Source organism: Sylvia atricapilla, chromosome 8, assembly GCF_009819655.1.
Source record: "Sylvia atricapilla isolate bSylAtr1 chromosome 8, bSylAtr1.pri, whole genome shotgun sequence".
Lineage (NCBI taxonomy): Eukaryota > Metazoa > Chordata > Aves > Passeriformes > Sylviidae > Sylvia > Sylvia atricapilla.
Genome location: NC_089147.1, coordinates 34613007 through 34681627, shown reverse-complemented (window position 1 = coordinate 34681627; position 68621 = coordinate 34613007). Strand labels below are relative to the sequence as shown.

The 68621-nt window shown below is 42.1% G+C and overlaps 1 protein-coding gene across 1 annotated transcript; it reads left to right on the top strand.

Moving 5' to 3' along the window:
* Positions 1–9636: 9636 nt before the first annotated feature.
* On the top strand, positions 9637–66778 carry TET1 (tet methylcytosine dioxygenase 1). Its single transcript, XM_066324391.1, is given in 13 exon segments — positions 9637–11673; positions 18346–18396; positions 32887–35419; positions 36628–36718; positions 37328–37421; positions 49895–50103; positions 50997–51147; positions 53615–53704; positions 54129–54266; positions 61899–62238; positions 64537–65439; positions 65442–65569; positions 65572–66778. Coding segments are annotated over 13 exon segments (6762 nt in total). The 5' UTR covers positions 9637–9747; the 3' UTR covers positions 65680–66778.
* Positions 66779–68621: the final 1843 nt, after the last annotated feature.

Sequence of the window (68621 nt, the reverse complement as noted above, 5' to 3'; positions counted from 1 at the left end):
GCTCAGACAGTCATTACTGTGGGATCCTTTTGCAAACATTTATACTCAGCTTGTCTTGGTAGGCTGAGTATCTCATTGTTGCCAGAGAAGACTGTGATTTGGTGCTACTTGCTTCCCAGGATGGATGACCTCAGACTAGGAGCACATAAAAAGTGAAAATGTACAGTTGTTAGTTCTTGTTTGTTTCCTAGCCTTTAGCATGTTTTTAATGGAGCTGTGATTGTACATGTTGATGCTTGGGGTGCTCCTGTGTTAGCCTGCTTATTCTGAATAAACCTTAGCCCTCATTGTTTGTTGCTTTTTCCCCAAGTTACTAATATTTTGCTCTCCTTTTTATTGAAGCTCACAATCTTTGACTTACTGCCATCTCCTCAAGAAACATATTCTGATTATGTGGCGTTTTATCATCAAGTTCCAGTTCCTTCAACTTCTGCTGCACGCAGCAGTTTGAGAGCAATGGTCCTTTTACCTCTCAAATCACCTGTTATTTCATCTTACAAAAATAGCTTGTGCTAACTTATATTTTAGCAGGACAAATCTTTGGAATGATGTAAGTCTTGATATCCAGCCCTGAGGAGGAGATGGAATGGTTACACCTAGCAAAGAAAACTTGTGCATTGCTAAAATTCCCTGCCACTGAGGGCAAGCGTTCCAAATTCAAATGTCTGTGGTGTAGGTTTCACCTTGTTTCAACTGGGGCATCTGTGAGCTTGGCTAAGATTCCCAGACTGTTTTCCTCTCTTGCTGTGAGGATACATAGGGCGGGTGAGAAGAGGTTGGAGGTGCAAATTGGTGATAGGCTACCTATGCACTATCACTGAAGAGCAGCAGTGACAAGGAGTTGTGCAGATCCATGCCACTGCTTCTCCTTTATCCCCTCTCTTAAACCAGCAAAATGTTGGCTTGTAAAGCGTCTCTAGGAATGGATGGATGGATGTGGACAGTACTTCTCACTTACATGCAGCAGAAAAGCCTCTCTGCAGGCTCACATTTGACTGGGCTGGTTCACGTTTGAAGTGCTTTATATTGCAATAGCTACAGACTTAATAATAATGAAGCCTTTCTAAAAAAGTACTGCTTGGGTATAGTGTTCCACAGATCCCATTTCCAACATCTGTTTTTCCCAGTCTGAAGAGATGTTAGATTTGGTGGCCTGCTTTTCACAAAAGGCTATAGTGGTAATGAGGGGTGGAAAAATTCAGTCAGTGGACTGACTCTTCCTCTTGCCGTAACATTTTATTCACCCGTTTCCCTCTGAGAAGGAGCAGCAAATATCATCAGTAGCTCTTAATGAATGAGGTGGGGGATAGGGAAGGCTCATTCTGTTTTACCTCCTTGCAGGAGGGAGAGGGCGGCTCAGCAGATCTTCCTTCTCAGCCAGCATCTTCCCCGTGTTTCTGGGAGTGTTTGCTCCATGCGTGGGATGGCTGCACCTGATGCACGCTGGTGTTCGAGGGTCCCCCTAGATGGCATATATAAGGGGATGGGGGTTTGTTCCCCGGTGAGCCTCTCGCCTGTCACGGCTGACCGTTTTTCCCTCTTCCAGGCTAAAAAGAAAAGGGATGATTTTATAGAGTGCCGCCACCGTGGCTGACCAGGAGATATGCGTTGTCAAACCACAGTCTCCGCAAGTAATGCGATAATTTGCCTTTTCTCTTATTACCGTCATTTAAATTTGTTGTTATTGTTAAATAAAGCCCGGTGTTACCAGCCAGGCACGCCGACAGCGGCTCTTGTGGGCAAGCCGGGGGGCACCGCCGCCACTCTCCCTGTGCCCGGGGCCATGCGGAGTCACCCCGGAGCGCGGGGGCGTGGGGGGCGGCGAATCCCGCTCCGGCCGCGGGGATCCAGGGCGCGTTTTGCCGCCTGCCGGGAGGGCTCGGTGCGGCGAGCTCGGTGCCCCGCCGAGCCGCCCCCTCCGCGCTCCCTCCCGGAGGGTCCGGCCGGGGGCGACGCTGCCGGAGCGCGGAGCACGTTTCGCGGCCCGGGGCTTCTCTCCGCGCCTGGGCTCGTCGTGCCATGGGAGCCGCCCGCCCGCCGGGCCCAGGGCCGTGACCCGCTCCGAGCCATGCCAGCATCGCCCCTTCCTGAGAGCTGCGGGCTGGCCGCGCCGCAGCCCTGGTACGTGTGTGGGACGGGTCCCGCGGCTGCTGCGGCCGGGAGGGGGGCAACGGCGGGGACCTCTGCTCTCGGAACCACACCTTTTTCTTTCCTTTTTTTTTTTTTTTTTTAATCCCTCTGTTTTTCCACTCCTTTCCTTCTTGCTTATCCCCTTGGTTAGTTGCAAAGTTGAGCTTCGGTAGAGTGGGGAGGGGGAGGCAGAGGCACCGTCGTGGCCAGGCTCGGAGCCCCGCGGCTCGGGCCGTTCCGAGGCGGGGAGGAAGGCAGGCTGGGGGTTATTCAATTGCAAAACGGAGTTTGTTGGCCGAAAAAAGCGAAGAAGTCCGTCTGCCTGGCTGTGCTGGAGCGTGTTTGAGCGGCAGCAGCCAGAGCCTGCCTGGAAAAACCCGCCAGGCAAGAGAAAACTGACTGCAGTCTGGGTGGAGGACAGGGAACAATTAAAAAGGGACCCTGCGCGGCCGTAGGGGGGCCCCGGGCAGCCGGAAAACCCCCGCAGCCCACTCCTGCCGCCCCATAAAACCGGAGAGCGAGGGCTGTGCAGCATCAACCCTGTGGAGGTGCCGCTGGTGTGCGGGGCTGGGGGAGCATCCCCGCAGGCGGCTCCCCGCTTAGCCGCGGGAGAAGCCGGGGCGGCCGAATGGCGCTGCGGTCCCCAGCGCCGCCGCTGCGGTTGGCCCCATTGTTCCGCAGACCTGGGGAGGGCTCCCGGCCTTGGGGCCACAGCCAGCGGCGAGGCCGGCCCGAGGAGCCGCTGCCTCCTCCCCAGGAGAGACCTGCCTGCCCCTTCTCCCTTGGGGTCTACTTGCCTGTACTAAAGGAACCAGAGCCCTGTAGGGCTTTGGCCCCGGAGTGCTGTGGGCGCTGAGTGCTTCTCCAGCGCTCTTGGCGCTGGGAGGAAAGAAGTGGTGGTCTTATGGCGCCTGGAAGGCTGGTGCTGACGTGAATTTGTCCCTGCCGTGCTCGTGAAAGAACCAGGGGAGAAGGATGTGGTTCGCGCGAATGGGTGAGGAGAAAGGACGAGGCGGCCTTCTGGGAGGCAGGAGCAGCTAACCTTACAAAGGTATGGCTGCTGGCGCCCGAGGAGCCAGCGGGAGAGCAGAACTGCGTTTGGAAGCGGACGGGCCCAGCTTAAGTCAAAGGAGACGCGCCAATTTGTGTGCCCAGCCTGTCCTCCACTCGGCCAGCCTATCCTGCTGCACCCCAAAGAGATTTAAAAAGCAACGGAGTCTGCATCATTTGTATCTCGGCCTGTGTAGCAGCTACCCAGCGTGGTGAGATTTCTTCTACGCCTTTAAGGAAGAGAGGAGATGTGTAGCGGGCATGTGGAGCGGGACTTGAGCACACAAAGTCAGTGGAGCGAGGCGGTGGGAGTCGATTCCCTGTAGACAAGCTGGCTAAAGAACTCTTATTCTAGAAATTATAGTACAAAAATGGCAAAATGGGCAAAGATCGCAGCATTAGGTATTTAAACATGACCTAATGGATTTCTAAAGCAGAGGTGTCTCTTTAAATTTTCAAGACAATGGAAAAAACTATGAAAGCAATAATAATAATAGTAATCTTGCAAATAATACTATAATCTCCCCAGCTGTGCTCAGTGATTTTTGGAGGTACTCTTGTGGAAAGGCAAAAGCTGTTATGTGGTGTAATTACCCTGTTTTCATTATGTCACTCAACACAAATTCAGAAAACAGATTGAATTGGGAAAATTAGCATTTAGTCTTGGTCTGTGCAGGTAGCCTGGTCGACCCTAATTGTAAAGGAGGAGAAAGCTGGTTTATGCTTTTCTGAGGAGCTGCTCTGCCAGCACAAGGGGTGGTGGTGGTTGGTCTTGGGATGAGGGTCAGTCCCTCAAGGTAAGAGGAGTCTGTTGTGCTTGGAGGAGATGAGGGCAGACCCGGTTGTGCACAGCAGGTAACTGGGGAAGAACTCAAGGTGAGATGTACCAACGAACCTCGATATTCACAGTTTCTGTTAAGACCTAATCCTTCACTGTGTAGTAATTAAAAATCTTCACTAATAGTGTTTCATTATGACTGGCATGGTACCCGTGGTTGTGTGAAACTGGCCTAAGCACTTCCATCCTGGTTTCTGTTTTCAGATATTTAAAATTTCAAAACACCTTTCAGGCTGAAATTTTCCAGGCTTAAGCTTTGCCTGAAGGTTCTTTCCCTCCACATCCCCCTTCTTTTAGCTGAGTTTGAGATAAGGTGATTCAGTTAATGGTGATGGGGAGTTTTGTGGGCTTTCTGTTGTTGTTTCTAAGCAAAGGCAAACCCCTTGAAGAATGGGGTCATATTATCAAAAAGAAATGCAGTGCTTAAAACAGCATAAATGCAGAATTGGAGAGGGTGAGCTAGGGTGTTCTGTTTCCTTTGCTTACCTTTTTTTGTATTCAAATGTATCTGGAGTGTTCTGGTGGATTTTTCGGAGGGGGACGTTCTTTGTGAGCTTTTAGAAATGGCTTGGTATATTTTTAACATTTAGCATTCCTCCTGTGAAGGCCTGTGCTTGGCTGCACTGCACATAGGTTAAAGTAAGCCCGTGCTCCTGCCTGGCTGAAGGGAGGATGCTTCCACATGTGGTGTGAGTCTCCACAATGGATTTTTGGTTCAGGTTGTTTGTCTGCGGCTTAATCTGGGTTGCGGTTTAGGCATGTGCAAGTTTTCTTGCCACAGTTCTATTTTTTCAGCTTTTTTCCCCTAATCGTTCTAATACAGCTTTCTTTAAACTGGGAGGAGTTGGTGGGTGGGTGTTTGGTTTTTTGGTTTGGTTGTTTTTGGTTTTTTTGGTGGTATCTTTGATCTGTGGGACTCACATTGGTAGGTGCCAAGGTGCATGAAGTCATGAGCACTGCTCAATGCTAACCATGGGCATCTCCCGCTGAATTCACGGAGCGTGCCTACTTCACAGCAGCCTCCAGCTCCTTATGCAGTGGGGTGGCAGCCCTGCCTTATCCTCCAAACACTGACATGGCCTAGTGGGGCCAGCAAAGACAAAAATTTAGGGTGGAGGCCTTGGTGCTTGGTCTGCTCAGCATCATCTTCTCTTGCTGATGACTAAAGGATTGTGCTTTATGTGCCTTTGTCTGTGAGAAACTGAGGTGGCAATCCTGCAGTGCCTTTCTCACATTTGTACGCTGCTGGGAGGTGTTGTCTTAAGCCAGAGTTTAATATATGTGGATGAAATAGATCCAGTTGCCACACTACGAGTGGCATAGTCCTGTAACATAATGCAGACAACATCTATGGAGGAAAATGGATTGGAGAGGCCTCTGTGTAGGAAATAATTCATGATGCTGTGGTGGCAGATGAGAAGTTCCATTTTATTTCTTACCCAAAGCCAAATGTGTAATCAAGGATTAAAGAAGGGGGAAAGGGAAAATTTAAGCTGATTCTCCCCTCCTAACCCATTTCCCTTCTTTCATACACAAAAGTGTTATACAGAGCAATGAGTAGATGCAGGGAACTAGGCCAAATTGGAAAGCAGGTTGGCTTTGGTTCAGCTGGGAAGGATATGCAGATGATATGACATGCTTTTCTACCCAAGGGTCAGATTTTTAAGGTCTGTCTTCTCTGGTGTCTTGTGCATTTTCCTCTAGAGCATTTGCTGCCAGAAGATGAGGTGTTTTTCAGTTATAAATTGTGTATCTGAGCTTGTGTGACGGCTTAGTCACATTGTGGCCTTTATTGCTTGGGACCTGCATATTATTGAGTGGCTTTTATGAACGCTTCCAGATCTGTTTCTCCTAAGGGCAAATCTCAGGGACTTTTAAAAGATACCTAAACACTGAAACAAAATGTCTTTAAGTACATCTGACTGTGGTGAAACTAGTGACTTGCTGGCTGTGTCATTTTTTCACCTATACCTCTGTTTATTCAGGGATCACTTGCCATTTTTTCACACCACTATAAAAAAACTGCTACCATTTTCCATGAGGACACATCTTCTAATATGTTTGTTTTTCCCTTACCTTCTTCCAACAAGAATCAAGTTATGTAACAGTTGATTGAAAATTTGTTTTATCTTTTTTGCCCATTCGTGTAAAGTGAAACATGTGGGTGGGTTTGGGGTGTTTTTTTGGTTGGTTGGTTGGAGGGGGTTTTGTTTTGTTTTTTTCTGGAGGCATTCTGACAATATGAGGTTAAATTTCTTAATTACTTTGTAGATAGAATTCGCATTATAATTGTTTGGAATTTTGACCAAGACGGGACTAAAAGATTTAGCCTTTGATTAGCTTTTTTAGCAGTATTTGTTGAGGATTATAGCAGTCAGTGGTATTGTTCCAGATTTATTACCACAAATGAGCGAAACTTAAGCAACTGGCCTTAAAACCAGCTTTCAGCTTTGCATATGGATTAGGAGAGATAAGTTGGCTCAAGGAACAGACGGCTTCAGGATGCACTGATGTCTAGGGCAGTTCCCTGCAAAACCTCCTGTCACCTATTGCCTCTTTTATATCCTAGAGATGCCTGTGCTCCCCTGCGAGGGAGGGCACGGCAGGTCTCACCTGGTTTGGGTTTCAGAAGAAAACATTGAAGTAAGGTTTTTTTTTCTTTCCAGAATGATAGAAAATTGAAAAGTTATATTGCCCCATGAGGTTTATGTTTTATAATCCTGTTGAGGCCACATAGAGGTTTTGGAAATATAATTAATTGCTTGTTGTGAAATATGACCAATGTGATAAAGCCGTTTGTTGTCCTTAAGAAGCAACATGAGATGATTTGCAACTGCTGCAGATATCAACAGTCCTTGCCAGTGCTTTAAATGGAAAAGGGAAGGTAAAATATTTCCTAGTGTTACTGGAAACAAAACTTGAGTACCAACCTTGCAGCTACCTAATACTCTGGTCCTAACTGTGGAAGAGGAAACAAAGAAATAGCAAGGTAACTTATAGGACAGGTTATTTAAAATGTCAGACTGTTTTTACCTAGTGTTTAAGGTGGTTGTGGCAGACTAGTGTTCAAGACTAGGATTTTTTTAGGGGAAGCAGAGATCTCTTGCTGACAACCCAAGAGTGAAAGATTACCTTGCAGGTCAGGTACTCAAAGTCCCGGACAAATATAACTAAAGTGAAGCATTAACCCCCCTACTCTCCAAAAATTTCCTCTGGGAAATTTCAGATCTCTTCTGAAAAACCTAAAGTCAGTCCAGTGACACAATTGAAGCGAAATAGATAAAAGTGTTGCTTTCCTCGTGACCCTGTATTGTCATCTCTGAGTCAGACAAGGCCTTTGCCATCTTTTATAATGCAACATTTAAAGCCAGGCCATTTCCTACAAATATCAGCTTTCTGTTTTTAGCAAGTGTAAGGGAAGTCTTGAACCACTCTGTTCATAGCCTCTCTAATTTTGGCCCCGAAGAGAAGCAATGTTTTGGCATTGATAGTTTTCTACATTCATGCCAGACAGATGTGTTTTTCTGTATTAAGATATTTAAAAAAAAAAAAAAAAGACAAAACCAACCAAAGAACCCCAGGATGATCTTGCCTCTTCAGTACAGAAGCAACTATTTTGCAATTTTCAAATGGTGGCATCACAGAATAGTATGGGTTGGAAGGGACCTTAAAGATCGACTCATTCCAGGCCCCTGCCATGGGCAGGGACACCTTCCACTAGACCAGGTTGCTCCAAATGCCATCCAGCCTGGCTTTAGAGACTTCCAGGGATAGGGGAGCCGCAGCTTCTCTGGGTACCCTGTGCCAGGGCCTTGCCACCCTCACAGGGAACAATTTCTTCCTAGTATCTGATGTGAACTTGCCCTCTTTCACCTTGAAGCTATCCCCCCATGTCCTATCACTGTCTAAATTCAAGTCAAGACATACTGTCATATATTTGTAGTAATGATTTTAAAAGTTACCAAATTCCTGTAAATTAAGCTTCTAATTGATAGTTTTAAGGGTTGTGCTTCCCGAACTTCCACAGTAACAACTACTTGTGAAGGCAAACAATATGAGCAAAGCATCATTCACATTCAGTATTGTCAAAACTCTAGTCACTGTTTCCACTGCAGACCTCCTGCATTCTCTGGTCATTCTGCTTCTGTTTTAGGGCTGATAAAGAGAAAAGTCTTTATCACTTCAGTTCTGTTCCACACCACCTCCCCCCACCCCTTCACACATTGCCATGTTGCCTGGCCTTTGCTGATGGCTTGCTTTCTTCCTTGCTCTCCTGGCTATAGGCTCTGAAAGTAGATCGTGTTTTTTCTCCTGCCACTGTAATGTAGCTCCTCTGCTAATGGCTGCAGATGTGCCTGTTGCTTACTCCCAGCTGGTATTGCAGCCCTCCAGGCCATCCTTTGGAATGAAGATCCCAGTCTCTGTCACAACTCTGAAAAACTGGGGAGGCTTTTTGCAGGCTGCCAACAACTATTTCATGGGCCTGGTGATGTGATGCCCTCTTTGAGTCCTGGAGTGGCTCCTAATGGCCATGTCCCCCTTCCTCCATGTGCCTCCAGAGAAGTGTAGGGGAAGGAGAGTACTCGGATTACCTTTGTTTCAGTGTTGTATTTGTTTTACTATTTCACTGTCTGACCCAACTTTTATAGAGGGCTTCTGTGGGAGTTGTTCAGGTCTCTTCTGCAACCACTACTATAAACAACTGCACGTGTCTGCTTAGTCTCTCCAAGTTGCATGTGTTGCTGTGGAGGAGGCATGCTATTTATTCAGCTTGTTTATTGGGTGTTTAGTGGGCACCGTTTTCTGAGCTGACCTGAGAAGTGTGTTTAGCCTTGTCTTGTGCAATACTGCTGACTCTAGATGGCATTTGTGTGTGAAAACACCTGCTGTCTCAGTAATCATGTTCATCTGATATGCAATATGAAGATGTGATACAAGATAATCACATCGTATTTAGATAAGATACTTGGTTTGTATGTTGTAGAAAAAAATAAGAGCCAGGCTTCAAAATACTTTAAATGAGCTACTTAAAAAGAGTTTTGGGAGTTACTGTTAGCCTTGTTGGGTGCTGTGGCCACTGGGCAGCCTGCCCAGGGCTGTCACAAAACAGTTTTGCTGGGCAGAAAGAGGTTGGCTGCCGTGGTGCTGCTTTGGGGAGCAGCAAGTATGCACAAAAAATAAACTCAGCTTTGTTCTTTTGGTCCCAAATGTCCTTACACTGATAAATATTAACTTCTCCTTACACGAGGGAGACTTGTTTGTGAGTGAACTGTATAAATAAATATTAATAAATATTTATAATAAATATTAATAAAATTGAGAAAAGTCAAACTTTTTAGTACTTACATACAATAGTAAATATGTGATGTTGCCTGGTCATTTGAGTTCAGTTTGCTTCTTATGTTACAGGCCTTTAGGCAAGTTTTTTACTTTGTAGTATACTAATATTTTCAAAGTTTTTGGGCTAGCTGAATGTAACACCCAATACTGTTATTTCCGATTCTACCTCTGTATTTTTAAATATTAAAAATGGACAGTTGAAAACATATGCACCTTTTATTAATTAGAAGTATATTAATACTGTTCTGTATCTTTTTCTATTTCAGAGTTAACATTGTATGAGCACAGAAAGCAGCAATGGGAGTATGCAGTTTTCTACTGAAGAGGTCTCTCAAGAGCTCATGATTTTTTCCCATCTCTCCTCCTAACATTCCTCCTGCTCCACAGACATGGCTCACCATGCGAGGCCTTCCAGATCAGCCAAAAAAGAAGAGTTAGGCAAAAGGAAAACGAACCAGAGCAAAAAGAAATCCAGCCAAGTGAGAAAGAAAACCACAAAGACTTCCACAAAAGCTGTTAGTTCTGGAAAAGGTAAAAAGCCAGTGCAAGAAAAAGATGTTAAGAAAAAACAGCAAGAAAATAAACCAATCATGAGCTCTTCAGGTAGACTTCTCAGGAGCAGTGTAACCAGAACCTTGTCTGGAGCATCCTGGGTAAGTTTGGAGAAAGCTGACAATATCCTCTTTCACAGCCAGGATTCTTTTGGCATCAATGGCTTTACAATGTCTCTCCGTAACCGATCCTTCTCCCAAAGATTGTACCAAACTCCAGTAATTACAAAACCCAGGAAAGCTGCAGCACAGAAAAAGTCAGAAGCAAAGGAACAATATGAAGAAGCCCTGGCAGTAAAAGAAGAAAAAAATGATGGAACAGGTGAAATAGCTTTGAAACAAGATTTAGTTCAAAATGAGTTACCTGCTCTGCCTGTAGAAGGCTGTCTGTGTATTGCAGGTGAAGACCCCGTCAGGGCATGTGCCAGTCAGATCAAGGAGGCAGAAATATCTGAAACAGATGACTCCATTCCAAACAGTCAGGTGACTGATGATGGTACAGAAGCTTCAGAGGTGAAATCTAAGCATGCAGACCTGCCCTGCAAGCAGATACCCAGTGATGTTGATACGGGTAGTTCGGCTGAAGCATTTGTTGAAGATGCTGCACTGGTGCTTCCATCTTCTCCTTCTGATTCTGTAATTCCTTCTCAATTGAACTCAAAGGTGCATGCAGAGGCTCCCCTCAGTATGGTACCTGACAGTACAGAACCTGACTCCAGCTCTGTGGATACCTCAGACCTCAGCTCAGCAGTACTGATAGAGTCAGTCACACTTGCCAAATTCCACATCGGAGCAGGGTTGGACATGGTGCTTCCTAGGGAAGAACGAGACTTGGATTCTGCATCTCTAGTTACCTCTGAGTTTAACTCACAAGAACATTTATTAGAACATGCAAGGTCACTTGCAGATTCCTGCTTGAAGGCAGGCTGGGATTTGAAATCTGAGAATAAAGACATTGGTTCAAATTCCAGTTCTGTAGCTGCCTCTGAATCAAATTTGCTTTTACATTTTGGAGGTGCAAGCTCACTTGCAGAATACCCCATGAAACTGGTTGTGGATTTTGTACCCATTCACAAAGAACATGATTCAAATTCAGATTTGAGCTTTACAAAAAAGAATTCAGAATTCGACACAAAAAACATATTTACAGTATGTGAACCAGTCTCCAATATACCTTTAAACAATATTGAAGTAGAGGACATTGAACAGCTTGTTAAATGTATTGATGCAGAGGCATTAATTTTGAATTCAGGATATGTCCCCACTTTATCTTCAGATTTAGAAAAAAGCACAGTTGATAAAATCTCTGCTGAAAGCTCTGGACAATTCTCTGCAGGTTTTGTTTCAGAGTTGCCTTCAAGCATGGAAATCTCTGCTCTTGCCTCAGAAAAAGCCATAAATGCAGATCTGCCAGCTGACTCAAGACTGCAGCATAATGATTATTCATCACAGCTGGGAACTGTTGGAGTAAGCTTGAATTTGGTTCAGGACAACGTGAGCAACAGCACTGAAGCAGTTGAGGCCTCAGGGCCATCCTCTCTTAAAAATCCAGCTAGTGATTACCCTGTTCCATATTCATCTCTGCTCCCTATGCTGGAGAAAAAGAAACGAAGGCGTTGTGGAGTCTGTGAGCCCTGTCTGCGGAAAACAAATTGTGAGGAATGCAGCTGTTGCAGGAAGCGCAAAACTAGTCACCGGATATGTAAAAAGAGAAAATGTGAAGAACTGAAAAAGCCACCACCACCAATCACGCTACCTTTTGAGGTAAGACAAAGAAGTTGCAAGTTAAATCACTCTTTTGAGGCTTGAGGTGCCTCTTAAAATTCTGCAAAGGGAAATGCTGACCACAGGACAGCTTTAGAGAGTTCAGTCTTACTGTTGGTGCTAACAGGTTGTGCAGTAACTTCCTCTTGTCATCTACAGAAGTGTAGGTTAGAGTGAGCTGGAGTTAGTCTTGTTCTTGTTGTCTAACTCTGTAAAATCAAAGGTAAATATGGCTTTAACTCTGTGTCCCAGATATTGGTATGTTGGCCAAAACAATGGATTAATTGGAGTGTGTGAAGAAATGAGAAATATTTCAGCACAAAATGTGGGGAGGAGGGAGATTGAGGGTAGTCTTAGGAGACTCTGAATTAATAGGGAGAGTATTGATATTTTAAAATACTGAATGCTAAAAGCAAAGGAAGTCAGGTTGTCTGCTCCTTGGTTCAGTTAAAGTAATTTGCTTGTGATGACAGATTTGGTGGAAATCAATTTATAAACTTCAGGACCAAGTTGTAGCTGCATTTTCCCCTTTCGCATCTCTCTGCCTTTCTAATTGTCTATTCTTCTGTTTCTCTCATTTCACTTCTCTTTCCTCTCTCCCTTTATCTTTTACCACATTCCTCATACATACTTTCTTTTTCTGTGTTACTCATTTTTCTGACCCATCAGCCTTTTAATAACCCAGGTCATAACTTTTGGAACAAAGAGGAGGGGAAAAGACAGTCTGTATGCCCATGTGATAACAGCACTGACCTTCTGAGGGATTTCAGTTTCAAGATAAGGCTTTAAATCAGGTAAGTAGGGAGTTGAACATAGATTTCCCACATCCCAGTTGAATTCCCTGACCCCTGTACTGCAGTGAGACTCTGCACTGCCAGATCCTGCTGGGCGTGTTCTCTTCATATGATCCAGTAGTACCTGAACCACAGAGGGAGAGAGGCTGTCTTGGTAGTTAAATCACTGGGACATTTACCTTGGGATGTGGGAAACTGAGGTTCAAGTCTCTGCACCAGTGTGTACTCTGAGTGCAGCAGTTCACACTGGGGAGAATGCACCTGCAAAACCTTTCTCAAGAGCAATTTCATTAAAATGGTGTATTCTTACAGCAGGTAGAAATTCCCATCAGCTGTGGAGATCTCAGCAGACCTATTGTTTTCGCTGTTCTGTCCTGTGCTTACCAGGGTTGGCAGAGAAGTCTGTTCTGGTTTTAAGGTAGGCAAGCAGAAAGAAAAGTCTTGTAGCAGTGAGGGGATATGATATGTTCCCCTTTGTGGGGGAAGTGTATTTTAAGGTATGATGTTTAGGGAAGTAGGCTTAAACAGTTTGGCTCAGAATTCATTCAAAAACCTCTTTCTGTCTTAACTGCTTCTTAATGCTCTTAAGAAATAGGTGAGAAGAGGGACAGCTGTAATGTGAGTTAAGATAAATACTAAAACAATAAAGGTGGTAGAGACTTATCCTGACTTTCTACAACAAAAGAGTTGTGACATTGTCCTTTTATATATTTAGTCAGTGGGATTGGAGAGGATTCATGGAGTTGAGGTTAGGAAGTGATCTAAAAGCCATGTTTTAAAAAGGGTTTTGGCAGGGTCAGTGAAAGGAAGCACTCCAGCTTTTCTGTAACCTTTGTTTTCCAGGCTAAACGTACTTCTCTTCTTGTTGCTCAGCCTGACCTTCTCCTTGCAGATTAGCTATGTGCCTTCCCCTTTGTCCTCTCTGGGCATTCCTTTTACTTTCTTTATGAGAAATTCCTTGTTTTTATTCTTTTCTTTGGCAGCTTTTAGTTTGGTGTGCTTTTATTTCATTAGGCTGGCCACATTCTGTATGATGCATTCAGAGCTGCACCAGAGGCCTACTTCATTTCTTGTTAAATTTTGTATGAAATTTCAGGGTGCTGCATGAAGGAAATGAAGTATTCCTGACATTTAAGAACATGCTAGGTATTTTCTTATAAAATTACATTTGAATGAAACCTAGTGCCTTTTCAGATATTCTTAGAAAGAGGCCTTGCTTTATTTTCAATCTCTAGAAACTGCTCTGAGGAAATGAGAAAGTATTTCTACAATGTTAGATCAGCTCTTTCAGGGTGTTGAGATACAGGGGAAGGTGTTGGGGGATGGGGAATGCTATCACTCAGTTTGGCAGCTATCCTTTAGGTAAGATTGCAGAGAATTCCATTGTTTTCCCAGGCTTCTGTGACAGTAATGTGTTCCAAATAAAAAGCACCTGAGGAAAACCCAAACTGTAGGTCTCTGTCCATGGTATGGAAAGTGAACATAAATAATTAAAAGAAATGAGGTTGGCTTCAGTGTGTTCTTTGTTTGGAAGAGTCATGCTTCTTTTTCTCATGTTGATGGAATGTAAGCATTTTTTGGAGGTGATTCACTGGGAGGAGGGTGTAGGGGGATAAAGCTGGAGCATAGTTTAAATGTTGGAGTTTTCCCTTAAAGGAATGATCTCTCCCCATTCTGACTAAAAAAATGCAAAAGTCCCAGTGAAGTCAGGGAGAGCTGTGTGCATTAAATGGCTGTATAGCCACTGTGGGGGTTGGCAGTCAGTACCGGCTGCTTATGAAAGAAAAAGTGTTGGTTTTCTTTAAGAACTTAAGTGGATTTACAGTTACAGGGAGTGAGGCCTGGCCGGTAGAAGCCATGAATGTAAACTGAAGTGCATATTCCAACACCCATGCCCACGTGTGCACTCAGCCCTTGAAGAATATCAGTTGCATGTTTGGAACTGGCATTAGTTAGGTTGCTGTTATTTCGATTAATTCACACATAGCCCAGATAAAGATTTGAAAACTATACTGGACTTGAAAAATGCCATTTAAAAATAACAGCCACATAAACCTTCAGTGGTACTGTGCCTTCCTGAATGTAATGGTTTTTGCAGGGATGTGACATCATGAAAGTCTGGATAAGGCATTGTGGGCTCTAGTTCCCAGTCTCTGTGTGTAGCAGTATTGTTGCATGTAATGCCTCTCTTCTGAGGAATTCACACTGTGCATGTTTGGTTTGGAGCTGGTAAAGAAAAATCCTAAAATATATAAGGGAAAACATTTTTTTGCTTATTGAATGTTTTTTTGAAAGAGCAGCCTAGTAAATGAAATGTAAGGAAGCTTTTATAAGAAGAGGAAGAAGGCTTTATCTTGGGTTGCTGTCCCTCTCAGAAGGAATAATGCCGGAATACTTCACAGTGAAGAGTTTGTAAAGCTGACCCACATGGGATTATGATGCTGCCACATTTTTATCTTGTCTTTAAAGACTGTTTCCTGAAACAGTATTGCACTTACTGAGGGCTATTTCACAGCTATTTTGTTCCAAAAAGCAGAATTAATTCCAAGCAGTGGTCTGCTTTGCTGCCATTGCATTGCTGTCAGGGCTGTCTTCATGAGTTGCAGTGTGGAGCGAGGATTTTGTAAGCTTCAAAAGTAGCACGTGGCCAGGAAAGGTGGCTCCTGGTTTATTTTCTCTTCTCCCTGGCAAAAGGATTCCGGCTGCGGCCCGGCGGGCGCTGCAGATGGAGCGGCGCAGCCGCGGCTGGTGCTGGCCGTGCTCGGGGCTCAGCCGGCGGCGGCTCCCAGCGCTCTCCTACCGGAGCTCTTGCCCTGGCCTGCCAGGCCGAGCAGCTCTGCTTGGCCTGCTGCGCTTGGAGGGGTTCATGACCCCACAGCTCCTCTTGCCTGAAAAGGCCATGAACTTACAGGGCTGCTGCTGCGTCAGTGTGGGAAGCCCTGCTCGCCAAGGCTGCTTTCTGCAGAGCTTATCAAGGCAAGGTGCTTACATTTTAGGGTTCTACCTAGGCAGGGAGCCCTCTTGGGTTGAAAGCATTTGCTGGGGAGAGCTTTAATTCCTCTTAGAACTAAATTGCTAGATTTAGTGGGACCTGTAGTCAACAAACTGACCAAAAAAATGAGGTCACTGAGTGTTATTTCACTTGGGTTGCCCAAGGTGTCTCCAGACATCTTATTTAATAGCTGTAATCTGAGTAACATGAAATATTAAATGACAATAGGGTCTGCTTGTCTGTGGGTTTTTAACACACTGCTGAAAAACCCAGACATATTAAAAAAGGATTCTGCAATTCAAGTTGGTTGGGAACTTTCCAGTAAGCCATTCCCTGAATGGAAAATGCTGAATGAACAGGAGTGCCTCACAACTACTGTCTTAATGCAACTATTTAAGTTTCTTGAGGCTTGAGAAATGAAATTTCTGTTTAAAACTTGAAAAGGGGATGAGAATTATTAGAAGATATTAGTGGTAAGGGCTTTTTGCCTGATGCAGACCAGGGACTTGGACTTTGGTCTCCCACATCCCATCTGTCTCCTCTTGAATTTTTGAAAGTTTTGCTCTGCTTTGGAACAAAATCAAGTGTCAAAATCTAAAAAAAAACAAAAACAAAAAAACCCAAAAAAAAGCAAAATTGAATTCTTGTTTTCTAGCCAGGCCCAACTATAATCAAGAAATTTAGACTTTGTGATATTTATTTTACCATAGACTCCAGAGATATTTAAGCCACTTGATTTTTAGAATGAGTGCACATAAAAACTCCTGAGTACGATCCTTGGGAGTTTTGTAAGGGCATAGCACACAGCTAGAGAAGTTTGGTAATGTGTGTGATGAGGAGAGCTGCAAACAGCCTTCCCTACCCCACAGAAGCAGGGCAGGGAGCTGGAGTTGTGCATTTTACTCTTATTTTACACAGACACTCATACTCTGTGAGATTGTTAAATAATTACAGCTATTTAATTACAACTTTGCCATTTCTCTGTGTTCCTGTGTGTGGACTATAATGCAGTCTAAATTACAGGAAGATGGATTAGTTTATGCTCTAGTTATTGTCAGAGGCTGTATTTAACAGGTTGCCTCTTCACTGCTCCTTATTTTCTGTGTTGGTTCTTAAAGCTTTTATGGGGAAATTATTTGAAGAGGTTTCTTTCCTTCCTTGTGTCTGAGGACCCCTAACATGAAGTTACAAAGAAATCTGAAACTACTATCCAGTGCTGTCCAGTGCATGCACCAGTGTAGGGACTAAATCAGAATATGGGTATCTTAGGTTTCTAAGCAAACAAGATACTGTTCTTCCCACCACCCCCCCGCCCCGTGTTGTAAAGCATCTTAAGTAGCCAAAACTACAAAGAAGAATCAGATGACCAAGTGTTGTGTGATTTCCACTCTCTCATTTTTAATGTGCAAAAAGACCCTTGCAGACTTGGGGTATTTGTGGGAAAAAAAATAAATTCGTATTTTAATTTATACCTTTTCCTAAATTCTCTTTATTACATCATTCCAGTGCAACAAATTAAGAACTTAGATACAAGGTAGCATCAGACAGCAAAAAATGGGCAACGGCTTTCTCTGATTTAATTGCTGCAATGGGGAATGAGTTGTGTGTCCACGTCTGAGCATTTCTGCTATTTGACTTTTGCACTAATAAGTGGACAGTAATTACATTACAGTGTAGCACTAGATAAGAAAACAGATTGCAGTTTGTAGCTGATGAAAAGGTGTTCTTACTGGTTTTTATCTTTAGTGCGTATATCAGTGGCCAACGTTCTGGTTTAGATGTCAACTGCGAATTGTTTCGGTGAATGCTTCGGTGTTATTTGTACGCTGTTACTTGTTTGTTGCCCCTCGTTAGCAAATGTCTGTGTGATCCATGAGGGCTCGCTGTGACAATCGGTAGAGCTGTGACCCCTCCGTCCTCCTTCCATCCGGATGAACGTTTTCAGCAGGTGGAGTCGTGAGAAAGTAATGGCCCTTGATGTTTCTATGGTGGCCAGCTCTCACGGCAGTCCGTCGGCAGTCGATTTGTTCCGTTGGGTGCCATAGGAGTAGATCAAGATGGAGGAGTATCTTTCACCGGGCCTGCGGTGGGAGGGCAGGGGCCGTCGGCTCTTGAGTCTGGTGGGCGCTGCGCTCCCGGCCCCAGGCTGAGCTTTTGGAGGGGGCCGCCGTAGCGTCGCGTCCCCTCGGCTTGGGAGAGCAGGTGAAGGCAGGCCCCGCGGCTGCGGCCTCCACCGGGTGAGCGGCGATTCCTGCTCTTCCCAGGACGATCCGGCTGCGGAGCCCCACCGCGGCCGCCGGGGCCCGGCGACGCATCCCCAGCGCCGCTCGCGGAGAGGGTCGGGGCTGTGCCGCCCGGTGCGCGGCGGTGTGCGCACGCGTGCGGGTGCGCGGGGGCCGTGTCCTCGCCTGACCCCGTTCTCGTCGCAGCCCTCGCCGAGCCGAGCGAGCCCGTCCCCGGTGCTCGGGGCGGGTGGCCCTCGCCGCCCGCGCCGTGCCCGGGGCGGCGCCGGCTCCGCGGGTGCGGTGGGTCCGTGCCGGCTCTTGCAGGAGCCCCTTTGTTCGGGCGGGAGGCCGCGGGGGGGGCGCTGCGGGACGCCGCGCGCTCCCGCGGGGCCGCACGCGGCGCGCGCCCGCGCGGCCGCCGCTGCGGCAGGAAGCAAAGATGGCGGGGCAGGGCGGCCGTCGGCGTGAGGGGAAACGCGGGGCTCCCGCGATGTGAGGGGCGCCGCGGGGGCGGCGGACGGGCCGCCGCGAGCCGCCGCCGGACCCTGGAAGGGCCGCGTGTAAAGCACTCGGGGTATTGCAGAAATATCGCTGTTCCGTAATAAAAACCCGCCTGCCTTTCGGACCACAACTTACACTCTGCAATTTGATGTTTTTTTAGGTTCTAACAGAAAACAAAAGGCCCCAGAGGAGGAAGCAGAGAGTTTTAAAGGTAACCGATGATTGCTTTGATATTTATCCCCTCCCATTCTGAGCAGCGTTTTCTTGTCATCCAGCCCAGGAAGGCAAAGGGTTAAAGGCTGGGTAGCGGCCCTTTCCAGCTATTAAGCAGATTAGCTAATTTTAAAAGCACAGAACATGTCCTTTCTTTCCTCTTTCTCTCCAGCATGTTGTAGACATATTTGAACCTCCCTGCACAAGTCTGTAGACCAAAAATTTGCTTTCCCTTGCGCTGAACGTTCCCTTTATTTCTTCTGTTCCTAGTTTCATACTTCCAACGGTAACAGCTAAATGTTTTTAGCATACAGGTTTTATGGCATCTGAAATTTCATGTGAGAAGTCAACGTTACACTGCAAGCCAAGTTAACCGAAGTGGAATTTTTATACTTACTTTATTGAAGTTTTGATTTCCTCTCTTTCTTTTAACTTTAGAATACCTCAACTGAAACTGAAAGTCCTGTAAACTTACAACCACCTTCAGTTTCAGTGTTAACATGTTCCTTCCACACTTTAAAGATGGCTATGTTTCATGATAACAAAGATTGGTCTTGCAAATGTCTTCGTTTTTATACCAAAATACAGACTTGCTGCACTCATGACTAATGTTTTGGGTTGTTTGGGTTTTTTTAAAAGTAACAGGTAGTGTATTGATACTGCTTCTCTCAGTCAATCTTTAGAATGCTCTAAATAGAATTAAGTCATTAATTCTGTTGTTGCAAATAACAAGTTGGAGGATGCATGGGGCAAGTAAGATGGATGGTGTGGGTAAGATGAAGCTAGTGAAAACACAACCAACAGTATGTTGTTAAGCAAATATAGCATGTTGTTAAAAGTACTTTGTTGAATTATTCTCCTATATCAGCTAAATGTATTAAGATAGTTAAGTATTGTTTCAGTACACTAAAATTTCAGACGTTGTTGGACATATTGGATTTGATAAATGCTGACTGGTCTGTAGTGTCATTTTACTTGAAAACATGCCATTTTCTTAACACTTATGTTGTCACTGTTACACATTACAGAAACTTTGGTAAGACAAACCAAAGTTAAGATCAACTAAGGGGCAAATAACCTGTCCAACTCAAGGGTGTCTGTCTTTTCATGTGGGGTAGTTGTGCAAACCACATACCAGTGTGATAATACTAATCGTGGTTGTACAATGCTAGCAAAGGTTAGTGATCTTTTTTTGCACTGAAATAAGCCATAAAAATATTAGCATTTTTCTTGTTCTGGATGTGATTTTAATGACTCATTTTAATACTGCTGCTCTTTGTAATATAATACATGGATGTAGCTAATACTTGAAGTATTTGCTCATTCCATCTTTTGTGCTTTTGACAGTAGCATGCAAAATAAGGAATGTTTGTAAAGCAGTCAGTTTATAAGGTGTAATTTGTGTGATGCCTCTTCTGGCAAGGTGTGGAAAAATGTGTTTATTTGGTCACAGACAGTTACCTTGTGTTGGGTGTCTGTCTGCAGTCATGGCTCATGGTTGGTGTTGAGATTTTCCTCTTGAGTTCATTTTGCCACTGTTTGTGATTTGATGGCCCAGCAGGTTGCTATGTAATATGAGTCTGTCATTCCTCTCCTTTCCAAAAAGTGTTCTGAAGGGGTTTTTTCCACCCTTGGCTCTTGAATGGAAAGGCTTGTCTGGTCCTGTGTGTGTGCATAGTATCCACGTCAATTGTTGGACCTGGGATGATTTCTGGTTTGACTTTTCCTTTGCTGAGCTGATTCTGTGGTATTTCCTCTTTGTTTTTCCTTTTTATTCTTTGTGTTTTCTAGTATTTGTATTTGTTTTGTGGTGCTGAAGTGTATTTCCTAAGAGATTATCCGATTGCATTCCCCAAAGAAAGCACAGTACCTCTGAAGGCATCTCACGGGGTGCTGCATTGGGGTTGGCCTTTGGTTTTGGGTGGGAGAAGGGAGGCTGAGCATCTCAAGTTACACTGCAGCTCTGTCAGCTGCAGTAAACTTTTAAAAAGCTGCATAATTTGCGGCCTTTTTACTAGGGCATTTTTTAGAAATGTGGCATTATGTTACATGACTCTAACCTGGCCTCTGCTGTTGGTGGGACAGCTGTGTAAAGTAGTGTTGTCTTATCTGTTGAATTATGACTTCAGTGTTTGATTTTATGATTGGTGGTGGCAGAGAGCATCTGGCCATTGCATACAGGCTTTGACATTTGACAAAATTTCAACATGATGTGTCCTTTTTTCATTGTATTTTCTTCAAGTAGTATTCTTTAGTTTCTTAAAGGAGGATTTGTAGTACTTTCTTCCAATAATACATGGGAGTTTGGTTTTTTTCCTAGCTCTCCTAAGTTTTGATGGATGCATGTTTATTTTCTTAGAGGGCTTGTGTTCTAACTGTGCTGCTGAGGACCAAACCAGTCACCAATTCTGTACAGGGGAAAATAAGCAGTGCTTTCCAGTTGGGTTGAACATGTAAAAGAAACGGGCCAGGAGACCTTCTGCTCCTTGGTTATGCCTTTATTAGAGAAGGGCCTAGAGGTGGGGGCTCGGGGATGCGCGCCGCCGCCGCTGCTCCCAATGGTCGACGTCCAGGAGGAGGGCTCACGCAGGCCTGTCATTTCCAGCAGGACTGGGGCCTCTACGCTCGCAGGGATCATCCCAAGGCTCCTCTTGGGCTCAGAAGCCTGAGGGGGTCTCCGTGCTCGAGTGCTGTCCAAGCCATGGTGACCCACTTGTTGGGCTGGAATCGATGTAGTTAGCTCCGTTAGGTCCTCCACAGCACGCAGCGCGGAGTCTTTTTGTGTGTTTTAAAGTGGCTCGTTGGGTAGGGTAGTTTTATTCTCAGGCGGCAATATGATTTTAATATGCATGTGCGCGCAAGTCCATATGGGAAATGTGGCGTCCATTCTGGGAAGCAGCGGCTGGGTTACCCGACGAGTTAGAGGGGATGAGGGGTACAAACAACTAAAGGTAGGGTGATAAAACAGGTAAAACAGATGAGAACTCTTTAACAGCGAACTCTTAGAATTGAAGGGGGTAGGTACATTAACTGGGACATTAACCGGGAGTTTTAACTGGGATTAGAACAAGAACAGGTAACACAGTTGGAACAGAAACAGGTAAATTCCTGTGCAGTCTGAACATTCCCAATTTTATTCATAACAGAACAGATATAAGCAAGACTGAAAGTGATACACACTATTATACTGAACCTTTCGTGTATTATTTATAGTTTTCCATACTCATGCCTTCTGGTAATTGGGCAACTCATTTAGGAAATTCATCTGTGCCGTAAATACTATATTAGGTTCTCCATGTTTATTTTGAAAGAACATCTGAAATATTCATCACTTTTAGCAAGCAAGTGCTCATTAAAGAAACAGTCTTTGTAAGCTCACAGTAATGGATACAAGGGAAGGAATATACTTAGTTTTCCTTAGGGTTTATCTTGTGTTCTTTTCCCAGTTAAGCAGACACTTTTTTAATTTTATTCCTCATAATGGAAAATCTATGTAGAAGAGGTTCATACTTAAAAATTAATTTGCCTGCATTTTGAAAGTCACATTATACACCCAGCTTCACTTTAAGCATCGTCCTTTTTAGCCAATTAGTGGCTCAGCTTGGGCAGTGCAGTGTACCTCTTCCTGAGGATGGGGGAATGTTTGCAGTCATTTCCAAGTTCATTACCACAGAGCTTAGAAGAATTGGGCAGTTGCACATGGCCTTGTGTTGTCAGGGCAATCTACACATGTAGGCAGCGGTGGCACCAGTAAGGAAACCTCCCCACAGATCAGGAGGCAGCTGGTGAAGCACAATCTCTGGTCTTTCCTGTGGATTCTGGGGAGCCTGGGCTGCCTTTTGGATGGCTGTGGGTGTTCGTTGCCCTGATGGAGATTAAAGAAGCCCAAAACAACAACAAAACAAAAGGATGAAGGAAAAAAGGGAGGGGAAAAATAGGGAGGAGACCATGAGAGAAATCCAGGCTGACATGTGCAGTGCTGAGTGAGCCCGCATGGTCTGTGTTCTCTCTTCTGTTTGCATGTTTCTTCAGAAACGCTGTGACGGTGCTCGGGGCACCAGCAAAGTGCCAACAGCACCTGCTCACGCTCCTAAATCTCCTCGGCTGAAGGCAAGCCAAAGGCCAGAGATGACTCAGTATCTAGAACTTTGAGGTTCTTTATAAACATAATATTAGGAACATGAAATTTTCATTTCCATCAAGGCTACAAATAGCTGATTGAGCACCCTCTTAATTTTTCTTCTCCACGTATACAAAGCAGAGTCTTGTAAAAAAAAACAATAAAAAACAAACAACTTTAAAACATAAAGGTGTCTTGGCAGACTTGCTGTTGCCCTCTTTATAATGCAGTTTTAGTTTTGCAGCTCAAAGAAGCTAGAAACACTTTTTTGATCAAGGTCATACATGTGTTAAGGTTTAGGAAAGCAAGTGCTAAAGTTCATGATAATGCTTGGAGTGAGCAAGGACTGAACTGACTTGGAACATTTATTCTAAATTATGGTGTATATTTTTAATGCAGAATATCTGCCAAAATATTTAGCTGAATTAATTTAAATTTTATTACCTTTTCCCCTTTAAACTGAGACATGAGCAAGTCAATGAATGGAATTGCACTGCTGTGCAATTTTACAGGAGCAGAAGGAAGAATAGTACAATACAAGTTGGAAAGGATGTTGTCCGGAAAGACTTATCATATTTGTTGTGGGTTTTTTTAAATAGACATTATCACTTTGGAGCATATTCTTTCAGTAAATACCAGTTAACATTGCGTTGAGTACTGGTTGAAAGTTTCTGCGTGTTTTTTACTCCCTGTCTTTTTGCTCCCTTTTTTTGATAGGTAGACCTTACTTGTGGTAACAGCATCCTACACAAACCATTTAACCTGTATTTTTAAAAGTAAGATGATTAACTTCGCTGTTGCCTGGATTTTTTCAACAATTTTTGAAAGAAATGTTGTCATTTTCACCTTTTTCAAACTGAATGTGCATCTGTCTAAATGGGATTAAATCTTTAAATTCTTTTTGCTTTTGTTAGACTCGTGCAACCATTTGATGTGAGCAGGCATGATTATGGTTGTAATTTAGCATAGGGCATTTGCCTGTGCAGCTTTCCCAGCACTTCCACATGAATACACTTGTGAACGTATGAAGCACTTGCGTGTTGTTTGTACAGTTCTGCCAGGACTACTCATGTATGTAGATGTTTTTGAATTGAGCTCTAACAAAGAAAGCTTTTGTAAGTGATCTGTAAATTATTAATCTTACTCTAATTATTTTCTAATCCTTAATTTTTCCAGTTTCTGGTGGAGCTGAAGCCTGTTCCTTGTGGACTCTTTTCATGGGATATGCAGAGATGCTGTGCTGCCCTTGTCCTGTGTTCCTGGAGGGCTCCCTTATTTTGTGCTGCTCCCTCTCCCATCCCTCCTTTCGCGTCCCTGTGCTTGCTCAGCGGCACACCATGCTGCTCTTTGCCCCACAGCTCCCCTAGACGTTGAGGGAAGAAAGGCACGGTGTCCTGGAGAGGAGACAGGGAGGAGCAGGGTTTTCTGTTTTAACTCCTTTGTTGCTGTAGCAAAGCAGTTGTGAGAGTAGTGCCACTCCTCAGGGATTGGTGGGGGCAGAGGCACATGGAGGCTGGGAGGTGTTGGGTAAGGCCAGGCTGAACCTCATGATCACAGTGATTTTGAAGGAGTTTGCATGTTTTGAATCACTATTGATTTGTAGATCTTGAGTCTCATGGTATGTTTTAGTGTAGGGCCTTGCATTTTATTGTATTGTGTTGTATATCCATTTTATTTATTGTATTGTATTCCATTCTATTGTATTTAGAATTGGAGCTTCAGAAAAGGTAGAAAATGTGTTTCTGATGAAAAATGACATAAAATATCCAGTAAAAGCAGCATAGCTTGTGGAAACGAGGAAAATGTACATGTGGAGATAAAGGTCAGTTGTGCAGGTATATTGATCGATATGTTGTTTATATGTTCTTAATGAAGTATTACAAAATAAACACAAGGTTTCTCTTCTGGGCATGTTGCTTTGTTGGTATTGTTTGCATTCACTGCTGTATTATGAGCTTTATTCAATAATTGTACTTGCTGTATTTAATGCAGGCATTGAAATAACTAAGGTAGCTCTGCCAGTTCCAGTAGTCTGTTCTCAGTGTGCTGCTGGCCATACATTTTTTGACAGTAATATCTAAAAATGCTTTGAAAATGAGTGCTGCCTATTTAGGATCTGATAACGTATTGCTAAGCAAGTTTGTTTATGGCTTTTAGAAATTTAAATGGGAGAAAACCATTGAGAAGCACTAAACTTACCTGAGTGGCAGCAGATTTTTCATGTTTGTGATTTTTTTTTCTTTCTGCCATGTTATACCAAGATTTTTGTTTAGTGTTACTGATTATGGGAAAGTTAATTTAGCTGATAATATGACAGCAAACTTTCCCATTGACATTAGTAGGAGCCTTGCTTTTGTCGAGACCAAGAGATGTGATTCATACTAAAATAAATCCCTAATTATAGGATTTCGCTGGGGAGGCAGGAAGAATTTATGCTTTCTTTTTAAATGTTAAGTGCATGAAACTTAAATGATGTAAAGAAAAAGGAAAACAGCACTTACATTTAAGCAACAAAAAAAAAATCCTTTCTGATCTACTTATGTAAATTAGTATATGGACTATATGCAAGGCTGTCCTTGTTGTCTTAACAACTTTCATGTTAAGTCTTCTAGAATATTAGGATTTTTTGAAGCTGACTTACTACTGAGTGGTTTGTGTCTTGACTGAATTCTTTCCACAGTGTTTTTTGTTGGTGCTGTCTGTATTACATTGTAGTTTGATCAGTGCCCTGTAGTAAAATGGGGCTCCACATTTAATTTTCCTAAAATAAAGGGTTTACTAGACTTGTGAATAAGAGGAAAAACTGCTCTGTGTGTGTAAATGCAAAGCATTCACTTTCATGACAGATGATCACTGAATTCTGTGGTGCAAACACCACTCTTGCAGTGCTGCTTCATAACAGCATTGCTGTTATTCCAGGATGGGAGTGAAAGCTGCAACTGCTGTAAAAGAGCAAGTGGAAGTTACAGTGCAAATTCTGCCTTGAGTTTTACTTAAACCATAGGTGTGGAAACTCTCAGACAGAAAAGGAAACATAATTTGCAGTTTTTTTAGGCTTTTTTTTCCTCATGAGAGTAAGCAAAACATAGATGAAAAATCCTAAATACTGCTGCCTCATAGCCTGGTGCCTTAAGAGATCAGCATGACTTTTTTTTGGTTTGTTTTAAATCTGAGTTAAGCTGCTCCTGTCACTGAATTTTCTATTTCTAAAGGCTATTAGTTACTCCTTTCTGTCTTGTAGCCCCTCATCAGCTTTAAAACTAGATTAGAATGGTATTGTGTGCCCTTAGCACTTCTGGTTTGAGAGCTGCTACTAACATGTAGTAACTTGTAAATAATGTAATTGGTTGTAAGGCAGGTGGTGGGGCACAGAACTGTGGTCCTAAATTAAGGAGCTGAATATCTTCCTGGTTAGATTACAGGAACTGTGGAAAGTTACGTTGTTAGCCTAGCAGTTCGGATCTTTACTGCACTGAGCCTGAAGAGAAATTAACTTGTCTCAGTTTGGTTCATATGTGGTAAACCCGAGAATGATCATTATGAGCACTTGTTCTTGTGCTGGGAGGTTGTAAGACTGTATCATTTTATTTGTCTTAAACATAATTTAAAAAAATAGCTGAAAGAACTTGAATTTGAAAATTCCCATGGATGAAAAGTGCATCCAAACACCTAATAAGATGCTTTAAAAAATTTCTTTGTTCTCTCTCTGTCTCGCTGCAAAAATGTGCACCATAGTTCAAGACCAGACTTCTCCAGCCTTAACTTAAAGTCATTGAGTCTTGTTATACTTTTGTCTACTAGAACAAGGAGCCCTCTGTTATCAGCATTCTTTTCCACATGGACTGAGCAGGAGTTTGTGGCTTTTCAATTTTCTTTCTCTTTGGTAAATTGGAGAGAGTGAGTAGAGAGTGAACTTGAGGCTTTCACTTTAAGATGTTTCAATCCTTTGTCCTTCTTGTGGTCCTTGGAGCCCTCTCCAGCATATCAATGTCTCACTTGAATTGGGGATGCCAGAACAGGATGCTTTATTCTGCTAGCAGGTGCAAAAGTGCCAAGTGCAGGATTGAAAGTAACCAGTCTTTTCCTAATTATATTGTTATTTATGCACCCAAGAATATAACTAACCCTTTCAGCAATAAAGTTGTACCAGGAGTTTCTATAGCTACTGTGCACTTGATAATTGACCATGTTAATGTCCTCCTGGAAGGCACTGCTTTCCAAGGTAGAAACCTGCCTTTTGTAAATACAGTCCCATGCCTCTTGCTAAATACACAATCTCTCTTTAGCTGTAGTGAAATGGCTGGCTCGCCAGCCTAGTCTATGAAGCATCATGTCTGGTCTTTGAATTATTTGCTATTTTTCATAAGTATTAATTTACTGCTCTTTCAGATTGTTGCTAAGAAGGTTACACATGGCTGTGATTTGCTCCCTGAAGTCCCCATTATGGACACTGTGATGATTCTCCGTTTGCAGGGAGGGGCCAGGCAGCACTTCCTTAACGCTGTGCTAGTAGTGGTTTCATAAACTCCTGTGAGTAGATTACAGGAGACATTAGCTAGGGTGGGTAAATTCAGAGACTGAATTTCTTTCATCTCTGCTTTTGAGCTAAAGCACATTAGGGGAAAGTTCTGTTAGGGAATACATATTGCTGCTGATTGTATCATTTTTCTTTTCAGGCTTAATTGAGTGCTATATTTTCCAGAACTGCCAGGGTCTCTGAGTGCTTGGTTTCAATGTTGAAGACAAATGATTGAGTAATTCAAAACACCAGTAAAAACCAAACCAAACTCAAACCCCAAGAAAAACAATAATAATCAGGCAAGATGCTTGTTCGTATTTGCTTCTGTAGCAGAAAAAGTACTGTAATGTTTGGGGTTTTTTTTCTTTCTTAACAAATCCATTTCTTGGATGCCTGTGTAGGAGAATGGGATATCCTTCACCTTCTGGTTTGGTTTTTTTTTTTTTTTTTTTTTTTTTGCTCTTGTTTGTAGCTTTTAGAAGATAGAGATAGGGGTTGATGGAAACAATAATTTGAGTTTGTGGCTGAAAGAGCCTATTTTCAAGTAGTAATGCAATAAATACATTTCTATGGGAGCCACCATTTCAAACCTTTACAGTCACCATGAGTATCTTGTAGGTTTTAATTTTGTTAGTAACTGTATCCTTTAGGGTCTGATACTGTAGATCTTCTTTGTAAGTGGTCTCACTGAAGCTGTTGCACAAGGTGGGTGGGAGGGCTCTGCTCTGGCAGTGTAGGAGAGAAAAGGAAGAGATCGAAAGTGTAAGGACTTCGAGGCCATTATGTACTAATTCCTTCTGGAAAGAGACGATAAGGAGCTTTTCTGGTGGCAAGGTTGGCTGGTGTTTGAAAAACATGGCAAAGAGCATATAAATGTAGATTAAATGGAGATGAAACTGAGAGCTAAGCTGTAGCTTAGAGAATGTTCTTTGCTATTGTAGCTGCAAATATGGAAAAAAAAGAAACCAACGAGCAATTAGAGCAGACTTTTCAGCTCTAGCAAGATTCAGTGTGAAATGCTACCTCCTGTGATTATCAAGTTAGGTGACTGGGTGGTTTGATACAGAAGTTAGAAGTGAGGGGGATTACTCCAGGAAAGCCTGAATGTCATGCCCCAGGTCAAGTTCTTTTCTCCAGATTTGCAGAACTTCTTGTTCCTCTGAGTTTCTATATAAACCAGCTTCTGTGGTAAATCTTGTCAACATACTTTTGCCAAGTCCTGTCCAGTCTCTCAATGCCGTCTGTGAATGCTGCTCTCTTGGGGAACAGAACACCTTGTACATTCAGGCTGTATTACATTAACAAAGGTCCCAAATCTGTTTCTGTGCATTAAGACCTATAAAAGATATGCCTTAGCTGAGCCACTGTGGGAGTGTGGTACCCTGAGAGACTCCTTCGTGTCCACAGTTATGCAGTGTTCTGGTAACTGCTTTGTGCCTGTGGTGAGATTGATGGGGGATATGCACCAGCTTGCAGCTTGGCCCCTACTCTGCTGTTTCTCTTCTGGGAGCCTGCTTGGACATCCTGCTCAGACTGCAGCCTTGGACAGCAACCTATAGCATGTTGCTGCTGTCTGCATTATTGCAGTAGGCCGACATGTCATGTGGTCTGGAATAGAAGTTTATTCTTAGTTTATTACTGTCTCTGCCTTTAAATAAAAAAAAAAAAAAAAAAAAAAATCCAAGAAGAAAACATAGCTGCACTCAAGAGGTGACCTATAACTTCCACAGCATCCCACCTTATATCTGCTTCTGTCCTAACCAGAGCATGATTTCCTACATAGCACTCAGCAAAGCAACTTTCTCTCCACACCTGTGCTCTGTCTCCCTGTTGCCCATCCTTTCCATGTCTTACCTCCTTATCCCTGTATGTTGGTCCTGTCCAGTGCAAGCCCTCAATTCTACTCAATTTCTGCATGTCCTGGGGAGCAGATAGACTGTAGGAATAAATGACAGAAGAGTAAATTGCTGCTGGTCAGCTGGTTGGTGCTTTCTTGTCTCTTGGTGAGGCAATGATACCTGACAGTCGAGCCACGAAACAAACACCTTGTTTGAATGTTAGATGAAGTACATTTGGGGTCTTTTCCAAACAGCTTTTCTGAAACAACACACGTATCGTTGTTTTGGATTCTGAGGAGCTGCCAGCTTTGTCCCAGCTCAGAGGGACATGTGGGGCTGTCTGTGTGGCTGCAGACACTGCAGCAGGATCCAGGCTTACCCATGACACTGCAGCTTGCAGGCGCTTCTCGCCCACTCATCCTTTTGTGCTGATGAATACTGTGACCCTGGAAGAGCTATGGTTTGGGTCATCTCAGTTTTGGCACAAGCAGGGGGTACAAGTATTGTTTGATCTGTTGGGCACTGTATGGGACCTGGGAAGAATCATACAGGGAGGGCTGGTTACAGGGAAACCTTACAGGGATTTGGCATTAGTTGTTATGTTACTCATCAAGACTTGCTTGTAGAGCCATTTTATCAGTTGAACAGGGGATCATCTGTTATTTCTTGTTAAAGAGAGTAATCGATCCTGGTGGTGTCCTTTAGTACAGTGTGTGTTGTTACCACCTGTAGAGTTTGAAATGAGAGATACAAGTTGATGGCCTGCTTGCTGCTCAGGTAATGGAAATATCTTGGGGGTAGCTTAATACATTTTGATTGGGATTGGGTGAATTCTGCATTACCTCAGGGGCATCATGTGTTAAAGGAGAAGTTAATAGTAAGTCTGACTCTTCAGAATGTAAAATGATTTGCTGTAACTGGCTGTCTGTGCTGGAAGCATTCGTCAGAGTCAATTCTTGTGTGTGTATGTATATAAGATAGTATCTGGCTGAAGTTTAAGTAATACAACAATGGCCACAGCAGGCTCTGTAGTTCCTGTCCTAATAACACAAACTACTGCAGAGCCTAAGCTTGAGCATGATTTGTTAGTGGCTCATGCCTCCTGGCAGAGTAGAGCTCTCCTCAAGGAGAGAGAGAGGGGAAATTACTAGTATTGATCTGCTTTATTCTTCAGCTTTTCATTGCATTTGTGTAAAAGCCTCAGAAACTGATCAAATCGACTTCTGTGCTTAAGTCCAGTGAATGTTAACACTGTTGCGTGGGGTTGTGATATCCTTGTCTGTAGTTTTCACTGGGTTTTTTACATGCAGATTCAGGACTTGAAGATAGATTGTTCCTAGGTTGAGGGGAAGAATCAAATGAGCTCTGTCCCTGGTAGTGTGTCTGCCTTTCTCTGCGTGGTGGGTAATGTTAACATCACATGTTAACAGACTATCCAGTGGCCTTTTCTGTTTGTGAGGGAAAAGAAAAGGTATCTTTTAGGATCCACTGCAGTTCAGTAATAGGAGATAAAGCAGTACAGTGCTTGAAAGGCAGAGTTTGATTAAAACAGTAACATCTGATTTGATGACAATATTTTGTCTTCATGTGGAAAAATAGAATATGAACTAACTCATGCCAGTGATATGATCCATCTGGGATTTTTTCCTTCCTCATTCCATGTGGGCTGCTTCTAGTAATGTTCATGGAAAATATGAAGTATGAAGAAATTTCTTTTTAAGCAATTCCACCTTTCCTGCTGGGATCGCTGGAGTTCTGTAGGTACACAACACTGTACCTCTGCAGTACTAGCAGATTAGGGAATACCCTGAGTATTTTTGAGCATAGCAGTGCTTTTTGATCAGATAAACTATTTTATTGAGGAACAGTCTAGTTGGAAGGACTGCGATGACACTTTTGTACTGTGTGCTGTCAGTGGATTCTGTGTCAGATCTTATCATCTCTGCTAATTGTGGATGAAGCCTCTTCCTTCCCTATGCCCCTTATTGCTCCTAAATTAGCAGACTTAAGTTATTAATTTTTTTAATGTAGTGAACAATCCCTATAATGATGAGTGGAGTACAAAATGTGATGTTGTGTTGAAAATGTGCAATTGATGGAGAATTAGTTTTCCTCTATTGGATTTTATGTCCTCAGCCTTCTAGTTGTCTGGTTAAATAAATTTTAATAAAAAATGTGTGTGGTTGGGAATCTTTTGTATCAGTAGAGATATTAGATGTACTTTTGCCTAGGAAGGAACAACAATTCTACTTCTTTCTGAAGTTAAGGTAATTGAAATTCAGCTTTTGTGCAGGTATAGAGTTCTGGCACTTTACTCTTTTATAGTGGACCCTTAAAATATTTTCTGGAACAGTTACAGAGACTTGTGTGATTTATTTACCCCTGCTAGCAATTGAATGGTGGAACCTATTCAGTTCTTGTGGATTCCTTAAAAAGTACTCAGTTGACCACCTGGGTCTGGGAATCACTCACTGAAAATCACCAGGATCCAAAGCAGCTCTGGCTCACTGACCATTAGTCAGGATCTGTGTTATCTGTAGGCTTGACTTAGCTGCACAGGTGCTGGATGTGTTTTTACCTAACATTTCCATGAGAAGTTATAATGCCTCTCAGAACAACTAGGATGTGCTATGGATTCCTGGGTTTGTGTTTTATCAGTTGCAAGGTGACCACTGAGCTCCAGATGGAGCTGCCTTGTTTTGCCTGGGGGTTTGTGGCAGTTCCATCTCAATGGTTATAATTAATCATAAATCTATTTTGCATTTATTTTCCTGAGTTTTGTCAGAAGTTCATGCCCTGTGTTGGTATGAGCACAGACCCATCTCTGAGTTAACTGAATGGTTCATACTGGGTGGAATTTTCTGGGCACTGCTGAGAGGTACTGTGCCTACATAGGGTTAATTAGCCCCTTGTGCTGCTGATACCTGATTTGAAAAGCAGTCCTGGTTTTCTTTTAACTACAGCTTAAGGTTACAGGGGATTGAAGAACTCTCAAGTGTTACAGTCAGGTAAAAGAACAGCGCTATTTACTATGATTTAGAATTATTTTTTAAAAGGAAACTTAGTATAAATAAAATTTGAATAGCATAAGAAAAAGTGGATTTCTGCCATAATTACTTTTTCTACATAAGTTTCTGCCTTAATTACCTTTATTTTTCCTTTGCATAACTCCTTACTTCATATCCATAATACAGTCTTATGGCCCATATGTATATTCTTTCCAGGACACAATATTCTGAATCTGTCTAGATTTTGGCATTGCTTCAACCACATGAACTGTGTAATATCAGTGAAGATGAAGAACATAATTAACCAAACACTAAAGTTTATAATACGACAGTTCTGAATAGCTTACCTGAGAGACTGTTGAGAAACCTGGAAACTTCCATCTAAATACAGAAGCTAAACAACTGTTTAAACAGTAACTTCCAAGTGAGCTGATTTAAATTTGCTTTCTATTCATTTCTGCTTAGGGTTTGTAATTATTTAAGGACTTGAAGCCAGGTTTTCAGGATTAGCTAGTGTCCAACCAAGTGGTATATTGGTTAAGCCAGTTTATTGGTCTAGTGAAATGAATGTAATTATGCCAAATTACTGCTGAACGTTGTGGTATAACCCCTAGGATTTCAGTCTTGCTTTTAACCTAATTTTTTTTTACCATTTTTTAATCTGCTCATGCAAATTATTTCAAAATTGAATCCTTTCATCTAATTCTAAATACTAACATTCTTTATCTGACTGTTCATTTCATTAGTCTTCCATCACCACATTTACCCAATTTCTTCCTCTGTCCCTCAACAGTGGGGAAAATAGCTATAAATATGGATAAGGTCTTCAGCCTTTGGGTTATTTTATAACTTCCTGTTTTATTTGTTTTCCAGTGTCTGTGCCTAATTAGAATATTCCTTATATCTGTCAAAGTTGGGTTTAATTGCCATAAATATGAAGCTTCTTGGTTTTAATGTGCTTTGACCAGCTGTTACAACAAGGGGTTTTGTTGTTGTTTTCTAGGCAAATTTAGAAAACAAAGCAGTAAATGGCTGCAGACCAGAACTCATGGAATGCAGTATATGTGGTCATGGTGAAAAATACAGGGTGAAGACAAACCAAGCAGTACCCATTGAAAATGTGCAGTCTAAGGAGAAAGAAAGAATGACTGGCATAGAGGCAGAGAATTGGGCACATAACGAGAAGCCATCCTTTGGTGTCCACGTCAATGGTGACATCCATGGAGCTGTGACGGGCACTGAACACTTGAAGTACACTGACCATGGTGAAAGAGCAGCCTCTCCCAGTCAGTTCACTGAGCCAAAAAAATCCTTGGTGCACACCATCAAAAATGGCATAAAACCCCTGCATTATTCACCACCAGAAGCAGTTGCTTCACTGGAAAATGTATCTGCAGAGGAAAGGACAGATTTGACAAGCACCTCCCACATGCAATGGCCGAAGGGTAGCAATCTGAATAATGTAGTAAGCACTCTGATGAGTAGCACCAGCTGTGTTCACCCAGAAAACCAAGGGAATGTTTTAATGAGGAAAGAGGAAAACTGCACCTGCAGCATCTCTGAATATTCTGATAAGTCAGTTTTGCAGACAGGTTCTAGCTTGGACATGCAAGAAATCTTGTGTTGTCCTCTGCTGCCCGAAGAGGAGCTGCAGGCGGGGAAGGATGGCTTAAAAGTACCGAATGTGGAGACACAGCCTGAGAATTCTGTGCTCCAGCCCACTTTCTTGTCCCTGATTAAAACCAGAAATTTAACTCTGGAGCAGGTTGTAGCTATTGAAGCTTTAACACAATTGTCTGAAGCTCCTTTAGAAACAACTTCACCAGCTAAAACTGAAAGTACTGAATGTACAGGAGAAACAACTTCCAGCTTGCTCTATAGTTTCAAAAGGGATATCTCATCCTCCTTTACATCCTCTGCATTGCAGGAAATCAAAGACACTTACTTACAAAATGAGCAGCAGCTCTTGGCTCACTGTGCTCACTCACAGAAGCAGCTCCCTAATAAGGCAGTGTTATACAATAGCCAAAGTTCAGTGTCTGAATTGTGTGATAAACCTGCCAATCTGGCTGGTGAGATGTATGAATTGCAGTTATCCTCAAGAGATACCAAAACTTTATCTGACTCAACATCTAATGCAGCATTGTTTTCAGGATATGATCCCAACAAAAGCTGTGCTCATGAGCCAGTCACCCTTGCAGGGTATTGCAATGCTTCATGTGATGTCCAGCAAATAAGGAATAACTTGGAAGCTCCTGGCCAGCTAGAGCAAAAGCCAATATGTGATGATTTGAAATTGGAAGGTAGTTCTTTGATTAAAGAAGGAGGAATTCACAGTCAGGATGAAGAGGATGTAGCTGCGCAGCTAACTCAACTAGCAGCACTGATTGAATCCAATCAGACAAACCCAGAGCAGAAGAACGATATAAAGGCATCACTGCTTAATCTAATATCACATGAGAGGCAGCCAAAATATAACCAAGATGTGTTGCAGAAAAAAGAATCTTTGTTTTTTAGGCATAATTATAGTTCCTTATTGTTGAAGCAAAAGCAAGCAACAAATAAGAAAGGAAATGCTGTGCCATGGAAACCAAGACAAAAAAAGAAGCCTCAAGAAGCACGCTATCAACAAAATAATCAAAACCAGCTGGAGCTGTTGTCATGCCAGCATAGTGAATTGCAGGACATTTGGATATCATCAAAACTGCACAAGCTTGGTCAAACCATGCCACAGGACTCCAGGGTAGCTCTGTCTGAAAAGAAATCTCCAAGAACCAAAGTACAGAGAGTGCTCAGTCAAAATACTTTAGCATCACAAGAAAAAACTAGATTATTTCTCCCACAAGCACAGATAAAATTCCACAGGTGTTTACCTGAGGCACCGCAGGAGAAAAAAAAAGACAGGTTGTTTGGCTGTGAAGTGGGGAATGAGCAAATGAAAACTGCAGGCTCCAGTGACCCACTAGGCGCTGATCCACTGAAAAATGAAGTTGTTGCACGTAGCCAGCACAGCGACCTGTCCTCCCGTAATCCTCTGGCTGCTTCACAGCTGAAAACAGCATCCTTATTGAAAAGACCAACTGAAAATCTACAGATGTTTACAGAAAAATGTAATTCTCAGGTACAGCAAACAGCAAGTGTCAGTCAGGCACATCCTTTGCCACCAACTTTTAACCAGTCTAACCTGAGAGCTAACAAAATGTGTAGTGAAAACAAAGCCTATGTTCAGCAGGTCAGACAACAGGTAGATCCGAAGTCACAGGTGCTGCCTGTTCCCTGTGGTGGGGTCCAGGTACCAGGTTCTGCTGAAGCTCTCAGGAATATGGAGTGTGTGGGTGAGGTGACCGTTCTGACATCAACCAGTTTGGGTACTGACCACGCCCGGAGCACAGGCGACTCAGGGTGTTCCCCAGCAAAAAACACACTCAGCAGTTTCCTTGAATCACCTATGAAGTTTCTTGATACCCCTACAAAAAATTTAATAGACACACCTACCAAAAAAGGACAATCTGAATTGCCAACTTGTGACTGTGTTGGTAAGTGTTTTTGCTAACTTTTGCCTGTACATTTCAAATGGAGGTGTGCTTATGTTGCTTCCTTTCATGTGAGGAAGTGTACGTGACAGCTGTTGCACAACAATCAGTGTTTCACCATTAGAAGACAGGAGGAAATACTCTTTTTCCCCTCTTCGTAAGTTTTACTTGGTGTTCTTTGGTCCTGCAGAGTACAGCAGAATTGAATATTTTTTGTACTGCAGCTGACAGGTTTAAATCCTCCACTTAAATTTAAACCTGGAGGAAAGGGAGTTTTTCTGTTTGTTGTTCTGCTGTTGCTGACTCGTGCTTTATGTGCACTCACTGCTTTGTATCAGGTCATGATTTTGATGGTCTTGAACTGCTTTGTGCCTGATTGGGCTGGGCAGCAGCATCCCAGTGTATTGTCCTTGCTGCCTACATCTGTTAGACAAGCAGGAGAGCGTAGCTGGGGGTGGCCTTGTTCCTTGTCACTGTTAGTCCCGATGGCCATTGTGGGATGGCCTGGAAGAGTCCATGCCCAAGGCTCCTGACACCTCTGGCCACATGAGGAGAGCTCAGGTGGAGCCGTTTAGAGAGTGACTCTGTTACAGTAGGAGAGGTCAGAGCAAGCTGTGCAGGGCTTTGCAGACACAGCTTGGCTGAGGATGAGACATGCTGTGCTGTCACTGTCAAGGCACCCAGATGGCAAGACAGATCAGAGCCCTCACAGCAAATCGTCTGCAGGCAGATTTTTCACCTTGGCTTTTGTGTCCTGAATCAACAGAGTGCTTGTTAAGAGGCCTGGGTTATGTTTTCTGTTCTGTAGGATGTGACTATCAGTTAATTGATTTTATTGTCCTCAATTCCTCTTTGTCTAAAATGAATTGATGATGTTACCACCAACAAGGACAGTGGAAATTTTACATAGTCAGTGCATGCCAGGTCCTCTAATGAAAAGTTTTAAAGAATGCAAAATATTGCTATAATTAGGGTTTTACTTTATAACATTAAAAAATGCTAGCAGAATCATCAGAGGAAATAAGTATAAAATAATTTCAAAGCGTCTGAAGAGAAAAGCCTGTCATACTCGTTATTCATGATATTTCAGTGTCAAACTTTGTGTTCTAATTTGATTTGGAAGGCATTTCCGTAAACTGTTTCTAAGTTTACTTTTAATGGGGTAAGTAAATTTTGGATGTGCCAACATAGTTTTCTTTACCTGCTTACAGAGCAAATTATAGAAAAAGATGAAGGCCCCTATTACACGCACCTTGGGACAGGACCAAGTGTTGCTGCTGTGAGAGAAATTATGGAGAACAGGTGAGGAAAATTCAGCTTTTAATGTTCATTGTATTTTTGACTGTCTAAACAGGGAAGAAATAGAGCTCTGAGAAGTGAGCTGCTGTGTTTAGCTTTGTTTTGCTGAACTTTTGTCAGTACTTGTTTGTAACATGTTTTCTTGTTCAGATGTGCAAGAGGTGAGCATGAGCACTTCAGGTCCAAACTCGTGTGTCTTTTCTGAGCCCTTACAACCTCAGGGCTGGAGTTCAAGTGCACTGTGTTCTGAGATGCCCTTGAAGTCAGTAGGAAGGACAGAGATCAGCAGCTGGCAGAATAAGGTTTTCTGGTGTCCTACCTATGAAGAAGCTGCAGCAAACTGGAAAGCAAAAAGGTCATATCAGTGACTAGGATTTATATGCAGATAAACATTTCCTTAGTGGCAGAGGTTTATCAGAACAGAGATGTATAAACTCTTCTTGCAAGTAGGCTTTTAAATTGAAAGGATGATTTTTTTTTTTTGCTTTTTAAATACTTTGTTTTTCTTCTGTTCTCAGTAAAAATAAATTTGTTAATCTTTTATTGAAAATGTTTCTTTGTTTAAAATGGTCTACAGTAGTTTGTTTTACTCGTGAACTTTTTCTAATGCAGGTATGGAGCAAAAGGAAGTGCTGTTAGGATTGAAGTAGTGGTTTATACAGGAAAGGAAGGAAAAAGCTCTCAGGGGTGTCCCATTGCCAAGTGGGTAAGTTTTTGTATTAAACTAATAAAGTTGTTTTGTGTGGCTTCAAATGATGCGCAGTCCTTGACCTCAAATCAAATCTGATCTTTAATGAAGATCTAATTTTTAATTGATTGGAAAGTCTGCCTGAATGATGAAGCTAAGGAAAAAAATTTTTTGTTATCTTTTGTGTTTAAATTTAGGGTGTAGTACTGTATGTTATGCACTGTGGTTTGAATGAGTGTGAAAGGGAGGGGTTTAGCAGAGATGAACAAGGGTAGAAATATCATGACAGTGTCTGAAAGTTGGAGTGTTTTTTGAAATACATCACTGAGAATTGTGAAAGAGCGAAAAGAAGAGAAGGTGGGTGGGTTGGTTGGTTGAGGGAGTTGGAAAATTATCCAGGAGCATTTTTGAAAACCCTTCTCAGTTGCATGACCACTTGAAGAAAAGAGAGAGAAGGAAGAATTTCAGTCTCATATGCCAAGGGGTTCATTACTATTTTTGAGGAACTGAACTCTGTATTTGAATATGTAAATGCTTTGATGATAGGTTTCACCGAAGTCTTGTCTTGCATTGCTTCATAGGAGCCAGGAAATGAGGTAAGAGACACATGCTCCAGGAGAGAGCTTGGAAAGAATTGATTGCCCTTAATCTTTACTGAAACCACTGAGGGAGGTAAAAAGTAGACTGGAAATCTTGTAAATGGAGTTTTGGAAAATAATAAAAAGAACTTGGTTGTTAAAAGAACAAAATGTGTTGGTGTATTTAGGAATTTCAGACTTGATTGAAAAAACTGTGAAGGTAACTGTACAGTTGGTAGGGTAGTATTTGTAACTACATGCCAAAAGTAAGGTTATTGCATATTTTATGAGTGAATTTGCATATCAAACATTTACTGCTTGTGCTTGAACAGTCAAAATGTGTTTTTTATACTCCAATATATAAACTGTTTTCTGAAGGGAAGCACATATGTGCTTGTGCTTCAGTTAATATTTAATAACAAATCCTGTATCCAAGAATGGAAGAATGTTTTTCCAGGTCTGGTTGCTGTGTGACTGTTCAGTATAAGTGAAGGAAGGGAATCCCTGAGATCTCTTGTAGAACTCTTTCATCCTGTATAAGATGCATTTTTTGGATTCATATTCTCAATGTGTTGCATTACATTTTCATGAGCAGTGCTACTTTTAATCCTTTTATGGAGCATATTTGGGTTTTGGCTATAACCAAAGAAACTGGATGGTGTGATTTGTTTGAAACCATCTAGAAAAAGTTTGCTGTGCTCTTTGATACTTGCAGCCGTGAGCTCTGGAGCTGCACAGGGACTTTCACTTACTCATTTCCAGTGTCCTTTGGAACAGACTTATTTCTGCTTTGCAGATGGACATGCTCTTGCCCTTAGGGCTCCCCAGGGACTCTCTGCTGAGAGCTCTGGGATGGAGCTCTGCTGAAGCAAACTGGGTAGAAGTATGCAACTTATCTGTTGATCACACTGAACTGTTTTTTCACAATTAGTTTTCCCTATTTCCACTAGGTTATTTTTTCTTTTTGGTTTATTGGAGACATTTTAAAATTCAAGGAGGTTTTCTGAAATACCTGTGTGTAGGCGAATCCACGGACGGCTGGGACAAGGAATTCTGCTGACCTGTATATTCTAGAACATGTGGTTTTATTGCAAGGGTTGTGGGTAAAAAGGCCTTGCCTTCAGCCACCAGCCTGGGCTGGAGGGGAGTCCCAAAGAGAGAGGGAGAAAGAACAGCAGAGTGAGAGCTGAGAGAGAAGGGAGTGAGAGAGCAAAGTGGCAGGGGGAAGAGAGCAAGAGAGCAACAGTAGGGGGAAGAGGAAGGGTAAGAGTTAAGAGGAGAGGTAAGAGAGTTAAGAGTTAAGAATTAAGAGAAGAGGTAAGAGCAAGAGTTAAGAGGTAAGAGAGTGAAGTCCTTGTTACAATACATTATATCTTCTTTTGTGATGACTATCCTAATTTACAGTGACCAACCAATACAAGACACAAAATCTTATAGAATCTACATACAGCCTATAAGAACTACTATATTACCATACTGTTATATTTTAAACTCTAAAAACTACTCTTTAGACTTCTGTTTTGCTACATTGACCTTTGGATCCCTTAGCCAGCAGAAAGGTATTGTTCAATCAGAAGGGATTCTCCTTCACCTAGCTAGACCATTGTTTTCAGGTTCTGTAGTAACTAAGACTCAGTATGCTACAACTCAATGTAAGCTTTCATTTCTATTCCGATTATAGGTTTCATATTTTCAGAATCTTTTGCTAAGCAATTATATTTATAAGGTTTCCCTGATTCATCTTCCCCAACACCTGTGTCCATGCATTTTTCTGTTAGTGACTGCATTCCATAATACTGTCTCCTAACTTGCAGAATTATTTCTTTCATTGTTTTAATAATAAGCATCTCTTCTGTATTTTTTTAATGTATTATGTTTTTAGGGTGATACTTTGCCCCTCTGGATATGAACAAGAATGCTCCTACATTTTCAGTAAATACTGCCCAGGATTGGAAAGCCTGTGCCTGTTCTATGTGTAGGTGTCAGTCTGACACCCACATGAACTGGGGAGACGAGCTTGTGAATGTTTTCACTGCATGAGGCAGCAACAACATTGCTTGACCTCTGGGGTTTTGTCTTCTCTCCATCAATTTGTGTTGTCTCATTCGTTTGTCTAAACAGAATTAATAGGGTTTTGCCACAGATTGGCAATGTGTGAATATCTGTGTAGGTGACAGGTGTGTGGTCAGAAAATAACTTACCATCCTGGGACACTTGCTGGGGTAGATGTATTCTTCCTTCCTTTCTGTTTGGATTTCTTTTGCTTTATCCAACTCATCATACTGTTTTGCAGTATGTTAAAGAAAAGAAAGCTTTGAAGTACTGAAATGACTGGCCTGTCACTCCCAGTAGCCCGTTGGTGTAATGAAAGGTTTCACGTTACTGTACATCCCTAGAACCAGCCAGTGGTGACTGGACTCACTGGTCCCACTGTTTGATCAGAGCTTTAGCTGGTAAAAACCATGTGTTGTGGTTTGGTTTTCTCCTGTTCTGGGTGATGGTAAATTACAGTTACCTCAATTTATGTGAAAGGGTTGATGAATTTGTGAGTGGTTCATAAGTAGCTCACTGTAGGCATTGTCCTGAAGCACTGAAGCCAAAGGCACATCAGTGCTGACCTCAGAGGGAGTTAAGATTTGGATCTTGCTGGTTTTGGATTAAATCCATTTCCTGTGACTTTCTTCTCCTGGTTTCAGTGGATGTTGACTTGGATCACCTAAGGTATCATTGCTGTCTATTGCCTTCATTTGGAGTTGCAGTGCAATTTTTAAGGCTCCAGCTCTGGAAAAAAGAAACTAGAGGGAGAAGAAATGACAGAACCCTCCAGGTCAGGCCAAGGTTCTTTTTGCCAATATTGTATCTCTGTGGCTGATAAATAGCACAAAGGTGGAAGAGCAGGGCAGTTGCCTCCCAAAAGACTCACTTGGTTTGCAGTAATTCACAGCTTTGTGCTTCTCAGACTTGGAGGCAGTGTTTTTGTGTTCAGTTGCCTTTCATAAATGTCATCTTCTTTTCCCTTTCCTTCCTTCCCTCCCCCCCCCCCCCCCCCCCCCCGCCCCGAGACTGTTCCCTTATGCTGGAAGGTAAAATGCTGACAATAATGATTTCAGCCCTGTGCTCCATTCCCAGTAATTCCTTGCAGTTGTTTTTGCTTTTTCACTGTTGCAGAGCAGCGATTTGGCATTTTCATAGTGCTCTCAATTGTTATGCCAGATTCCCAGATTCTCATTCCTGCATGGTAATGCCCAACTCGGAGTCCATCTCTATCCAAAAACAGACGCACAGAAATGCTGAGCTGTGATTTGAGAAGTTTAAACTCCCCCTGTGCATCAGCTTTCCTGGGCAATCCCTGCCTTGCCCACACAGACACCAGGCTGATGTGATCACATCGTGAACTGATTGCTTCCAGGGGCTTTTTACAGAGCTGGGTCCTCTTGGGAACCCTCTGGCAATAATGTATTAAAAAGACAATGCACATCACATTTAATACTGCAGCTGTTTCATCCTTGAGTTTCTTTTGTAGGTGTCATCTGAACTTTGCAAAGTCCTGCTCTTTGGGGGCAGGGAATAGGGGGTTGAGTTCTGTGTGTGTTTGTTTTTTAAGATTTTCTTCTAACCACTTCTGTCAGGGCTTTAACTTCAGAAAAAAAAAATTCTTGAGTGTGCACTGTGAAGCTTTTCTGACATGGGAATCTTCCCAAACTTCTATGAACATCTGAGCCATATCTTCTCTGAATACTTTGTTGTTGTTGTTGTTATTGTTGGTTTGGGTTTTTTTTTGGGGGGGGGGTGTTTTGTTGGTTTTTTTTTTTAGTTTCAGTTTTTGAGTTTTTATTAACAATTGGATAATCCATTGTCCTTTTAGATCTGTTATCCTGGTGGTAGCCCTAATTTCTTTGAAAATACAGTGTTATGGTGCTTTTATGCAGTTTGGAAGTTGTTTCTTAGACTCTTTCACTTGTGTACTGTTTGCCAATTACCTTTTATGTGTTTTTTATTTATAGCTTGACAGATCCTTATGTTCTTTATGTTGGCTGCTTATGAATAGGCTGTATATCAATTAAAAAATAGGAGTGAAATAAAAACAGATAAAAAATCCTCAGTACTGTCCTGTACAAACACAAACCTGATATTAGCCACTAAAAATAATGTTTTTAGATCAGTGATTTCCCCACGATTATTATCAAGATTTTCTAGATCACTGAACCAGTAGGAATTTGTAACTAAATGCCAGAAACTACGATTTGTGAAGTGCTAAGTGAGCCTTAATAACAATAAACTGTTCTATAGAGGTAGAGATGCTTTTTGTTTCAATTTGCTGGTTTGGTTTGAGTTGAGAAAGTCATTGAAAGTGGGGAAATGGAGAAGTTTCTCCTGCTTTGGCTCTCTCTCTCAGTTAGTGTTAGTATTAGATGAGATGTGTAATTCATTAAAGGAAAATGCCTCTGTGATGTTTATTTTCTGCTCATGCTTGGCAGTTCCAAGGCCAGGAGTTGTGGTGCAGCCCTGCTTGGTAAGGGATGGTGAAGCTGTCATGTAATTTGGAACACAAGTGGGGAATTTTTAATATAGATTTGATAAAGACTTTAAATTCTGCTGGACTGACTGTCTCCTAGAAACAGGTGTAAGTAGGATGTGCAGCTCCATTCTGCTTTAAGCAGCCTACTGTACTTTGTGCTTTTATTCATTTATTGAACTGTCTTTATGATTAAGTGATATTCTCCATAGGAGAAGTCTTCAAGGAAATTGTTTTTAGCAGATAGAGAGGGTGGTTGGTGGGGGTTTTGTTCACAGTTTTCGATAATGTTTTATTTGGGCATTACTTTCTTGCTGTGGTGTTGTACCACATTATGATAGTGTGTGTAGCTGTGCAGGCACCATTTTCACTGTCAGCTAAATACAGAATTAGAGGGGTTTATTTTGGACAGAAATGTTTGTAACATCATCCAAAGTAAAGCTGTTCTTTAAGTAATAAAGTAGAAATGAAGGAGAAAAGCTGTGTTAAGGTAAACAAGGTTAAGAATTATTAATGAGCAAGACTTTTGGTATTATCACTACTTTATTTAAAGCAATGTGGGCTCTGAACAAACATTTCTACCAAATCAGGTGCAGCTTTCCATGGCTGCAGTCTGGCAGAAGGAGAACCTTGAGGGAGTGAGGAGGGGAAGGGCACTGGGAGCTGAGACGTGGATTTTGTTCTCATTTCTGCAGTACTGGTGGCGTGATTGCAGAAGAATCACTTACCCTGTATATGCTGCAATCTGCTCATCTGTAACCACTGCAACACCAGCGTCAGGAGCAACTGCAAAAGAAGTGTTTGCAGATGATTGCAGATACTGCACATCAGTGATACTCCTGCAGAAATGGCTAAGGAACAGGATTGGATTAACAGCAGCTGTTCAGAGCTAACTGCTTTGATGTAGTCTGCTAGCACCGAGAAGAGAGAATTCGGCAAAGTGGAATTATTTCCATTTTAATCTCTCTTAGACATGCTGAAAATAAAAGGATGTAACATTTTCCAGTTAGAAAAGAGTTTTAATGCGATTTAGTGTGTGTCTAAGGGTCAATTGAGAAAAAGGAGGGCAGACTCACTTCTGTGACACTCTGGGTCATTTGTCCTGCTGTCACAGCAGCACCTGTCAGAACAGCAGCAGGATTGCACAGCACCTTGCACTGTTGGATTATTAAGGAATTGCAATGTAGCAGAGTCTTGTCCTGTGTTGAGCGATTTCCATATGTGGACTCTGTACAGAGGCAAAATCTGCAGGTTAGAAAACTTGGAGCCACAGTGCTGTAAATGAGTTTCCTGTTTCAGGAAATTACAGGGAACAGTTAAGTATGTTCTCACTTTCAAATCAATTATTTACTCCCTGAAAAGCAGACATAGTTAATTTTACTGAAGAGATTCAGAATGGGCTGGAGGGAATACTGCAGTGGAATCACATGGAAGTGAAAGGTGGTGAAAAAACCCTAAAAGGACCTTTTTGTTGGTTCTTTTGTTTGGGAGGAGGATTTTATCCAGTAATTTACAGAAGTGTATTTAACACACTTAAAACTTTGTGCCCTTTGCTAGAGGTGTCTGGTTTCTATCATGTTAATTTTAACACAGCTTTTCTGGTGATGGTAATTGGAAAGTAATTTCTCATCCATGTGGTAATTCAGCATCTGGTGCACTGAGCTTCTGCAGGCTGACATTTCGCTACTTTCCTAAGTCGTGTACGTGCTAATCTAGATAGACTGGTTTATGTCTTGGGACATTTTTATTCACAGTGTACTTATTCCTTGTTCCGGAGCTTCTGCCAAGGAAGTAGAACTTGAGCATTTGGACTGCTGAAGCAGGTTTTATTGATAGTGTAACTTTACTGATGCTGTTCATTGCAAACCATTTAGAAATTGTTTGAAAAAAGTGGGAGACAGGAGCCAAACTGCTGATGATAAAAAATTGTTAATAATGAAGAGGAGGGACAGGCATCATGAAGAGCAGGAAGGATTTGCAATCAGAACAAGTGGCCATTAAAATAATAGCTAAAATTCACTTGATAAATCTAAAGTCCCACAAAAAGCAGTGTTGTGGTTTCATATACACAGTGATGGACACTGGGCTGTTCATGCTCAAAATGATGGTTCATTAGACATCAACTTGTTCAGCTGTGAGGGAAACAGCAAAAGAAACTGGTGAGAATTATTGGGGAGGAAGAAAGAAATCATGGAACATAGTTCTGCCTCTGTGAGAAAGTATGTTGTTGCTCAGGCTGGCTGGGTCTGGTCCCCCATCTCCTGAAAGCACAGCAGAGGTGGGAAAGGCAGGTTCAGACTAGCCAGCCTGGGAGGGAGGCAAGGGGAGAAGAAAGCAGGGCTCTCTCAAGTCTCCAGTGGCATGGAGAGCTGAACAGCAATATCTTACCCAGTCTCATCATGGCCAAAAACTAGAGGGCACTGGCTGGGAGTGAGCTCTGCAGGAAGAAAAGGCAATGTTTCTTTCTTTCACGTAATCTGCAGTTAAGCTTTCCGGGTAATGTAGTGAGTCGTGGATTGCTGCACGGATTTAAGTGGAGCAATTGGAGAAGTGGAGAAATGCAGAAAAGGCAAATCCTTGAAAAGCTGGGAGGGAGCACATCCCCTGAGCTGCTGGTGGATGCCTGGGCTTCACTGAGAGGTGCCTGACTTCACTGAGAACCATCTCCATGTCCTAGTGCCTTTTTTGCTGCTTATCCATAGCAGCTGCTGTCATTCAAGGTCAGGATAAGGCTGGACAAGACAATCTACTGCTCTGACCTCGTTCTTGTACTCCTCAATTTTTAGAATCCGTTTCTGTCTCCTGACTATCCTTTGATGCAAAGGTGTGAAAAATCTTAACTTCTCTTGTTTATCCCATAACTTTTTGCTAAATTGCTGGAGCAAATTCTGCTGCATAAGGCACCTCTTCAATAAATAGGCTGTAGTTTTTGGCTCGTGCTTTCTGACAAGAAAATTGGGTAAGCCTAGACCTTTGTGGCTGTAGAAACAGGTGTATGTAGGTGGTATGTTGTTGATTGTGTTTGTGTCTGAGCTGGCCGTGGCTCACCTTGACAGCTTGCTTATATTCTCAGGTTCTGTTGTCTGAGACTATCTGGGCTAGCTGATAAAACTAATTACTTGAGCTGCTGCCTTTCTTTGGATGTACACATCAACAAGGACCCCTGGATAGCTGTAGGAATGCAGAACGTGGTAGTGGTGGGTGCACAACTACAGCACCAGAGGGATAGACAAAACTGGGGTTAAAAATGGTCAAAATAACGGAGCATCCTGCCCAAATTAGCAACCTGCAAGGATGATACTAATTGTACTGTGTGTCCATATGTGAGTGCTCCAAGGAAGCTCTGTGGAAGGGGCTGTGTCCCATGTCAGTGTTTCTTTTTGTCCCAGGCAGGTCATGTTTGCACACAGGTGAGTGGAGTGGGTAGCCTGTCACTTCATGCCCTGTTACTGAGTGCAGAACTGGGCCAGTGGGGATCAGTTGAGCTTTGTGGAGAAGTTAGGTTTTGTTCTTTCTGGAAGTTCTGTGTTGCAGCTGAAACAGATGCTTCATAGTTAATGTGAGAGTCTTGATGGATACTTAGCACTGATGACACTGAGGGCTTGCTGAAATGAGCTCCAGGGTGATCTGGCCCTGTGTACTTCTGAGAAACAGACCATGGCATCACAGAATCATTTAGGCTGGAAAAGTCCTGTAGAATCATTGAGTCCCATCATTAACCCAGCACTGCCAAGTCCACCATTAAACCACATCCCTAAACATGACATTTGCACTGTCTTTGAAATTCCTCCAGGAATGGGGGCTCCCTACTGCTCTGTGCCAAGCCTTGACAGTCCCTTCTGTGAAGAAATTTATCCTAGTATCCAATCTAAACCTTTCTTGGGTTTCTTTCAATCGAAACAGCTTGAGGCTGGTGCTATTGCTTGTTGCATTTAAATGTTATGTAATGCTTCACAAACTTGTTACAAGTCTGTTTTGTTGATTATGTTATTTTTTCAGTGTGAGTCAGACAGTCATGGTTAGCTTGTGTGGAAAAGCAATTTCAGGAGAAAGGTTTTTATTTTCCCGTTCTAAACCCCTAGCTTTTAAGTTCCCCCACTTAACAAATTATTACTTTCTCATGACTTTTAAATGCATTAGGGACCAAAATTAAACAAACTGAAGTATTCAATTATTTACTTAATCACTGTTGCTAACTACATCATAGAAATCATGAGTAATACCAAAAACCTTTGGATGCAAGGCTTGCCAGCTGATTTCTGCATTGTTCCTAATCTGAGGAAACATTCCAGAGTCAGTCGTCGTGCTCAGAACTGCTTTTCTGTACCTTGAGTGTGGCATTGCTGCAGATTTATCATTATTACACAAGAGAGATGCAGTTCATTACTTCTGTGAGCATGTCAGGGGTAGCACATGGAGGGAATCCTCAGTTCCTCTGGGAAAGCAGCTCAGCTCCAGCTCTGGCTGCACTGTCCCTGGCTGTGGGTCTGCTCTGGGGCAGAGTGGAGTCTTCTGAGCCTGGAACAGGTGGGAGAAGTGCCTGATCTCCGGGAACAGATGACCGGATGCTCCTGCTGTGGAGTTGGGGGAGCACACGTGTTGGGAGTTAGGTTTGTTCCTTTTTTACTCCAAAGAATTTTTCCCGGTAAGTTGCTAGGAGACAAAGTGCTTAGTGCTTGACCAAAACAAAGAGGTGGCCGGAAGTTTGGCGGGGGAGATAAGGGCAGGGCTGGGGGAGCTTCCCTCTCTCGCTCTCAGCATCACCTCAGAGAGTTCACAGGCAGGCTGCTGCTTGCTGCGGGAGGAGTTCGCTGTCCCAGCCGGGAACATGGCTGAGAAAATCGACCACCGAGAGACGCTGAGCTCGCCTCCCCCTGCCCTGCTGAGCCGGTCCTGTCCCGCCACCACCGCTTCTTCGGCACCGCCTTGAGATTTTCTGCTACTCTGTGGCCCCGCACTGCACTGTCCTGCCGGGACATCCCTGACATTCCAGCTACCATCGGTGGAGCTTCTGATCATCCACCAGCCCGGGATTTCTCCACCGTTCCAGCCTGGTGCTCTCAAAGTCCCAAAAGATTGGACTGTCTCGGGCTTTGTGAAACAAAGCCCCTCGAGGCTCCTGGCTCTGTTTATTATTAATGCCGTAGTAGTTGTTGTTTGTTTGCCTTTGTTATACATACTAGTAAAGAACTGTTATTCCTATTCCCATACCTCTGCCTGAAACCCCCTTTAATTTTCTAAATTATAATAATTCAAAGGGAAGCCCTGCCCCTTATTAGCAGATACCTGTCTTTCAAACCAAGACAACATGGTGTAACCTGACCTGCAGAAATTAAATTCGCACAACTCATAAATTCCTGTGCTGCCTTTGTGGCCTCAAAGCTGATGGTCTCTAAAATGTTTTGGGGTCCAATAAGTGCATTGGATTTTGTTCTATATACATAATGCAGCAAATTCCAGCTACATTGAACTCCAGGAAAAGTGTCGTCTTGGTTTAAAGGGAACAATAAATTTTCTTTGTGTTCACTTGTCATTTTTCCTGGACTCTGTTTCTAGTTTATAGCTGTAAGAGAACTTAAAAAGGGCAACCTGATGTTGTACAGTACCAGATAGTGCTATTGAAGTTAGAGCCTAGAAATAAATTATTTTTAGAAATTAAAAAGTAAAAGCATAATTTCACACAGAGTAACAAATTAAGTTGTTCTGGCGTGAAGGAACTGTGCTGCCTTAGGAATGTGAAACTCACATTGATGTGAGAAATGTGTATTGTATATCAGCCATAACACATTTCTGTAAACCTCACCTAAATGTAATGAATTAGATTATTTTTCTTTCCTTATAAAACATACTGAACTGTTGGGGAGTCACAACCAGGACTCCATTTGAGGAATGGTCTATCAGAGGCATTTATTCATATTCTCCGTAAGCTTAAGGCCGATTGTAAGAGTATATAATTAACTCTAGAAGGGCCATTCTTTATCTCTTGACACAATTAAACTTTAAGCTTGCTTCTTCCTGCTCAGCCTGCACAGATGCTCTCTGCAACTGTTTATCTGTTGCAAACCTTTTCATTTGCAGATGAAGTGCAAGTGTGCTTTGGTCCCTGCTTTTAATGAGTCCAAATAACTTAGATATTCAGAGGTGATCAGGCTAGGGGGGTCACATATGAATGACAGTTGCAGATCTGGCAGCAAAGCAAATTTCACAGCAGTCCAATAGGCAATCTGCCCGAATGCTCAGATATTTGGAGCATTTGAGCATTGGAGGTGTTGAAAGAGCAAGTGAACTATTGCCTTCTTGCTTTTTTGGCCCAGTGCTTTTGTGTGTTACCTGTGGGAGCTGTGCTGATGGAGAAGGTGCTGGATGAAGGCCAGGCTGAGCAGCTGCACGCCCGGAGCAGCAGTGCAGGGCTTGGGCACACACAGCAGAGTGTGTGGGTCCCCAGCCTGTGTATGACGGGGCTGAGGAGGATGGAGCACCTACTGCCTTAGAGAGGTCCAGGCCTATGGTGTTTGAAGCTTCTCGCTGCAAAGTTGACACCTTTGCTGGAGGCTTTGTGTAGGCTGTGCTTGCTAAACACATTAGATGAATAAATCAACCTGGTTTTGAAGACTATGTTTTAGTATTACCTGGCTTTAATGCATTTTTGGTGGTCTTAAATGCAGCTCTGTTTCAGATTGTAGTAAAAATCTAAATATGTGGGAGTAGGACTATAATTTTTTCCCATTTTTATTCAGTGGTCTACTGTACTGTTCCATACTGGTTAGTTTGTGTGTGTGGAATAAGGTTGCTCTGTGTACCATACAGGTTAGTAAGAGCTCCAGTCCTCTGAGAACTTTAATATAAGTAGCCTAGGGATATGTTCTGAAAAATCCCATTCCTTCCCTCTCTAAGAGCACAGTCTGTTTCACTGTTGTCTTCTAATTCTTCTTTGCAAGGTTGGAACCATATTAGATACAGATCTGTAACCCTAGTAGCTGCCCTAGCACACGCCTGTGTGTGTGCTTTTGAAGTGTGTTTTCACATACCTGCCTTATGGAGTGTTTGGCACTACGTTTTCTGTCATATTTTCAAGGCAATGTTAGGTTCTCAGGGGATCTGTTGTCCTTCTGGAGGTTATTTTCCTTGTAATGCATCTTCTTTATTCTTTGAGTACAGCACCTAAAATATTACTCATCCTGTAAAATGTATTGCTATTTCTACTGCAGGGATAAAGCAACAAGCAACATAAAATCATGTTCTACACCAGAGCTGAGTGTGTGATGCTGTCCCAGTCCTGTTTGCAATGAACACTCTCGGGCAGCATTTCTTGCTTTTCCAGGCCTCACTTGTCCCAGAGAAGAGCAGCTCATTAGGTGATGCCTGTGCTTAGCAAAGAATCCCAATGATTGTTGCAGGTGATCCGAAGGAGTAGCGATGAGGAGAAGCTGCTGTGCCTGGTCCGTCAGCGTGCAGGGCACCACTGCCAGACAGCCGTGATCGTGATCCTGATCCTGGCCTGGGAGGGCATCCCGCACCTCCTGGCAGACACGCTGTACAAGGAGCTGACACAGAGCCTGCGCAAGTACGGCTGTCCCACCAGCCGCCGCTGCGCCCTCAATGAAGAGTGAGTCCCTGCCCTCTGGGGGCCCTGCTCTCTTCTGAGTCTTCAGGAGTTCAACTCCTGCATCTAAAGTTCCAAACCACCGGCTGTCATTTCAGCATCACACCTCATTCCTGGCTTTTCTTAGAGAAAAGGTGCTCAGTGGGAGTTGCATGGGCCATGCCCAAGGCAAGGGGTGGGGATGAACTGCTCCTGGCTCTATGCACCTGCCCAAACACCACCAGCGTGCCTCCTGCACTTACAGCAGTGCTAACAGAGCTGCCAAGAAGGGGGGCTGTGACTTGGTAAAGTAGATGTGAGGATGAACACTCAAACTAGGATCTTCCCCTCTGTGTCTCTGAGAGGAAATTAGTTTAATTGTTAGAGAATATGTTGCAACTGCAGTGCTGCTGGTGTGCTGATTTCTGTGTAGCCCACATCTAACAGGCTCTGAGGGTTGTATGGGGACCTGAATCTAATGCTTGTGTTTTTAAGGGTCTATTTAAGGGTCTATTCAGAAAGTCAAATCAATTTGGAGTTAATGGTTTTGCTGCACATAACACAAGAACTGTTGTATTTGGAGTAGCAAGGCTATTTTCTTGGTCGAAGATGTTATCCAACTAGAGAAGTCAAAATGAATGTATGGGTGTATTTATATAGCTATAACTGAGTGTTTATACTTCTGTCCCAAAACTGAGTGTTGGGAATGTTGATAATGTCTTCATGGAGAAAAGTCAGCCCTCTACACATGAGTATTTTCTTCATAGAAAATACCTGGTTAAACCATGAATTTCCCAAATTCCTTTGTTATGCTCTGTATTATAAAAGAAATAGCAAAATAGCACTGACCCAAAAAAAACCCAGACCCAAGAGCTGTGTTGCCAGCTGACCTGACGTGTCTTTATTTCCTTTTGTAGTCGTACTTGTGCATGTCAAGGACTTGACCCAGAAACTTGTGGAGCATCATTCTCATTTGGCTGTTCATGGAGTATGTATTTCAATGGCTGTAAGTTTGCCAGGAGCAAAAACCCCAGGAAATTTAGGCTTCTCACCGATGACCCTAAGCAAGTAAGATATACTTCTCTTTTTTTCCTCAAAATGCTTTTTCTGATGATTTTCAGAGCTAGATGTTCTCCACCCCTTCTCTCCTCAACACGTATCACAGACTCACACCAAAAAAGTTTTTGTAACTGTTATATTTAGAATAAATGACACCCAGATTTCATTCAGTGGAATAATTACTATGTATTTCTATACCATAAAATTATTCTTAATGCTTTTCTGTGTGCATATTTAGCTCACTGGGTAAATCTCTGTGAAATTTTAATTCTTTATAAGTAAAGGTGTTTTTCTAATTGCCAAGCCTGTAGCTTGGGGTTTCAGGCCTTCTGCCTTGGCACAGAAATTTTGTACCTTGGGGTTGCGCTGCTTTCTTACTGCTGTAGGACCAGCTGACAGCCTGGGCTCCCCTCTGTCATCAAGAATAAACTGGGGTTTTTTTCTGTGGACTGCTTGTTTTTGGAATAGTTTTGAAGGAATGAATACACTAAAATGCAATGCAGTGAAATGATACCATAATTGCTGCTTATGAGCATTAGTGATGCCATAAAGGTGAGGCAGCACAGAAAACAGTGATGGATTATGTGAAGTAACAAACCTCTAAAAAAATAATCCAACCACATTAGTTACTTTACATTGAAAATATTTTCCTGAAAAGAAATAAAGGTGCTGTAAGCTGGTAACCACTGCCTGATGAAAGAGACTTCTCAGGGTGGCTCCAAAGTGCCTTTTGTTCTGACTGTGGCTGTCTGTAGCCCCAATTCCCTATGGAACTCCTAGGTGAAAGTACCATGTCTTTCCTAGCATAGCTCATGTGTTTTGTTGGGCACTCAGGACCAGCTTCTCTTTTGGGGTTATACTGCCAGTAATCTTTCTGTGTATATACAGTGTGAAACATCCATTCTTTCTCAGGAGGTGTCACTTGATTCACTGCAGGTAAATATTCCTCCCAGCTCCTTTGTGTCCTAAAAGAGTTGATGAAGTATTGCTCATGCACATGAATACAGGAGCCATGTGGAGTCCATTGTGCTGTGGGTATTCACAAACCTTATTAGGGCCCAGGGTGGGGCTTCTGTTCTCAGCAGAGTACATGCTGCCCTTCTGCCCTCCTCACTGAACACCCGCCTGAGGCACTGCACCCCAACTCCAGCTCTGCTGGTCTCAAGAGGGAATTTGTTTTATAAACTTCTAGTTTATAGGAAGATGTATTTATTGGGCATTTTTTCATTTTAGGGATCCTGTTCCTTCTGTATCCTTTGCCACTCCCTGTGTGTTTAGGCTCTCCCCCTGTATAATGCTATGCATGGAGCATTCTGTGCATCCATTTTCTCTGTAGGTTTCTGATGCTGAGTGAGATGAGGTTAAGGGTGTAATACACTGAAGAAAGAATGGTTCCTAGGATAGATATCCTCCTGGTAGGATGGATAATTAAGGATACATTGCCTTCATTGTGGTTCAGAAAACCCTGTGGTAGCCATTTACAGATGATAAAGCTGGGTTTAGTGGAAGTTAAAAATACAGTATGGTTTTATAATGTAACATCCCTTTGAAAAAAAGTGAAGTCTCCTGGTGTTTATGTATGTTGGTGTTTACAGTGTGCGGTGATAAGTGGGTTTTTAGACAAAATGAAGCAAGCTGCTATTTTTTGCCACTATACATTGTGAGAAACTGAAGCTGCAGTTGTCTCTCAAAGCCTGGTCCTTTGAGGAAAAGAAATTAGGGAGTCTGTCACTGCCATTTGCTTTCCCAGTTGGTCGGTGATTTTCCTGGCAAAGCAAAAACTTTGGATAAGAATTTAGGGATTTATTTTACAAATAAGAGCTTAAATATGACACTGCCATAGAAGCCCACCTAGCTAATTCTGTGTTTACATGGCTTAGCCAAAGGAAGAGAATATTATTTCTGAATCTAGTAGTTATTTCCATTAAGTCCTGATTTTGCCCCTACCAAGAACAGGATAGTTAACAAATGTTCCTGTTAGAAGTTCTGCTGCAATATGGGAAAAGTACCTGAGAGACCTAAGAGCTGAAGTTAAATGGCTGTTAGGAGTTTCTCACATGGTGTGTGAGCACAGGCTAAGGCCCCATAAGCAAAACACTAACAGAAGACCTGGCCTTCCATCCCCACTCAGCTTGGGGTATGATTTTTCTCCTCTGGATGTTACTTCTGTGGTTTTGTGTGCAACATACCTCGCTCCTTGACTGCATGTGGAAAATGATGCAGAAATCGGTAGTTCCTGTGTGCTGAGTTCCTTTGCCCTAGCAGGTATCCTCTATTGTTATTTGCCTGTTTCTTGATAAACAGCTTTTCTGCTTTAGTCATGCAAAAGGAGACATGTATGGTTGGTGACAAAGGGCAGTAGAACAGAAGTCAGTTTAATGAAATATGAGGTACAAGCTGACTCATTGGGCCTCTTTAAACTGGCTGAGATGCTTTTAAAGCAAACTGCAGTACTGAATGTTTTCTTTCTCTGCAGGAGGAACTTCTGGAAAATAATTTGCAAACGTTAGCTACTGATGTGGCTCCAGTTTATAAGAAGCTTGCTCCAGAAGCCTTCCAGAACCAGGTGGGTGTGTGACATCCAGCTCTGAACAGCAGGACAATTACAATCCAAGGAGCAGCCCCAGAGCATGTTCCTGGATGGAGCTGCAGCCCTCTCTGCAGCCATGAATCCCAGTGCATTTGGCAGATTTCCATGCCCTGCACCTCTTCACTTCAACTGGTGCTGAAGTAGTGACATATTTTTATATGTGAAAAATGCTTCGAGATAACATTGTAAATAAAATGTTTTTACTATCCAAGACATTTTGATTGTGGCTGACCTGATTATCTCGTTGGCATACAGCCACAAATATTACATGTTTCATAGGAAAATACAAATCACTGAGTCTGCCTGGCTGCCTTGATTCTGTCACAGAGCTGCTGGTGGCTCTTGGGATTGCAAACCCACACTTTCAGTGCCCAGTGTCTGTAGTTTGTTTTCCTTCCAGGTGGAAAATGAGCACATGGGCCCTGACTGCCGGCTGGGCTCCAAGGACGGGCGGCCGTTCTCCGGTGTCACGGCGTGCATTGATTTCTGTGCCCATGCCCACAAGGATACACACAACATGCACAATGGGAGCACTGTGGTACGTACTCATGCTCTTCACTGGGATTACTGCTAGCTCCACAGTGCTGCTTGTGGGTTCATTTGCATCAAGGGTTTGAAGTTGCTTCAAAATTAACTACATGTTGCCATTTATCAATGTCTATGTATTTGCATATATTTGTTGCTGTCTACAGAAGACATGAGTTCATCTTATTGCAGCACACATCAAAAAGGGAATGGGAGTGATCCTTCCTACAAAATACTTCCATTCTGTAAAGACACCTGGTTCTTTGGAGAGGCCTGGCCAGAGGGCAGATAAGTTATTCCTGGGAGAGGGCTGATATTAAAGGCAAATAATTGTCTAACCAAGGAGCTGTACAGGCCTCTGTTCACAGCTGTAGAGGAAGAGCTAAAGTAAATTAATTCATTACTAACTTATCTCCCCACGCTCATCAAATTCGCTCTTTCTTGTATTGGGCACTTTCCAGGCTTCATGTTAATGTATTTAGAGGTCAGTATGGATCGTGGTAGAGCCAGCTGACTGTTACAGTCTCCAAATCTCAGTATGAAAGGAAAACCCTCAGATTGGTGTGGCTGTTGTATGAAATACCTTGATGGATTGCCAGTAAGAAAATTGGTTGGGAATTACTCGATTAAGTGATCTTTTAGAAATTAGGACCATGGTGTTGAAGAAAGACAAGCTCAAAGCAGAAAAGATAAAACTGGCAGTGTTCTTTGAGCAGTTGGAGCATCACAGTGCTCTGAATAGAGAGGGTGACTTCTTGTACAGCAGCACTGGTAGCAAGAGTAACTTTTCTGTCAAAGGATGTTTATCTGGAAAAAAATCTATCTAAAATCTCTGCTTACTCTAGAATATGTTTTTTAAGGCAAATTGAATTATTGTGTTGCTGTGATTCAATAAAGTGTTGAAACACCTATAGTTATACTGTAGGTGTATATAACTATACACCTATAGTTAACATTGAGCATTTGTATGTGACACCAATTAAGTGGCTGGTACAGTTGTTTAATGTTAATTTTGTGCTTGTAAGGTGAGCAGATGTCTGTTCCTTTAAAGTATGGAAGCAACCTTGGGAATCCACCAGGAATGCCAGGCCTCAATAGGCTGTTCTTTTTGCTTCTTTTTACTTTGTTGGAAGTATGCATTGCAAAATTGCTTCTGAAGCATAGGAATTTGATGCCCTAAAGATTGTGGACTTGAAAATGAGACCTCCTTGTCAAACAAACTGCATAATATGCTTTTTGATGAAATTTAGTTTAGATGTTCTGAAAAGAATAGTTTAAGTTCTCCATTACCTCCTAAATTAAAAATTAAATGGCAGCTGAGTCTGCTACTCATTTTGCCATACTGGATCCCCCCCAAAAATAATAAGTTATGGCCAGAAGCACCTGGAGGGACAATTAAACCTTTTTTGAGGAATGTATTGGAGAATAGTTCTACAGCTGTATTTATCTGTAAGCACCTGATGTCATTTCAGCCTCACATTATCCTTGCTGGTGTTGGCACTTTATGGATTGTACGTGGTGTTTTTGTACCAGTCTAAATCTCAGAAGCATTACAACTTGTGGAAGATCACTGTATGGACCAGAACTTATCACTGTCACTTTCTACCACATTCTGCCAGTTGTTGTCAGTTTTGCAGAACATGACCAAATGATTATAACTGCTGAAAACTCTGCTTTGCAATCTGGTTTTCATGGTGAAAACCTCACTCACAAAGAAATACTGCATACCTATGTTCTCTTTCTTTAGATAGGATTTGTCTCTTATTTTAGTATACTTGCAGCAAGGGGCTATTTGTAAATAGAAAACAGCTGTAAGTATCAACACTGAAGTTTACGTACTTGAATTGGGACTTTATGAAAGTGGAGTTGGGAGTTACCCTGTGCTCTCAGTGCAGCCTCCCCAGTGAGGAGCTGTGGCTGTGGTCACAGGACACACAGTGCTTGCTCTTCCCTGTCTGTGCACAGTTTACAGTCATACGAATTGGAAGCCTAAACCAAAAAATGTTGGTTTTTGCAAACGGAGTGGCAGGACATGCTGGGCTTGCTTCAGTCCAGATTTTCATGACAATTAAATTAGGGTTCTTAATTTTGGCTTATACCCAAGTCTGGTAATACCATAGGGAAACCAGTGGTAAGGACAGAAAAATAAATCAGTACATGTGATACCAGCACCTCCTGCATTCCTGTCTAGTCCCAGAAGGTGCTGTGCGGCTGCCTACTTAGCTTAAAACACATGATGATTTCTTACAAATCACTGATCATAATGATGGAGGGGTTATTTACATAACTGTTGATGCATTTTGTATGTAAAATGTACTGAGTGCCAGTACAATTCCAAGGTGACAGCTCTCACAGAGATTGCTTTCTGCTAACATGGTAATGAACAGAATGAGAACAATTTGCACTGTGCTAAAAACGTCCAGCATCCATGACTTTACTATGTTCTACTTGTTTCTTTTTAACTTGTCATGCCTTACATTTTAAAATCTGTACACAGTGTACTTGTCATCTTGGCCCTTGTTAGTGTTGTTAAGATTTCTTCCCTTTCTCCTTATGCAAACACAAAATCTTTATTTATAAAATCTAAAGTTCTTCTAAGCTAAAAAGGTAAAAGTAAGTACCTTGTAAGTTGGTAATTGCAAATGCTGCTGGCTGTTAGTGTGACACCTTTTCGTTTTCTCCCTTCATCATTGGTAAATCACTTTTACCGCAAGTATGACAGGAATTCTGCATGGGGCACCCAAAGTAAAGGAAAACCAGAGTCTATCCAAATTATTTAAACCAGACACAGACGTAAGTTCAGCAAAGGACTTAAATGAGGCTAATAATAAGGAATAGGTTTACTGTGCACTTAAAAGAATACATTTTAAAACATTCTTGCATTTTTCTGAGTATGTGTGTTTGATCAGCTGCACTAGTTGTATGTGACTCTGAAAAGAAATCATCCTATAAAGTTTGTGTTAGCAATGGGAGTGCCTTGGAAATGCCCTCTGGAAATACAAGAGAGAATAGTACATGTTAACTTATACAAATTGGGGATTACCATTACATGGTAATTATCACTGGAGATCTGAGTTGCTGAACATTGTTCCTGGCCAGCAGAGTCAAGCTCTGAATTTACACTGCTTTTAGTAGAAAGCTAAAAGCAAACACTCACTGCTTGCTCTGTAGTAGAATGGCAATTCTACAGAGATGTAAACTAATGTGTTTGTCTGAAAGAAGCACAAATAATTTCTGCTACAAATTGAGTTTTTTGAGTTTTAAAAACTTAAGAGTTTTAAGGTCTTAAACCTTTAAGGTGGTAGGTATATACCATTCATTTTTACTTAGACTCTTTTGTCATCTCTTAATATTCTCCTAAGGGCCACTGATGTATATTACAGCTGCAGTGTTAGGGTGCATGTTCCTTATGGATATGAAGCGAAATGAGCAACACAGATAAAAGATTTATAGTTATTGATGGAGTCTGTGAAATTTAAGTATTTTTATTTCTTTATTGGATTAGCTGTGAAGAGTCACATCCTTCATACCTGTGGGAATCCATTTAAGGCACAGGCAGTGTTCTTTTTGGGGTTTAAAAGTGACTAGGACAAAAAGGCTGTCACTGGTTCTGCAGCTTGTATTTGGGTGTTCCTTGTCCAAGGAGGCATGGGGCCCTTGTTGCTGCGGCTGAGGAAAGAGAGAGACCAGCTCTTTTTGTGGCAGTTTTGTGGCAGTTTGGTGCCACATAGTCTGCAGCAGACACTGGGAAGAAGGAGAGGAAGATAAATCTATGCTTTGAGAGCAGCTACAATATGTAATTTATTACTGGCAGTAGAACTAAGTAGTGACAATCACCAGCCTATCAACAAACTCCTCCTGGTACAGATAAAACCCCCAAAACCTCTGCCTTTCCAGTACTGCGTTTCTGCAGGCACAGCCCATCTGGCACACCACTGGCACGGGGCCTCAGGCCTTTGCAGTAGCTGACAGGATGTCTGTGCATGGTTACACCACATTCTGCACCCCCCACTCGCTTTGGGAGCTGCAGCAGTACCAAGTACTTGAACTGGTGCTTCAGCTTATAACAGACAGGAGGAAAGTTGAACCCCTGCGCCCGTAAAGGAAGAATTTCTGATATGTTTTTATACTGTGCAAATGGAGAAACATGAGAGGTTCACTCTGCTAACCTGTGAGCTCACAGTGAGAGAGGTTCCTGTGCCATACCTGTGTCACCTGTCTGATGGCCCAGCCTGCAAGCATGAAGTGGGCAAAAAGAAAAGATGTTTGGGGTTCCCTTCTCTGGTTTTGACGTACACACAATTGTTTGGGGTAGATCAGGACAACAAAACAATGTGGTTTGTCTTGGCTGCAAAAGAGAAGCAAAGATGTTTTATGTGTGATGATGGGCAAGGCTGCAGCAGCACCTGAGTCCCCAGTGGCACCCACTCCGTCTCCAGCTGCACAGGGAGGGCTGTGTAGGAAACCTGATTCTATCTCTTAGGTTTAGAAAGGCTGTTTGACTGCTCTGCTGAAACTTGAATATAGAACATTTGTTATTACAATGCAACGGAAAAGGCTCCATCATTTCTACATGTGAGGTTCAAGAGGACACAGGCAGATCAAAGAGACCCGGAATAACACACTGGAAGGTGTGCAGCTGCGGATGGATGTCTGGAGGGAATTGCATTGAGTTCCTGGGGCATTTTAAGTTTAAAAGAAGGGAATAATAATAAAGATTCATAAACATGCAATTTTTACCATGACATCACTAAACCCACAATAGGTAATGGGTTTGATCACCAAGTACATTGGAAGACTAAACAAACCATTAGGCCAGCATTTCTTTGGCCTTTGAGCATCCTGGATAATTCAGCTGCATGTTCTGGAAAAAGCAGAGTAGCAGGATATGCAGCTTCACTACTGTAAATGGCCTTTAACGGGCCTGATGGTTTTCTCATGTTTGTGTTTCCTTTTGGTCAGTTTGCAGCAGTGTCAGTACCAATGGAAAATATTGCTTTTCACTTCTCAGCAATAGCTTCTAAGTTCCCTAAAGGAATACTTTGCACAGATGTGAATATTGGAGTAATTTTTAAGCAGATATTTCTCTTTTGGTGAACTACCACCTTCAGCTGTAAGTTTTTAGCTTATCTGTACAGCCTTAATTTATGTCTGGTTTTCCCATATCATTATTTTCAGTTAACTGTTTGCCATAGTGCCCTCACTTTTATGTTAAAATATATTAAGGGGGCACTGACCATGGAAGTGTACATGTATTAAAATGGGCATTGTATTTAGGCTGTAGATGTACTGGTCTTCAGATCTGGATACAATTTGGATATACATTAATTTCCTAATATGTGTTCAAACTCACTATTTAACATACAGGATGTGCTGGAGTTGGCAGTACTTTCACCATGGTGCTATCAGTATCCTATAGCCCTCATTTTGTTTGGTTCCTCAAAACAGTTCTTCACCTTTCTTATTCCAGAGGATGTTGGCTTTTGCATGGAAGTTTTTAATTGTAAATTGGATGAGGGTCTCATTTTTCAAAATAATAAATATTGTGGATTGAATCTTCAAGACTTCTTTCAGACTAGTGAATGGGCCAGACACAGGTTGGACCTAGTATTCTAAAAGACCACTGCCCAGTTTCTGATGAAAACAAAAGGGAGCCAGGCCCCTCCATGCTGACTTTATTACTGCTTTTGTTTATAATTTAGAAGGGGAGAATGCACTGGGCTTTCTGAGAACATAACATATATAATCATGCTCTCTATACGTCCAACCCTCTCTCACCCTTCCTGAATAATTTGGCATCTGCTGGCCAGTTCCATCCAGGTGTCACTGCACATGGCAAAAACTGACTTCTCTTTGGAGACTTTTTTCACCTCTTGTGAGTTGTGAAATGTCACTGTGAGTGAGGGGAGGCAGATCCAGAGAGGAGGTGGCACCAAGCCTGAGGCAGGCCGGGCTCTGCTGGCTGGTGCCCAGCGGGGCTGGGAGCTGAGGTCACTGGGGGTGTGGGAGTGCGGGGTGGAGCAGCTCACAGGAAGCAAGGCCACTGCTCACAGAACAACTCGTTGTTTTTTCTAAATCTGCCTCCTAGTGCTGAGGCTGCCCAGGCCCAGAGGAGGTGAGTAGGCATGGAGCCGCACCTCAGGGAGTGCTACAAAGCAGCTGCAAACTGCCTTAGAGCCTCCTCTCCATCCCTTCCAACTGCCTCCTGAAAAGCTCTTCCTTGTCTCTGCCTCTCAGATTTCCTCTTTTTGCTGCTCTGCAACTGCCAGGCTTTGCATAGAGCTATTGATAAGGCCCAAGCCACCACTTTCTTGCTTCAGGATTTTGTAGTTTTGTGGTCCTGTAATTTTATTTTTCTAGAAATTATTGTGTGACGCCTTTACGCAAAAGCTGTGCTATAAAATAATAAAAAAGCTTGGTTTTCTTTCACCCCCTTAATAATAGCATTCTTCTCTCCTGGAATGTCAGGTATGGTGACAAGATTCTGGGAAATTGGATTGACTGTTTGTGATAGGCGTCAGATTCGGTGTACAGAATGATGGAATGACACACTTCTATTTAGGGAGTGTTACCTCATCCTTGGATGGTGCTCCTGTTCCTTTATGTGTGTAGTTAGTAACTCCCATGAAACAGCAGCTTTCCTAAGCCATGATACCAATGTATGGCTTTCTAGTCATGTAGCAGTCCCTTGGGAATAGAAGTGACAAAACTGTAGAAGGGTGAATGTTTGTACACATGCTCAGGCTCATGGAGCTGTTGCCATCCCGTGGGAATGATACCTGGGATCATAGTGCCAGTGTCAGCGCTGCTTTGAAGGGGAAGGGTTGGTGTTAGTAACAGCTGCAACTCAAGGAGTGCTGGAAATGTTCAGCATTTATAATGACAATAAGAAAACAATTTGCAATAAGTTGGAATATTGATTCACATTTCTGATGTGCACTCATCAAACTGGATATAACCTGCACTCTCCTCTGGGCTCCAGGATCTCACAGCACAGAATAACAGGAAGTAGGGCAGTGGCCTGAGAGAACATTTCCTAGGTCCTGTGAGTTAATTACAGCGGGATGTTAATTTAAGAAAGTGTTCAGAGAGGGAGGGAGTGAGAGCTGAAATTTGCAAAACATATACAGCACTATGAGTGACTGTTTGTGCTGGTTTGGGCCTTTTTTCATTTACCAGCCAAAACAAAAACCAAAATCAATTCCAAATCATAGAATAAATTCCAAATCATAGACACTTCTTGTTTAGTGCAAAAATAATTTTCCATATTTTGTAATCCTTAAAAATTAATCTGAACATCAAAGATGTATTTATGTATTAAAAAATGATAGGAATGCTTAGGAACTTTACAGTATATTGACAGCTGAGATTCTTTACCAAGGTTGGCATATATTTGTGGATATGTAAGCTGAGAAAAAATTTCACTTTCCCATCCAAGACATGTGCCTTGATCTTAAAGTACCAATAGTTCTTCTATGTCATCATAGATCAAACAATTATTTGTCAGATGTTTGCATTTCAAAGCCCCATAGCATTGAGGCCACAGAACACGAGTAAGCAGTGGAGCCTAGGATGACTGCCTGAGCCTTTCTGTAACTCACGTTCTGTGTGTGTGGTTTTTTTTGTAACTTTCTGCTCCTGCCAGGTCTGTACCTTAACGAAGGAAGATAACCGGAGAGTGGGGGTGATTCCAAGCGATGAACAGCTCCATGTGTTGCCTCTTTACAAAATCTCACAAACAGATGAGTTTGGCACTGAAGAGGGCCTGGAAGCCAAGATAAAAGCCGGAGCCATACAGGTGCTCACAGCATTCCCCAGAGAAGTGAGAATGTTGGCTGAGCCTCTCAGAGCTACCAAGAAAAAGAAACCAGACACAAGGAGGACCCCGACTGAAAAGCAGCCATTAATAGACAAAAAATATTCAACACCAGTAAAACTGAAAACTGAAGCCTCAGAAAATCTTGGCAACACTTTGCATTGTTTAGGTGAGTGAGACTTATGAAATTCTGCCAGTCTCTTCTGATTCTGTGTTCTCTTACACATCTGATGGGAGGGAAAAGCTCCTTTAAAATAAACCACTTGTATATTTTGCATTTTAGGGATTAATGAACACTGTAGCCAGTATTGTCTCATGGGGCAGAAAAAGCCCCAGGTGATCATTCAAAAAGAGTTTGTTGGTGGTCTGTGAGCACCTATGAAGTATTTGCAAGTTCCCTTATTCTAATAAATAATGGCAGTTTGACCATCTTGAAAGAACACTGTTGGAATGTTTACCTAAATAAGCAACTTGAATTTCTGTCACTTCAAAGTACAAGAACTGTGTTCTCCACTTCCTATGGCAGATAATGGCCTTCTTAGAATCTGAGCTTTGATATTTTCCTATCACTGGCATAAACATCGCTGCACAGCAAGAGATTTGTAAAATCCCCCAGGTTTTATCAAATGACAGTGCAAATTGTCCATTGCAGGATGTTGGCAAGGAGCAGGGCAGAGTAGTCTGTCAGCAGCAGCAGGTACCAGGGAGGCCATGGTCAGCACAGAGCTGTGCCTGGGCTGAGGTGTGCAGGGCACTGCTGCTCTGCATTGCAGTACCTGCTGTCAGAGCTTGGGTCAGGCCTCCACAGGGCAGCACTATTGCATGGGACTGGGCAGAGGCAGAAAAGAAGGAAGAGGTGGAAGAATCCATGGACTTAAATTCTCTGATTGCAGGTGAAAAATAAATAAAATTAAAGCACGGCCTGCTAGGAAGAAGAGAGGAAAATTAGCCCATCGGCTGTAATTTTGAATTTTATTTCATGAGAGACATCCAGACCTATGTAGCAGATTTATGGGGAGGAATAACAGGTAAATGTGTTTCAAAGAATATCTGCATTTGGGAGGGATAACATTTAAAAAACAAGTAACAAACCATTTTCTACACTTCTGTAATTGAGTGCCAAGGGTTATTAAAACTTGTTTTCACAGAACACACGTCTCTCTCCTGAAGTGATGGAGAACACTATTCTCAAATGCTGTGTTTAAAATCTCTAGGGCAAAGGCCTTGGTCTGGGGTGGGGGCTGTTAAAGTCATTAAATGCTTCGTGTTTTATTTCACAGAACTTTTAAAGAGTTTCACAGGCTTTTAAAGAGTTGATGTGGCCTCCTCATGTCCCCTTACAGCTTTCTGGTTTTGCATACTAACTGTTGTGCCTGTCATTATCTCACTTTGACTTTCTTGCATTCCCGTTGGAGGAATGTTCTTCATTCATCACTAATTTATAAATCACTAGGAGACAGAATAGAAGAAAGGATAATGTTTCTATATTGTGTAAGACAATTAACCATTCTGTGTATTTATGTATAAATAAAGAAGAAACACTGACATCTGTCTATGAGAGTAAGCAAGAGCTCTCTGTGGCGTGCCAGTCTGCCAGCAAACACATGTTAAAGCCATTGCAGAGTATGATGCAAAGCCCATCAAAGTCAATGGAATTCTTTCCCAGTACTCCCATGGACTCTGGGCTCAGAATCATGAGAGGAGCCATGTGAGGAGCCTGTTCCCCAATCAAGCCCAGCAGCATAGCTAGAAATTGGTTAAGGAACTGACAGAAACTGAACAAGGATGTATGCACAGAGATCTGAAAGAATGAGGCAATTAGATGGAAAAATACAAGACAGCCAAATCACATGACTCAAAATCCATTTTGTGAGGATGGGCTTACCTGGAGCATGTTGCCAGATTTTTTTTTTTTTTTTTTTATGGCAATTTCTGAGTCAGTATTTGAATGCATGAAACATGTAATTCAGTAACTGTTTTTGCTGTGATGGACAAGATCCATAAACATGCTTTTTTCTTTCATCAACATATGGGGTTAAGGCAGGTCAGAATTTTGACTGATTCACAGACTGAATTTCAGACTGAATTTCATCAGTTACGTGAAAACTGAAGGCCAGCAGTCATCTGCTGGGAAGCATTTCTGTCGGACTGGGCTGGATGAATTGAGATTCAGTGGTTATTTCATTTTATCTGTTATTTTCTTCATCCCTCTGTGAAATACCTTTCTATTTTATGTACCAGTAGCCTGACTGGAAAAGGTTAAGGCATTAATTGAGCAAGGTTATTATATATATATATTTTTTTTCACATGGACAGTCATAGACATATTCCGAGAAAGCTAAAAATAATAATTTTGAAAAATCTGTAGTCAGTGTGCATTTTTCATATTAGAAAGCAAGTATGAAAATATAAGAGAGGTATTTTATTGATTGAGAAGTACTTACACTTTGGTGTGCATTTCTTCTAGGGAACAAAACAGATGCTTTAAAACCTGGAATAAAAATGGAGACTTCCAATCACCTTTATGCCATGAAACATACTTCAAATACTACTAAAAATTGCTCTTTATTGAAGCAGTACACGGCTTCCTCCCCCTTTAAGGTGGATAGTTTACATCCTTATCCATCTCTCGCACATAAGTCTGGCCTAACTGCAGTGACTAATATTCAACAAGATTTTTCAGTTCCCTACGGGTATTTTGAATGCAGTACCAAGCAACCTCATGTGACACCTTATGTTAATTGCAAGAGCTTTGATGTGTCAGTCAAAGATTATACTGGAATTCTGCTGAAGGATAAGGTGAATGGCGTGCCACCGATTCTTCCCGAGGTCACTGCTCCGGGCTCCCCAGCCCACAAAGAGCCCCTGCCCACTCTACTTGAACATCAGCCAGACAAACAGAATTGTCAACTTCAGCTGGACAATTCTCCTTCCTCAGAGATGATCAGTTCTTGTGACTCATCAGCACCGCTAAGCTCTTCAGCAAAGGATGCAGTCGGAACCGAAGCTGAGTGTTCCCATGGATGCCCGGTGGAAAAGGACAGCTCCCATCAAGGACAGATCTGTGACTTTGACTGTGTTGACAAAAAGCAAAACAGTGCACTGGGACAACCGGCTGATTCTGAAGAAAAGGCTGAGGAATTGTGGTCAGACAGTGAGCACAATTTTTTGGATGATGACATTGGTGGGGTTGCTGTGGCACCTTCTCATGGTTCTATCTTAATTGAATGTGCAAGACGTGAACTCCACGCTACCACACCAATTAAAAAACCCAACCGCAATCATCCCACAAGAATTTCTTTAGTATTTTACCAACACAAAAATTTAAATGAGCCAAAACATGGTTTAGCCATGTGGGAAGCAAAGATGGCCAGAGGGCGAGAGAAAAAGAAAAAGAAGCGGAGCGGTTAGGAATGGAGAATCCTGAACTGAACTCTAGCAACAGAAAAGCAAAGCAACCAAGTGAAAACCGAGATATTTTTTATGAAGACACAGAGTTCACAACCAAATTCCATCCCGCAGAGCATTAACAGTAACCAAGGATAAGGTGATCACAGTATCTTCATACGCCCTGACACGAGTGGCGGGGCCCTACAACCATTGGGCGTAGTGTGGCGAGGTGTGCCCCTCCTGGTGCAGTTACATGGTGTTTCTTTAAGGTGCTGTTAAAGAACAAGTCTCGTGTCGTTTACTATTTGCGCATCTCAACCATTTTAAGGCTGAGCTAAAAAACAAAAAAAAGGGGGGGGGTTTTCTTCTTAAACTGTGACTTTAACATTTGGTGGTGCTCAAGCACATTTTAAGCAAAAAAAAATTAATTGTATAGTTTTAATACATTCTAAAAAAAGATTTTGTTTAGGTTATTAACCTTGATTGAATCATTCAGTTTATTACCTGTAGGAATTTATATTTTGGTGCTTTAAATCGTCTGTTTACTACAAAAATCATTTATAGGTATTTTAACAGGTTCACATTTTATGGTGTTAAATCAAGTTATACAGCTATAGCTCTACACAGCTCTTGGTGCTTAACCACATCAAACAGTTAAAAATAAATAAGCTGAATTATTACTTCATGGTGCCATTGCTTTAACAACTTCCAACCATCACTATAGTCCAAATTACAGACAAATCTTCCAGAAAACCAATTAATTTTGTTCTTTAGATTCGTCAGTAGAATGAAGTTACTGGTAATGATGGCTGGAAGTTGTTTCTAAGCTGTAAATATATATTTTAAAAGCACTTTCTATTTTTAAAATTAACTTGAAATAGTATAGTATAAGGATCATGTTGTCTAAGGTTTGTGCACACTCTACAGAAGAAATGATTTTGTTCTTGCTGTGCAGAGTTCCATGATGTTATAGCTGCAGGATGTATGCTGATACAGCATATGTGGTTGTTTTTAACTTGCCCTTTTTCACTGAAGATTTATGTTGCATATAACAGTTACAAATTATAGAGCCTTTTTATTCTTTTTCAAGAGAGTGTACAAACATGAAATGAGGAGATGTCTGGTCAATACATGTGTTGCTATTGGGAGTTATGAATATTATCTGGCTTTTTTAAAGGCCAGCATTTGTTATGGTTTCTTTGAGCAATAGATGCATCAGTCTCATTTGTTTGCAGCGTTCTAAGTTAACATGGCGACCAAATGTTCCTAATGCCTCAGGGGTAGGATTGTTTTGGGATAAAAAATACCCCCTAGAGTTGCCTTATCTATTCTGATAAAAGTAATAACTTGGGCAAAGTACAAAGGAAGTGTTGGAAAATTATCAAATTTCTAATATTTAGCAGCAAAGTTTTTGTTAAGAATAACCTGTCTGTAATATTCACCAACTTCTGAGTTCAGTTTTTTTACAAATGTTTTATAAATTTTTGAAAAAAATTGTGCATTTCACATGAAAGGGTTTTATTCCTCCCCAAAATTTATGTTCTTCATTTCTGTTGAGAAAGTGACATATCACGAAACAAGTATTTGCTAAACCAGAGGAAAGTAGACACTCCATTGCTTTTAAAACACTGTAGCATCCCACTCTTCTTTCTGATTCTCCTCTCCTATGTATTTCTTGTTTAAACTATTTATTTAAACAAATTACCAAATGAGAACGTTAGCTAAGGACTGACCTCGTCCTGCAACTTCTTCCATGGGAGCTGGCTGGACACAGGAGGAGCTCTGACACCCGGGACCTCCTGGGTCCACATGCTGCAGGATCGGCCCCACAGACAAAGCTGTCCCCTCCTTCTGCCTTGGCACCCTGGCTGGGCAACCTGGAGGTAGAATGAAGTCACTTTTCCAGTGTGAAACATACTAATAATTACTTGATAATATTCTACGGTTGTGGTGCTGAATAGAGGAATATGGCTATCTGGATCTGCTTTATTTAAAGACAAGGTGCTTTTTCCTTGAGAAGCTGAAGTGCAAGAACTCTATTTACAGTTTTGGTACGAAAACTACATCAATGGTGTTTGGAACACGTAGTGCCAGTCATTACCTTGGTGCTACAAATCCTTTGGTGCAGCTGTAGATCCATGAGACTTTTCTCCTGTAGTCATGTGCAGTGTTTGCAGGAGCCAGGTCTGAAGTAGCAATCACTATGTAGTGATCCTGAGTTCAGTTCCACAGATTCCTGTTCAAATTAACAAAGCTATTAATGGCAGAGGATGGAGGAATTGAACCAGTTCTTTGTATCTTACCTATTGTAAGTAAAATCCTGTAAAAACTAGGTATGCTGCAAAATTTAGTTCAAGCTTAATATTAGTTCAAATAGAGGATATGAAGGGATTGTAAATAATGATAGAATCAATATTATGCCATTGTTTTGTACCAGCAGTTTTATGCTTTTGACTATGTAATTACAGTATACATCAAATCATTATGATATTTTGTGTGCCTTAGATTTCCATTTAAAACATGTATATTTTTGGTGAGCCGAAGATTAGTAGGAATTGCAGCTGTCCATACAGTCAATAGTACTGTACATTCATTCTGTAGCTGTTCCAGTCATGTATTTGTCCCACCATGTAAGATTCATTTGTGGGTTTCACTGATAGCCCTGACAGCTTCAGTTTATGTAGTGCTGTAATTCAGCACTCCCAAGTGACAAATTTTCTACACAAAATTGGTAAGCTACAGAGCCATCTCTTTAACTTTTAAAATGTTCATGCCATTAAAGTGAATAATTTTTACTTGAATCTTCTCGTACAAATGCCCACATTCAACTTGCTGGAAACTTCAGATAAAAATGTTCCATTGAAAAACCAGCACTTCCCTCTGAGAAGTGAGGCACTGAAAGGTGGATCTAAAAGGATCCCTTCAAACAGGTAGCCCAGGTCTACCTTTTTTTGAAATGGCAATTCTAACAAAGAAATGTGTATCTTAACATAATTAATACTATAAACTGATAGGTGCTAAACTCACAGTTACTACTTCATTAATATTACTCACATGAGAGAAATGTATCATCTATACAATAACATATCACCCACAGTGCTCTTTCCTTGGCTGTCTTTTACCTGAACTGCTTTTTCAACAAGTCCTACAAAGCAAGTTGGA